This window comes from Schistocerca nitens, chromosome 4 (genome assembly GCF_023898315.1).
Source record: "Schistocerca nitens isolate TAMUIC-IGC-003100 chromosome 4, iqSchNite1.1, whole genome shotgun sequence".
Classification (NCBI taxonomy): domain Eukaryota; kingdom Metazoa; phylum Arthropoda; class Insecta; order Orthoptera; family Acrididae; genus Schistocerca; species Schistocerca nitens.
Genome location: NC_064617.1, coordinates 666766191 through 666838279, shown reverse-complemented (window position 1 = coordinate 666838279; position 72089 = coordinate 666766191).

The following is a 72089-nucleotide window of genomic DNA, read 5'->3' as shown; positions in this document are numbered from 1 at the left end:
CTGGCGGTCGGGAGGGAGATATCGTAAAGGCGAAAATGAGGAGATGGGATGAGAACAATTTATTTACGAAAACTAAAGTGGTGGCGAACGTCCTTAGTGTGCAATTTGTTTGACCATTTTAGCTGCTGATAGGATGAAGCCTAACAAGTTAAGGAAACATGTTCAAAACAAAAATTCTGAAATAAAAGGAAAACAACAAGAATTTTTTGTCAGCAAGCTGAATGTTTTATTGTCAACTCAGAAGAATTTCGTTAAAACGACGGATGTGATTTATAAGGCCCTTTTACCCTCGTACCATATTGACATGGGGTTACTAAATGCAAGAAACCTCACGCGGTCGCAGAAACTCTTGCTTCATAAGAAGCGATTGATATACTATCAACAATGTTTGGTGACACATTTGCTCAACAGTTGAAAAATATTCCTATCGCTAATCACACAGTGCGTAGAAGAATTTTAGACATTTCTGACGATTTAAGTGAGCAGTTAGTCGATAAACTACATTACAACTATTTTGTGCTACAAGTGGACGAAGCGACTGATATTCACAAAGTTGCACATTTGACTGCTTATGTTCGTTACATTGATGAGTCTAACATTTGAGACGAATTGTTTTTCTACGAGCCCTTTCCACACGATCAAAACGGGATATCATGGAATAGGTATTTGGGATATTCACAGATGGAGCTCTCTCGGTGTCTGGAATTCACGGTGGGGTGCAGGTGAAAATCACAGTTCCTGATGCGGCATTGCCTCACTACGTGATACATCGCAAGGTCAAAAACTTTGAACTGAAATGAGGTATTGTGCTTGTTAAACGAGGAAAGTCACTCGCAGGAAGACCGTTGCAGCAACAGAGATTTTATACTGAAAATGTTTAACATTACTTAATTTTGAGACACTAAATATTCTTAACACTTCACCTTAAGGTAATTAGGCAACTGTACTATACTAGAATGAAAAAGAGAATCCCTTCATAAAAAAATTTGAGCTTTGGCAGGGACCGAATAGAAAGTAGCATGCTAGAAATGTTCCCTATCGTGGCGTCACTGCTGGGGGAAACAGGTCATCCTATACTTTCAAAGGAGATAAAAGCCTTTCTTCTTCATCATAGTGCAATGTTAATGATTCACTTTGAAAGTGCTGCGGCTACACTTTTGATGAATTAAATTGGAGTAATTGTCCATCAAAATTGCAACTCAACCGTCATATCTAAATATAAAAGAGCAAGAAAAACTCGCTTGCAATACTTCATTGAAGAGTACATGTAATGGAGTGTCTTTGTTATAGTTTTGCATACAGATTAGAAAGGAATCTCAGACTGAGAAATACATGCTTCAGCGAGAAGGTTTGCCAGCTTTGGCAGCAACGAAGTCGATGTACCTGTCAAAGGTAAATGTTAGTAAAGAACTTCGACTCCCTGTTTCTGCTGTTTCATCGCGTCTTTAGAAACTTCCATCTCAAAAACAGACTCATATATCATATTGAACTTGGTAACTTAAATTTTTCATGTGCTTGATATCCTTATTAGGTGAACTGCAAATACTCTTCATTTGAAAGTGTTTAAAAATATGAAAATGGGGTAAAGAGAACCAATTTATTACGTATCATCGTTGTAATAATTCATTCTGTTTTCGTTTCTGTTGCATGAAATCCCTCTAAACTGAATTTTCTAAGACAGAAAATGAAGCACAGATTATATAACAACACGATTATTTTTATTATTAATTGGCTTGGGTTGGGGTCTGATACGACTTTTCCTGGTGAAGAGGGTTGCAGAGGTAAAAAGTTGGGGAAATACTACTTAACTTCCATTTATTGTGAATCTCTCACCCAGCACAAAGTTCCAGCGACCGAAAAAATCGCAGGCGACTCTTGTACACAAGAAGGATAAACGAACGGACCCGCAAATATTACAGACCTAATACCCTGACGTCGTTTTGTTGAAGGATTCTTGAACATATTCTCAGTCGAAATACGAAAAATTTTCCTGAGAGGGGAAAGTGTCCGCAAAACAATCCTTCGTGCGAGGCTCTGTTTGCCCTTTTCTCACGAGATATCTTGCAGACCACGTATGAAAGGCAATAGGCAAATTCTATCGTCACGGATTTCGGAAAGTATTTCACACGGTGCCGCACTGCACACTGTTAACGATGTAATTTCCTAAAATGTGTGTGGCTCGAGGGTTCCTTAAGCAATACAACCAAGCACGTTGTCCTCCACTGCGGGTGTGTTCATCAGGAACAGACGTATCGGTAGTAGGAAACGAGCAGGAACGGCTATTAATCTCTCTCGCTCTTTTGTTCTCCTGTGCCCACCTCTTTATTCGAGAGTAGCAGTTACTTCCAGCATGTATTCCAGTGTTTGTCTTCCTCTAAAATTTTTACACTCCAAGCCAGACGTTAAGTTTCCCGCCATTTTCATTTCTGCTGCTCCTCATTACTTTCGTCTTTCGTCGTTTTACGATCAGTTCATTTTCTGTACTGTTGAGACTGCTCATTCCATTCAACAGGTCCCATAATTCTTCTTCACTTTCACTGAGGTTAGCAATGTCATGAGCGAATCTTATCATCTATATGCCTTTACACTGAATTTCTGTTCCACTCCTGAACCTTTCTTTTATTACAGTAATTCCTTCTTTGATGTACAGATCGAACAATAGAGGCGAAAGACTAGGTCTTTGTCTAACTCTCTCTTCTATGCTACCACTTCGTTCTTCTTCTCCCATTCTTATTCTTCCCACTTGGATCTTGTACATACTGTATATTACCCGCCTTTACTTATAGCTTACCCCTATTTTTCTCAGAATTTCGAACATCTTGCACAACTTTACATTGTGTAACTCTTTTCCCAGGTCGACAAATTCTACGAACGTGTCCTGATTTTCCTTGAGTCTTGCATCCAACCTCAACGTCAGAATGGCCTCTCTTGTGCCATCAACTTTCCTAAACCCATAATGATCGTCTTCTAACAGGTCCTCAGTTTTCTTTTCCATTGTTATGTATACTGCTCTTCTCAACAACTTGAATGGATGAGCTGTTAAACTGATTGTGTGATAATTATCGCACTTGTCGGCACTTGCAATCATTGGAATTGTGCGGATAATATTTTTCCGAAAATTCAGATGGTATGTTGCCAAACTCACACATTCTACACACGAACGTGAATAGTCGGCTTGTTATCACTTCCACCGATCGTCTTAGAAATTCTGATGGAGTGTTGTCTGCCATTTCTGCCTTATTCGCTCTTAAGACTTCCAAAGCTCTTTTAAATTCTGAATATAGTACTGTATCCCTATCTCTTCTATATAGACTTGTTTCTTTCCCCATCATCTTATCAGGCCAGTCTTCCCCTTCATAGAGGCTTTCAGTGTAGTCATTCCACGTATCTGTTCTCCCCTCTCTTTTTAACAGTGGAATTTCCGTTGCACTCTTAATATTTTCACTCTTCCATTTAATTTCTAACGGATGATTTGAGACGATTTTCAAAAATTTTACAGTTGATGTGATGAATGACAGCTAGCTTTAAACGTAGAAAATTCAATCCCATAAGGTTCGAATAGAGTGTTAGTAATGTGATGCAGTGATTCAGTATCTAGGAGTAACATTACAAAGCCATTTGAAATGGGACGAGCACATAAGAACGGTAGTGGGGAGGGTGAATTGTCGACTTAGGTGTACTGGGACAATTGTAGGGAAGTATGGTTCGTCTGTAAAGGAGACCGCATATAGGACGCTAGTGCTACCTAATCTTCAGTACTGATGGAGGGTTTCGGATACCCACCAGACCTAATTAAAGGAAGACATTGAAGCGATTCAGAAGCGGTCAGCTAGATTTCATACTGGTAGCTTCGATCAACACACAGGTTTTATAGGATATGTTTTGAGAAAACTAATGGGACGTACTTTATGAGGAACAGTGATCCAGAAAGCTTTTAAAGCTGACCCGTAGGCCGGGTCTACTGCCGCTTCATAAATTTCATATAATGACAACAAGGATGTTGTCTTTGTGATCTTCAGAGACTGGTTTGACGCTGCTCTCCATATTACTCTACCCAGTGCCAGCTTCTCCATCTCCAAGTAACTACTGCACCCCACATCTGAATCTGCTTAGTTTTTTCATCTCTTGGTCTCCCTCGACTATTTTTACGCTCCATCCTTCCCTCCACATTAAACTGGAGATCCCTTTGCGCCTTAGAACGTGTCCTACCAACTGATCATTTCTTCTACTGAAGTTGTGCCACAAATTTCTGTTCTCCCTCATTTTATTCAGTACCTCCTCATTAGTTACGTCATCTACCCATCTAATCTTCAGCATTAATCTCTAGCACCACATTTCTAAAGCTTCTGTTCTCTTATTGTCTGAACTATTTATCATCCACGTTTCACTTCCATACATGGCTACACTATATACAAAGGCTTTCAGAAACGACTTCATGACACTTAAATCTATACTCGATGTTAACAAATTACTCTTCTTTAGAAACGCTTTCCTTACCTTTGGCAGTCTACATTTTATATCCTCTCTACTTCGACAATCATCGTTATTTTGCTCCCAAAATAGCTGAAATCACCCAATCTTTAAATGTCTCATTTCCTAATCTAATTCCCTCAGCATCACCTGATTTATTTAAACTACACTCCATTATCCTCGTTTTGCTTTTCTTGATGTTCATCTTATATCCTCCTTTCAAGACACTGTCCATTCCGTTCAACTGCTCTGCAGGTCCTTTGCTGTCTCTGACAGAATTACAGTGTCATTGGAAAACCACAAAGTTTTTCTTTCTTCTCCATGGTTTTAAATTCCTACTCCAAATTTTTCCTTTGTTTCCTTTACTGATTCCTTGAATAACATCGGGGATGGCCTACAACCCTGTCTCACTCCCTTCCCAAACGCTGCTTCCCTTTCTTGCCCCTCGACTCTTATAACTGTCATCTGGTTTCTGTACAAATTGTAAATAGCCTTTCTTTCCCTGTATTTGTCACCTGCCACCTTCAGAATTTGAAAGAGAGTATTCCAATCAACATTGTCAAAAGCTTTCTCTAAGTCAACAAATGGTATAAACGTAGGTTAGCCTTTCCTTAACCTATCTTCTAAGGTAAGTCGTAGGGTCAGTATTGCCTCTCGTGTTCCAACATTTCTACGAAATCAGAACTGATCTTCCCCAAGGTAGGCTCCTAACTGTTTTTTATTGGTCTGCAAAGAGTTCGAGTTGGTATTTTGCAGCTGTGACTTATTAAACTTATAGTTCGGTAATTTCCACACCTGTCAACATTAGTTTTCCTTAGGATTGGAATTATTATATTCTTCTTGAAGTCTGATTGTGTTTCGCCTGTTTCATACATCTTACTCACCAGATGGCAGCGTCTTACAAAGAAGAAGACAGCAGCCAGCCACTATTAATATTGCTATATATTTAAGTATATAACGCTGTAACCGGTTTCGAACTGAGAAGTTCATCATCAGACGGCTGTTCATTAGATTTACAAGATGCACTTTACATAATCCTCAGTTTTTGATTTTTGTTCTTCCACTGTGGCGAAATATTCTTGGTGTGTTGGTGCCCTTGGGTAGAAACAGTGTTAGAAGTGCCCTATGTGAACATAACTAACCTCCAAACGATGAAATACAAAGTAAACAAATATATGAGGTTATAGTACTTACATGGAAAATTCCGCGCAGTTTTGTTGCGAAGTAGCAGGATTGTATTTTCCAATATGTGCAGCACTTATATGATTTGCACATCACCATATTTTGCTAAGCATCACATACACACACACACCAAAAGGTATTTGCCACATGTGAAGTTGACACATAGATTGCTGTTTTACAGATACAACAGTGCCAGAGATGTTCTGTCTCAGAGATATTACAATATACAGATTGCTTTGACTTCACAGTATGACTGTTTTTAAAGTATAGACATAACATAATGAAAACTAAAACACAAAGACATACCTTACATTATGAGCATATAATATTACAGATGAAGTTGACAGATGTAGTAACCAGCTTGTGGGAATGCTGCTTACATGGTATAATGTAAATACTGTGCAATATACAGGGAGCAACATAGAGGTAAGGTAAAATAAATAATATGACAGTAACAATGATATTAACATCATATGGCGCACTGAAATTTTGAACCCAGTATAGTTGCAATACAGTGTGACTAAGCAGGTAGCTTAGTGCCAAATAAGTTCTTGTATTACAATATATACATTGCTTTAATTTGGCAGTGAATTTTTATTCCAAAGAATCAAGGTACGTTACATGTATTAATATTAAAAAGAATAAATGTTGCATTGTGAGCATACCGTATTCAGTGCGTATTAAGTACAAATAAATTGGGAAAATGTGGTGGCCAGTTTGTATGAATGTTACTTTTATGGTATTGTGTGAATATGATGCCATCAACATGCATCAATAGATACATGAGATACAGGAATAATCTGACAGTAGAAATTATATTAAAGTAGTAACGTACTCTACTTTTTTTTAAATCAATTATACAGTTTGAGTAAGGTGTGACTCAGCAAGTAGCCATATTATGATGTAATACTTTGTTTGGATTATTGATTGCATGTTGTTGTTATAAAGAGTAGTGTTTATCTACGTTTTAAAGTGTATAATGGGTGAGTGAAATTTTGTAGAAAGATTGCATTGGCTAGCTCTTTCTGTTCATTACGAATATCATGTAGTAATTTACTTTTATGTGTATATATTTCTATCTCTTCAAGCAGAATCATGAGGCTACCTTTCTCAGCATGATGCAATATTTGGATGTGGTCTTCAATGTGTTTTACTCCATGTTTACTGAGAGTTGCGTGCATTGCAAATGCTGATTTTGAAGGGTTGTTCAAACATATGGCATCCAAGTGTTCTTTGAATCGAATCTCAAAGTTTCTCCCAGTCTGTCCAATATATAAGTAGGGCAATTTTGGCATCTGAGTTTATGTATACCTCATCGTTTGTATGGAGGGCTGTTATTCTTTATGTTATGAATGGTTAGCTGATGAATTTTATGGTTTGTGTGAAAGCTTGTACTTATGTTTGTGTTTTTGAAATGATTACTTATTTTATGGGATATGCTTTCTAGAAAAGGAAGTGAGACATATTTTCTGCTGCTTCCTACAGATTTTTGTGTTCACCGCTTAGGTGTCTGGTGTGGGGATTTGTTGTCTGCTGTTTTTTGGATGTTTTAGTGATAATTTATCAATCATGTGAGGTTGTATCCATTGCTTAGAGCTATGGCTTTGATCATATTGGTTTCTTTATGTTGTTCAACTGATTCCAGTGGAATTTTATGCAGGTGATTAAGCATGGTCCTAAAGTATGCCAATGTATGTTGCTTAGGATGGCAAGATGAATTGTTGATGCACAAATCTGTGGCTGCTTGGTTTCTGTAAATTTCAAAGTGATGTTTCTGGTTTTTGCAGGAAATTCTCAAATCTAAGAAATTGATGCTGTTATGGGATTCATGTTCAACAGTTAATTTGATGTTATTGTGCATGCTGCTCAGCTTGGTTGCTAATGTGTCAATTTCTTCATTAGTGCCATCAAAAAGAATAATTGTATGATCAACATACTGTTTTATAGTAAACGATTTTGCTGTTGATGTGACTGCTAGTTTTGAAAAATGTGTGATCAGAGTGGGTAATGTAAATGTCTGCTAACATCCCAGCTAGGCTGCTACCCATTGGCAACCTTTCATTCTGTTTGTAAATTTTGTTATTAAAACGGAAATAACTGTATGACAGCACCAATGTGAGTAACTGAATGAGCTCATAGTTTTCTGCCATACTCAGTTTCTTATGTTTAAGCAGATTGATCTTGATTATATCTATGGCGTCATCTATAGGGATGTTAGTATAGAGATTTGCAACGTCAAGCGATGCAAATCTGGCCTTCGGTGGAATGTGCAAATCCTTAATTTTGTCAATGATCTCATATGTGTTCCTAATGGAGTGGTTTGTTTCAAAAGTATAATGGGTATTCAGAAGAGTTAGCAGTTTGTAAATTAACAAATATGAAGGGCTGTTCCGAGAGTTAACGATAGGCCTGATTGAACAATGCTGTTTATATATCTTAGGCTGTGACCAAAGGCGAGGGGGAGTGGGTTTCATAGCAATGGAGTCACGCACTTCCCACTTAGTTAGGAGGAAATTACAGTTCTTAAGAGTGGAATACGAAGGGAATTGGCCAGTCATGCTCTGGTGGCTTCCAGAGTATGTACGAGCACTATTCGGAAAGTGAGCTCCAGTCGGGTGCGAAATCGAAATCACGGTGAAAATCCGTTGAAGATTTGCGCAGATGTGTGTCTGCAGTATGCCCATCGATTGCGTCGAGTTGCTGTATTCAGTACTGAGCGCACATAAAGCACATAAAAATATCTAGAAAAGACTGCCTCCCGCCAGGTACTACGGCCGGGGGAGAGATTTCGCGTTATAAGCAGCCCACTAAAGGTAACTGCCATGCCTTTCCGTCTTAATCGCAACTGTGGGGCGCATTCGGCAGTGGCAGTGAAGATGCTCCTGTAGCGTTTTCAGACTCTGATCACCCACAACAGTTGCCGAATTGGCACCCCTGAGTTTCGTCTCCGCTTCCATGAACCGCTGGATATGAAGATAACAACATTCTGGTACAGAGAACGAGCAGGTGACCAGCCTACACAATTGATGGCAGGCACAGGCGGCTGCCTTTCTATGACCACGGTACTGGGAAGTCGGTACCCTCCTTCGACAGAGGTCTAAGTCGGAGCAGCGACTGTGTAGAAAAGTGGGTGGAAGTTGTAGCTAACCGCTGCAAATAAAACATTTTCTTAATGTCACAGTGGTTTCCACTTCACGGTGGATCGGACCTTACTTTCCGAGTAGCCCTCAATGTCACATTTTTGCAATGTCGCGATGGCTCTCTCTCTCTTTTTCTTTTTTTTCCCATGGGACGTCGAATCTGATCTTCCTTCCTTTTGCCAAAAGGGCATTTCGCACCGCTGTGGAATGAAAGATTTTCGTAGAAAAGTGAACATTGTGACTCAGGGCACAAGCTTTATGGAATGCGAGGAAAGGTAGGTATAAACATGAAAGTTGTTAACGTATGTAAACGTAAGTAACGACTCCGATTGAGGAAGAAACTATGCGGAAGTGAAATAAAATGAAGGCTTTGCATACTTAAAGAAAATCCGGCAGTAAATCGTTAACAATAATGTACAGAGTTTTAGGAGAGAGACAAAATTTGGGGAAAAATATCTATCACAAAGTAACGATGAGGTCGTGTTCTGGAGAGTTAGGGACTGGAAAGAAATAGTTTTATCAGATCCAGGCTGTGAGAAAACACGATGCGCAGGAAAAATCGGATAGAGAATAGCAATGCCATGAAATCTTGCTCTCTTATTTGTCAGTCAGACTTCTATGCTTCACAATACGGCATGGAAGAGAACTGTTCTATGACCGATCACACTGGAGTTGGGAACACAGCAAGGGATCTCGGCTACGGTATAAATCTCGTGCAATATCGTATTCTTTACAGCCGTGGACAGCGAATACAGGCGAAATGCTAGACGACGCGTCCCATCCGCCTTCGTATCGGGATTGATGATTTCAGTCCCGTCGAGACGGAAAAGCGTCCCCTTTAGAGACCGGACGCGAACGCAGCCTCTGAAATATGCAACACGCCAGGCGGTCCCAGCGGGGTAGGAGCAATCGCTGCCGAATCCCCTCGGAGGATCGTATACGGACATCTTGTGAGGCATTGCGCGGGCAGCGAGAACGCACGCACGACGTTGACAGTCTGTGTCCTTGTCAGGCTGACGCGTCCTAAATCAGCTGCACTGCTGAGAGAGTGGGGGACACGGTGCACGGTGTTCGTGTGAGAGACCACCGGGTATATATATATATATATGTGCGTGTGTGGTTGAGGGGCAGGGGAGGGGGAGGAGGGGTAGTAAGGGGAAAGTGTCGAGGTGGCCAATCCGTGCCGCCGGCCACCGCGACATTGCTGGATTTATAACGCCGCCGCCGCAACGGGTGGCGGAAAACTCCGGAAAATACGCGAGGACGCGGCGGATGATGAAGTGCCGCTGAAATATTAAGGCAGAGGCGTGATTCCCGCGCGGAAGCGGAAAGAATGGCGCAGCCCCTCCTCTTTCTCTTCCCCTCCGGCCCTCTCCGCACCACCTTCGGAGAGACAGTCTTGTCTCCGAGGAGATTAGGACTGCGCCACCTGCGAGGCGCTACAGCGCGTTTCCGGCAGCGGCGAGCGGTGCGTTTAATTTTGCGAAGGAAGATCTCCGACGACAGGGAAGGGGCTAACCGAGTCCTTTGTGAATCGCTTAATGAGCGCCGCGGAGAATCACGGCCGCTGCAAGGCGGCGTGGAACGCTATCCTCTCCAAAGACAAAAAAGTTTTTCCCTGTTCTGAGGAGGTTTAATTCCCGGGCGGAATTTTCTAACATTTTTAATGCGGATTTTAATGTAATGTATGTGTAATTTTCGGAGGTGGTGCCTGAAACGACCCTTTACCAGCTGTTTCGAAAAAGTAAGTTCAGTTGTTAACTCTTATTCACTTCCTAAGAGTCTGTGCATTAACGGATGCTGTGCAGAGCCCCACTTCCAAATAGAAAATAAAATACAAAATTTATCTTGATCCGTTTGTGGCAGTAGTCGCCTTCAAAGTCATTCTCGACGTACTCGGGTTGCTTTTGACAGCAGTAACAAAACTAGCAATTGATCTTTTTAAAAATTTATTAAGATAAACAGATGAATAAATATTCACTACAGCATCTCTTACTTCCGCCATTACACATCACCTTTTTACGAAAGCACCCCAATACACTTTCCAATAATAACATAATTGCATGAGGAAGTGTATATATGCCCGCCGGTGTGGCCGTGCGGTTCTAGGCGCTTCAGTCTGGAACCGCGTGACCGCTACGGTCGCAGGTTCGAATCCTGCCTCGGGCATGGATGAGTGTAATGTCCTTAGGTTAGTTAGGTTTAAGTAGTTCTAAGTTCTAGGGGACTGATGACCACAGATGTTAAGCTCCATAGTGCTCAGAGTCATTTGATTTGAAGTGCGTATAACCACAATACAATATACCGCACGTTTTTAGTCTGATAACATGGAACACGACTGAGCTCTATTTCGTGTCAAGCGCTATTATTTATAATAAAGTGCAATGCTCTAGAATATTCTGGAATAACACTATAGCACTAATTTACATATTTAACACCCGGTACTTTTAAACTGCAAAGAGAAGTCAACAAAGTGCATTACTGGGTCTTAAAAAGTCTGTAAATCTTATTTGTGACGGTAAAAATTTAAATAACGTTTGATTAAACATGTACGTGTCCAAAATATTTGACTCTGAAAACTGTTTACCTTTACAAAAGTGTAATTTTTACGCCCGTGACAAAATTTTGACTGAAATTCTGAACATATTTGCAATCAGGTGATCAAATGTTAACAAGCGAGTGATAAAATACTGCTGAATACGTTACCTAAAAGATTTACAAATTCATAAGTACACGCTTCCTTTCAAATTAATCGTTATCAAATTGAAATTAAATTAAATGTTTTTCGCATACTAATGTTCTTCAAATTGTTCTCGGATTCATTTAGATCATAACTGATAGGATGGTTCTTACATTGGAGTTTTGTATTGAGTTGCCTGACTTCATGAATAAACTAGAAACTTATGCAGTTTCGCAATTCAGCTTACTGAATGGAGTACGTCATTTGAAATATGGTGTAAAAACTGGTATCATACGCTTCATTAAATCTGTTTCCCCGGTTGTTATCTGTTACAATGTACTGTTTAATATTAAGAGCGACCAAAACACAAGAACAATAAAAGTAGTCTCGGAATGGGACGCGAAAAAGTCAGGTAGTAGCTACAAAAACGATGTGAAAATGTAAGATTCAGTTTCAAGATTATAAGTATGATAGGAGAGCCTTCCGTCGCATCGAACGCAAGAATTGCTGTTTGGAAAGAGGAAAGTAACGTAAAATCAGATGCAGTGTAGCAGCCTATGAATTATATTTACTGAAGGATTGAGGAATAATAGAACTCTACAGCAGAAGACTGAATAACCGCCAACAAACAGAAAATAACCAATGCAAGTAAGTAAATTGAGTGGATGAACATAGAAAGCTGTATTCATAAGGCTTTAGGAAGAATAAGTTAAATAAGGCATAAAAGAGTCTTGAGAATCTGGAATTAAGAAACAGCTAAAACTAGGGCCGTGGAAGACACAAAAAACTAACTGAATCCATTTACAAACGTATGAAATATAAAGTACTGTTAAAAGCGCAACGAGGAAAGCCTCATAAAAGATTTTACGATGATTTCCTGACTAGCATCGTAGACGGTATTAGTGACCGGCACCTCTATGAAACTTCTTAGAAAGGGAAGGACAAAACTAATATTAACAGCATATCGTTAAGGAAATGGATAATACGTAACAAAAATTTGTAACATGACGACTGTGTACGGAAGCTCCATGAGACCGGAGAAGAAGAACAAGAAGCTGGTACAGTACCCTCAGTGAACGTTATTCGAAGCAAAAGGCCGAAAAGCTAGAGGAGGAACAGAAGTTTCAGAAACATGACACCATATTTTTTAAGCTCCGCTTTACGCAGACCCCATATGACCGTAGGAATGACATTTTTTATAACCATCTACAAAACAGGAAATCGAAATGAATGCAGAAATTACCTTGGTGTGTTTGGTGGACGTAAGCCAAATGTACACAAGAATGAACTATAAGAGTGTGCAAAAGATAAATGAAACTATTCTTTCTGATATGTGTAATAGTCTCAGGTACAGCAGATTTTGCCGTGACAAAGTGTTCATTATAAAACAACTGTGGGACAAAAGAAAATAACATATTAACGAAACTCACTGAGCATATATTGATCTGTGAAGGCATTTTTCAGAATTTATGATCGACTTTTCTAGAGTATAACATTATCGTGGTGAAGAACTTCCATAAAAATAGAATAAAGATCTCAAGTGGCTGCGAAACGTATGATCAAAACTCGTATATTAGACAGGTTTGTTACCAATGCTTTTTATTATATACTGGTGTGCAAAACTTAAGGATGACTGTAAAATTCGCATGATATGACACTGCCAAGCAACTTGGATCGATGAAACTGAGACCATATTGAGGATGAATTTCTCAAGTGCAGTAGAGGAAGTAAGGAAAGAAATTTGCAATGAGACCAACATCAATCACGCTTTATGCAAAGACAATAAGTATACTTACGTCACCGCGGTTTACTAAAACTCATAACTAGTGGGTTTTGAGTTTGAGGATGACGGGATGTGTGAAGGGAACTTTTTTTTTAATTTTTCTTGAGTACCCAGTAAACAACGGACCAAGCATCACTGTTTCGCAGCACAAAGAGTAAACTACATTCAGTGTCATACAGAAATGTTACCATTCACATTTTCTCATGGACTAACAGTTTCCGTGTTGCACAGGATGGAAAAATAACAGCTTATTATAAATAGTATTTTAACTGCACTGCAGTGAACAGATATTTGAATGTCGTGCGGGAGCAGTTGAATTTAGTGAAACTAAGCTTCTAATTGTTGTTGTTTATAGGTCCCCAACTCTGACTTCAGAGCATTTCTTCTCTAGCTAGAGAGGGTTCTTCATTCACTTGGTAGCAAGTACCACAAATTAGTTATATGTGGTGACTTCAATATAAATTTTGTATATATTGGAGTAAGAAAAAGGATGCTGGTGGATCTCCGAAATCCATATGATTTGATGCAGACTGTGTTTCTCCCAACTAGGATTCAGGGGAATAGCAGCACAGCCATAGACAATATTTTTATTAATTATTCATTAATAGATGGACATGTTGTTAGTAGAAGGTTAAATGGCCTTTCAGACCATGATGCACAAATTTTGACGCTAAAAGGCTTTTGTACTCAAACAAATGCAAATGTCACATGTAATTACAAACTATGTAGGAAAGTTAATCAAACAGCAGTAGAGAGTTTTTTAAACTTTGTCAAGGAACAAGACTGGCATGATGTTTATAGTGCCGATAACATAGATTATATATATATATAATTCTTTCCTTGACATATTTCTGATGATCTTTGAGAGTTGCTTTCCGTTAGAACATTCTAAACGTGGTGCTAGCAGTAATAGGCAGCCGAGGTGGCTGACAAGTGGGATGAGGATATCTTGTAGAACAAAGCGGGAATTACATCCTTATGTTTGAAGTAGTCACAATCAAGATACAGTCGCCCATTACAAACAGTATTGTGAGATGCTTAAAAACGTTATTAGGGAGACAAAGAGTATGTGGTGTGCAAGTAGAACAGCTAATTCAAAGGATAAAATTAAAACCATATGGTTAGTTGTGAAGGAAGTGTCTGCTCAGCAGCACAAGGTCGACGATATAAAGTCAGTTCGCAATTAAAATATTTCTTTTACTGATAAATCAGATATACGTACAGTATTTAACAATAATTTTCTGATCATTGCTCGTGAATTAAATAAAACTTTAGTTTCTACAGGGCATCATATTACTTTCTTGGCAAATGTTTTTCCGAGATTGATGCCTGAAATACTACTCTGTGGTACTGGCATGGGGGAGATTGAGTCATGAGTTAAATAACTGAAGACTAAGGACTCTCATGGTTATGATGCCTATCAGAATACTGAAGTACTGTGCTGCACATGTTAGCCCTCTATTTAGCCACATTTGTAATTTTTCCTTTAGGAATGGTCAGTTTAAAGACGCGTAGTAAAACAGGAGAAAGGAATAATGTAGACAATTTTAGACCTTTTTCTCTGACATCAGTGTTTGTTAAAGTTATTGAGAAGGTTGTGCATGTAAGGTTAATTGTTCATTTTATGTCACACGATTTGCAATCTGATGTAGGGTTCGGCTTTAGAAATCGTTTAAGAACTGAAAATGCTATATTCTCTTTTCTATGTGAGAAACTGGTTGGATTAAAAAAAAGGTTTCGAATGCTGGGCTTTTTTTTTTTATTTAGCTAAGGCATTTGATTCTGTTAATCACAAAATATTGCTCCAGATGTTGGACCATTACGGAATACGGGCAGTATCTCACAATTTGTTCACCTCTTACTTTAGCAACAGATGGCAAAAGTTAATTTTTCACATGGTTCAGAGTGGATGTGATGTAGGGTCTGAGTGGGGTATGGTAAAGTAGAGGTTGCCCCAGGGATCAGTGTTGAGGCTACATCTCTTCCTTGTTTGTGATATGCCCTCTAGTATTACGGGTTACTCTTAAATATTTCTGTTTGCTGATGACACTAGCTTGGTAGTAAAGGATGTTGTGTACAGCATTGGCTCGGTTTCAAATAGTGCAGCTCATGGCTTGTAGAAAATAAACTAACGCTAAATCACAGTAAGACTCAGTTTTTATTGTTTATAATTCACAATTCAACAAAACTTGACGTTTTAATTTCAGAGAGTGGTGGAACTGAACAGCTCAAATTTCTAATTATTCAGATAGACTGTAAAAATGTCGTGGAAAGGCCACTTTCAGGATATTTTTCAAAGACTTAATGCTGTCATTTTTATTATTCGAACGGTATCTGAAATAAGTGATCGTTTGACACGAAAATTATTCTACTTTGCTTCTTTTTATTCGCTTATGTAGTATGGTATTATATTTTGGGGTAACTCTTTCCATTCTTGAAGGATGTTTTTGTTTCAGAAATCGCGGTTCGGGCCACAAGTGGTGTAAGTTCACGAACCTCTTGTCGACCCCTGTTCAAGACTATGGGTATTTTGCAATTGGATTCTCAATATATATATTCCTTACTGTCATTACTTGTTAACAATATTAGCTTATTCCCAAGAGTAAGCAGCATACACTCAGTTAATAGTCGGTAGGTATCAAACCTGCATTTGGATCGGACTTCATTAATTCTTGTGCAGGAAAGTGTGCAGTATACTGCTGCATCCATTTTCAAAAATTTGCCAGTAGAATTCAAAAATCTTAGCAATAATCAACGAGCTTTCAAATCGAAACTGAAGAGTTTACTCATGGGTCACTCCTTCTATTCTGTCGAGGAGTTCCTTGAAAAATTAAGCTGATACTTGTTGAGTTGTTGATTGCGTTTATTCAGACTTACGTATTGACATTTCTGGGGTTCATAAACATTTTTATTTTTAGAATGAGATTTTCACTGTGCAGTGGTGTGTGCGCTGATATGAAACTTCCTGGCAGATTAAAACTGTGTGCCCGATCGAGACTCGAACTCGAGACCCTTGCCTTTCGCGGGCAAGTGCTCTACCAACTGAGCTACCGAAGCACGACTCACGCCCGGTCCTCACAGCTTAGTTCTGCCAGTATCACGTCTCCTACCTTCCAAACTTTACAGAAGCTCTCCTGCGAACCTAGCAGAACCACCACTCCTGAAAGAGTGAAAATCTCATTCTGGAAACATCCCCCAGGCTGTGGCTAAGCCATGTCTCCGCAGTATCCTTTCTTTCAGGAGTGCTAGTTGTGCAAGGTTCGCAGGAGAGCTTCTGTAAAGTTTGGATTGTTGAAGACGAGATACTGGCAGAAGTAAAGCTGTGAGGACCGGCTATGTGTGGTGCTTCGGTAGCTCAGTTGTTAGAGCACTTGCCCGCGAAATGCAAAGGTCCCGACATCGAGTCTCAGTCGCGCACACAGCTTTAATCTGCCAGGGAGGTTCATTTTTATTTTTATCTGTTATTACTTTTGTGTTGTAGTTTCATTTACGGACACGTTCCATGACCTTGGAGATTTGCTCCTCAATTTGGTCAGACGGAACTCGACGTGTAAATAAAAAAAAAGAATAAAACGCTATAAAAGTAATGTTTAGTGGGCACTAACGTGGGTTGAAAACGAATATTAAATATATTTACACATCTAAGTGAATAAAATTATGTTCGGTGGATAACAAATAGGAAAGGTGAGAGTGGGGGTTAAAGCGATGAAGGAAGGTACGACGCTAAAGTGTGGTGATGCACTTATCTCCTTCACAGGCGTGTTAAACGAAGAGCGAGCAGACAATTCCACATTCTCTCTATCCCACTGCGTCACAAAGAGCAACTACAGGGTGTACCACAAAGTTATACCAACCATTCTGCATCGCGCCCTGTGATTCACAGGCTATGCAGTGCGCGGACATGCACGGTGGTGTTCATTTTTCATGGTGTGCGTTAACACTGCATGAAATACAGATGTGAATTAACGCAAGGAACGCATATGGACAGAATCTACGTATTTATACGCACACTTTTCTACAAATGTTAGGGGGACATTAGTTCTTGGTCGTCCTATATCGCAGCTGTAGCGTTCCTCCGGGAACCACGATGAGTACAGCTCGCCTTTCTGTTTACTTAGATACTCCACAGCATTTCCTTTCGTTTTCTTCATGTGAATAGCTAAAATAGCTATAATGAGCTCGTGTTTATATAGTGGAGCTATTTTCATTTTATTAAGTGAGCACTTACTTGCTGTAGTTAGATTACCTGCCGGCCTCTGTGGCCGAGCGGTTCTAGGCGCTTCAGTCCGGATCCGCTCTGCTGCTACGGTCGCATGTTCGAATCCTGCCTCGGGCTTGCATATATGTGATGTGCTTAGATTAGTTACGTTTAAGTAGTTGTAAGTCTAAGGGAACTGATGACCTCAGATGTTAAGTCCCACAGTGCTTAGAGCCATTTGAACAATATTTTAGGTTACCTATCATGTAAAAAAAAAGTTACAGGTGTCAGTTGTCTGTCTGTCTACTGCACTGGAAAGCCTGCCTCAAATGTAATACGCTGTTAATATGTACTCAACAATGTCGATTTGATTGTCTCCACTATCAATTTCTGGAATACTTTTCGCAGCTCAAGCATCAACACAACCTCAGCTCTCCTATCATCTGAAGAGGTTCATTGACTTAAAGTGGCTTCCTCTATAACAGAAGTAAGTCACCTGCATGTTATAGGACTTCAGATATTTCACCACAAGTCAAGCAATAAATTACAGCAGATTAATGTTTTACATTTAAGCATCAGTGTGTAATTCATCAAACATTTTGACACACAAATTACAAGACATACTGTGGATGTGTGGTACGTATTTCCACTCGATGCAGCATACGTTACAAGTGGCGGCAATTCATGAATGGAAGGTATTTTCACAGTCTAGCAGCAAGGCAATGATGAGAGAAGTGCAGGAACGTTCTGGTCATTCATTAATTCACCACCTAGTGACTACAACACGGTTACTTGGAATTTCAATATGTTGCTAACTACAGACAACAGCAGGAAATCACATTTAACAATCCACACCCTTTGTGACCAACACAATACGGGTCTCCGACAAAATCAGACTTACCAGTTAAGTACTTCTCGGCCATTGTTTGTAGCAATGTTGTTTACACTAAAGATCACTTAACAATATTGTACAAGTACTCAATAATGTAAAAGTAACATGTATATATTGACATGCAGTCAGTGATGTAGTTTTGTCTATTTACACAAGAAAACTGGACAGGAAATGCTGTAGAGATATATTCTGTCTGCAAACTGAAAAGCTAGCAGCGGTGGTGGTGGAGGAAGTGGTCTTTTCCAGAAGAACGGTACACCAGCCGTTTCCTCTGTCGCACTGTAACACAAAATGCAGAGATTCATGTACAATCTGCCCATATGATTTTCTCCCCTCCCCCTCCCAAAGGCATGGAAAAAGCTGAGCTGCACGTTGCGCCGCCAGTGACTCACATTGAAGGGTCAGTAGAACTTGGTAATATGTTCTGTATTTTTCTGTGTTTCTATTTTGTGGCGCGACAGCTTTCTTGGAGGGTTCTAAACGGATAACGCCCAAGAAGGAAAACTTAGCTCATTGTTAACTAATGAAACTCAGTTGAAAGTACTCTGCTGTAGGAAGTGTTATATCTCTGAAGAAATATCCTCACGAGCCACGGACGGTCTTTGCTGAGGTGGGGTTGCTTGCGTGACTCGACGATCCGAGGTAGCAACGGGAGGGGTATGTGAACAGACCAGACTAGGATATGATTCCTAAACATAGGCTGCAACGAATTTTACATTTGCAGGAGCAGCAGTCTCAATGATTCACTGACCTAATTATATAACATTGGTCAGGATGACCTTGCTATTTTGGCACTGTCAACATCAGAAAGCAACAGGGACCAGTTATATTTCCCGTGGCCGTCAAGCTCTACTGAACGGGTTAACACTGTGAACATCTGAAAGCAATTGGAACCAGTTATACACACATTTAAAACAGTTTTTTATCACCCCAGTTACCAGAACTCTTCACGACAGATGTTGACTGTGGATGTTGTATCACAGACACAGTCTCTTTGACTTTTCAGGGATGTCACTAAACCCGCCAAAAGATGTAAACAACCATGCATGAGCAGCTCCTATTAGACCAAGGGGTCCGACAGCCGATCATTTCCAGTCATTCCACCAGGAACGAGATACGGGGCTCGTGTTGTCTGTAGTTTAACAAAGCCTTGACAGTCAATACAGCGTTTCGATCGCGTGCGCAATGTTACTTTCTGCCAGGAAGGGTCCTCAACAAGGGAAGTGTCCAAGCGTCTTGTAGTCAGCCAAAGCGATGTAGTTCGGTCTTGGAGGAGATACAGAGAAACACAAACTGTCGATGATATGCCTCGCTCAGGCCACCTAAGGGCTACTACTGCTGTGGATGGCTGCTACCAACGGAGTATGGCTCGGAGGAACCCTGACAGCAACGCCACCATGTTGAATAATGCTATTCGAGCAGCCACAGAACGTCGTGTTACCACTCAAACTGTGCGCAATAGGCTGCAAGATGCGCTACTTCATTCCCGTCGTCCATGGCGAAGTCCATCCTTTCAACCACAACACCATGCAGCGTGGCACTGATCGGCCCAACAACATGCCGTATGGAACGTCCAGGATTAGCATCACGTTCACTTCACGGATGACTGTCGCTTATGCCTTCAACCAGACAATCGTCGGAGATATGTTTGGGGGCAACCCGGTCAGGATGAACGCCTTAGATACACTTTCCAGCGAGTGCAGGAAGGTGGAGGTTCCCTGCTGTTTTGGGGTGGCATCATGTGCGGTCGACGTAGACCGCTGGTGGTCATGGAAGGAGCCCTAAGGGCTGTAGATACGTGAATGCCATCCTCTGTCCGATTGTGCAACCATATCGTCCACATATTGGCGAGGCATTCGTCTTCATGGACGACAGTTCGCGTACGCATCGTGCACATCTTGTGAAGGACTTCTTTCAGTATAACGGCATCGCTCGACTAGCGTGGCTATCATGTTCTCCAGACATGAAACCTATCGAACGTGCTTGAGATGGATTGAAAAGAAGGAGGAGCGGAAAACTCTGGACCAACAGTGCCTTCGTGGATAGTATGCATGTATCAATGCAACAGGACATGCTACTGCGTATTAGAGGTACCGGTGTGTACAGCAATCTGGACCACCAGCTCTGAAGGTCTCGCTGTATGGGGGCACAACATGCAATATGTGGTTTTCATGAGCGATCAAAACCGGAACTCTCGGAATCGAGGACATGCAAAACCATTTTAGATGTGCGTATTTCCCAAGGACATACAGCTCTACCGAACTGTTTAATGATGACAGCATTATCTTTAGTTAAATATTCAGCACGTGATATTCGTATCTTCATTAGTGGACTGCTCAGGAATATTTTATATCAAGGAGAAACAAATCTAGTGCTCTGGAGGACTGAGCTTGAAACGTTAGATCCCATAATCGGATATACAGGAGGAGGAAGTAAGATAAACCGGGAATTACTCTAGTGCTGCAGTACTTAATTACGCGGTTATGAGTGCAAAATCAGAAACAGTAGGTCTGTTAATGAATAAGAAAATAAGATTAAAAGTATGCTACTCTGAACAACAAAGTGAACACATTATTTTAGTTGAGGCAACCAGACAAATACTGTGATAATATTACAGACTTCAGTGCGCACTCGCTCCACACATGAAGAGGTTTGAGTAATTTATGATGCGATACAAATGAACTGAAACAGTTAAAGAACGCAAAAATGTAATAGCGATGAGGACTGGGATTGGTCAGAAAGAGGTGAAGGGAAAATAAATGTCTAAAGATAGAGCAAGAATGGAAGGAGATGGCTCCTGGTACAATTTTGAGCAAGGCACTATTTAATATTTGCAAGCAATTGATATAAGAATCATAAAATTAGATAATATGTGTTGCAGAGTCAAGGATATACAGAAGAGTTTCAAACGTTTACTTCTAAGACGGAGATTTAGAAACCTAGTTTTATTAGGTACAACATTACCAAGAGTAGATGTGAGCTCTGAACGTAACATATATTTTATCAATGGCAGTTCAATGCTGAAGAAACGGAAGAAACGTAATTTATGAAATTGGTACATGGACAAATTAAAACAATGACGAATTATCGTGCGTCTCCAAGGGAGCAGTAGATAAGATTGATTAAAGCAGAAGAAAGGTTTCCAGTAGATAACGAATGGGATGCCCTGGAATACGAACTAGGGAAGGCAGCAGAGAATCAATTAAAGAAAACAGTAGAAACCCTTGGATAATACATTAAATTCTAAATGTAACCGAGGGAAGAAGAAAATATAGAAACATTAAGTGAAGCTGGTAAAAGATGATACAGTCTAAAAACTGTTATCGACAGGAGGGCAATATAGCAAAGCAGCGATGATAATAAATAGAATGCTGCAGAAGCATGTACTACTATGGGAAAAATATATGCTGAAACATAAATGTCACCTTTGTGGAAGAGACAAGTAACTTTGTGAATATTAACAGTTAAGACGCAAGTCAGTACAACATGTTGTAATGTAAGAAGGGAAGGCATATTTAATGTGTATAGAAAGGAAACAAAATCGAAGACAATATTACGAAAGCAATTAAATGAAGAGAGCGAGAAATAAAATATACGTCAATAGTTTCTAGAATGTGAGGCATCAATTGATATGTTTACTATACTCCCAGGACGATATTAGAATGTTCCCCAGTTACCTACGGGAAAGGAAAGCTACTCACTCATATTGAGAGGCACCCACATGCCTTGCTCATACTGTGGCATTAAGCAGTCAGGCCTGCAAGATGAGTGGTCTGCCAAGCGAGTGGATTCATTCTTATTTATCGAGTAACATGAACTCTCGTACTCACAATTAAGTTACAAATTATCCTCCTGTATGAATAATACGCAACGGAAACGCAAATCTGACTATCAGTAATTTACAGAACTCTGACTGTTCACTACGCACTGGCAATACCACATTTTCCTTTTTTTTTTATTTGACGGCTTTTATCAACACGTGGCCATCGCACTGAATATGAGTGGCGCACACATTATAAATTCTGGATATAATGACAACATACAATTCGAAGGAAAAGGCCACCAATATTTTTTCTTTTCACTATCTTATTTATTCCGATGAATTCTTTAACCTAAACACACAAATTCTATAACCTACAACAATAACACATGAGAAATTCCGCCCAGTGCGCACGGCTTTACATTGGTGAATCACTATCTTATGTTCTCGTAATTATTTAACGCTACAGTGCACTTTCTGGATAGGATGGTGGATCTTTTATTATTTCTCACACTTCGACTCTCACAATCATCATCACGAAACTTTCCTCCAGACCGAGCAGTACAAAAGGAACACGAATAACCCACTATCTCTGAAACTGTCTTGCTACTCTCCCATGCAAACCACACATACTTAAATTACAAGACATACACTACACTATAACATGAAATACAACACAGGCAATAGTCACAACATTATCACTTTCAGCTTTCCCACTTCAATTAATATTTATCCCAGTTTCACACGACACTGGCCCACTTCGTAATTCTACTTTCCTACTATGAACTCTGGAGATATATGCACGTCTTCCTGTGCAATGCAAGCCAAGTGGCGTTGCTGGAAAGACGGCTGACTCACCTTTTTTCTCTCTCAGAGTATTATAGTTTGAATCAAGCGTCACACGGAAACATATCTCGCAAAGTAATATTAAGAACATATTCATTACACACACGAGTCCTCAACTGATACCATGGACGAGTACTTCTCTTTATCCTTTGTCTCATACACAGATTGAGACTCACACCGTACTCACCACGTGGAAGTACTCGTCTCTAATTTCAAGTCCTGCACACGCCATTCCCTAGATATTTCAACTTATAGTACACAGGCTAGTAATTCAGCCTAACTTAAGCACACGGAGGTATTTCAAGTTATTGCTACACGTGGTTTCATTGTGACCATTGATCAATTCCGAAGATTACTACGATCCCATTAATATTACCTGCGTGACATATAATTCTCCCCACAAAAGTTCCTGAAATAGAGAAATTATTATTTCAAACTACTCTTAAATATTCCACATGCATACCATGCCTCCACTCTTTTGTCATTACGGAGCACACCTAAGACAGGTCTTAACAGCACAAGATCCAGCAGCAGAGTACTGAAACATGGCCGTTCTTCAGGTTCTCTCGCACCTCTGTCGAAGTGGGAGAGCACCTGGCTACCATATTGGTCAGCCACATTTCAGGCGCTCAAAGCTCAGGTAAATTTCATCTCTTTGGTCTCAGCAAAGGTGGCCAAAGGATCGTCTCAAAGATGATCATATATTCACATTCACTATCTGCGGTTAGCGGACGACCATACATTCATTCATTTCACAGATCTCACCAAACTGGATGTAGGGATTTACTTAGTGGGAGTGCACATGTGATCAATTAAATAGATAAATTGTCATTCTTTCCCACACTGGTATCCGGCTTCGCTGTATTAATTGAAATTGAGTTATTTTTACCAAAAAAATGTGTTGTTCTGACAAGAATTATGAGGTATAAGTGTAAATCTAATTCTTACCATAACATTTGCAACATAAAAAAAGTAATTTTTGTTGTTGTTGTTGAAGCCTGGTGCCAGTATAACTAATCAAAACCGTACCAAGAATGTGTACAGTTATTTTGCTGGATGAATAATTTGTGTATTTATTGTTCTTAGATGAAATGTCGCAATTCTAAGTTGATATTTAGCAGGATGAATAATCGGCAAAGTGGATGCAGAGGTAAGCCGATGGAGAGAAGTGCCAGACTGAAAGGACGAATTCAGAGACGGGAATGCTATCTCCGAAACTGCTTCATGTCTTATGTGGTTGAGTATTTTCAATGTCGGGCGGTACTGTACCCTTTCACCACCGGCTACCCATGCAGAGAATAATGGCACGGTACTATCCTTGCAATGCGAGGGTAGTTCCAAACATTTTTTTTAAGAAAGCTGTATTAGAACAAACGTAGCAAGTCATCAAAATAACCAGGAGGAGACCTTAGCCCCTGGTGACCTCAAATAGACGACCAAATGCTGTTACTTTACCAAATTATTGACACAGTTATTGCATTATTGTACTCTCCACAATGTGGAGTAACGTACACATACAAATTTACAACAATCCACATGACAAATAAAACATTACATCATACAAATAAAAAATAATGTTGAGATAAAAATTTTCTTAGTTACCGTGATCTCCGTTATTTTTAGTAGTAATCCAAACTTCAATAATTCTAAAACAAATAAAAAAATACTATTTGTACTCGTGAAATTTTAAATAGCTCACCGTCCAAACACAGAGCAAGTAATCTGACATTCATAATTTGTGGGGTGGAAACCTTTACACAGCAAAGTCTAAATACAAAACAAAATCAACAAAAGAAGAACATTGCGTACACTTGTTACATGTAGAATGTCAGGCTCCATACCATCTCTCTAAAATATATATCAAACCTACAGAGCAATAATACTGAGAAGAAAAACAATGAAATATACCACAAGTTACATACTGGTTACGTAATATAGTTCATCTAAGACATCATGTCATACCTAATTAACTATCATCAGTTAAGCAATTGCCACAACTACTCGATTGTGAGTTCAACCTTATCCTTGTCGACCAATACAAATACCTGCTGCTCAGCTAGTCAGTCCATCAACTTTTGATCAATACACACAGTAAGTAGTTTAGCAATAAGTGCTTGAATCCACCAGTAGTTCTTGTATCTTACTCTACTGCTCATTTCTCTGTTGTTACACATTTAGACGACAAGAACTTGCATTTCGACTAGCCTTCGTTAGACTTTAATGTGAAATACCACCACTGTGATAATGCCAATAAGTGGCTTCAGTCAACACACCAACAAGTCATTACTGTTCACGACATCAAAATGCATCAGTTAATTCCGATATTTGTTGTGCAATGCAAACTTTTATCCCCTGTGACAACCTTACTGACCAATGCAACAAGAGCCGTTACGTTAGTATTACGCCACTGGCTAATAATTAAAGCATCATTGTACCAAATATTCTAATAAACATGCTACGTGAATTGATAACCCACAAAAAAAACACTAACTATTCTAAACACAAATGTTAATGAAATACAATTACACTTGCTGTCCCTTCAGGAATGAAACATATAAAACAAAATTTACACAATTACAAATACATTATTCCCTATCTTGCGAGTCACACGGAAACATTTCCTTCTGTGATTTTCTTGGGGTCAAAAAGTTGCTGATAGTTTTCCTAGGAACACTGTCTTGGTGTCAAAGCTCTCCCATGGTTATCCGGACGAAAGTCTTTAGGTCACTCAAATCGGCATTTTTAACATACACTGAACAGTAAACTGTATCTCACACAAATGTCATAGTCACTCTCAGAGTACCATCCACACGAATCTGGTCTTCCAGAAATGGCCCTACAACTACTATTACCCACGGTTCTGTCCTTTGAGTTCATGGTGTAATTAAAAGTCGTAAGTTCCAACAACCAGCACTTATTCCCACACCAATTAAAGAAATGTCTCCTACTACAAATGCAAATGTTAATGTCCCACTTTAGTTTCTTGCATTCATACAGTAATTAGTCACCAAACGACAACTGCCCTCTTTAAGTATACCAAGCGTCCCACATGCAATTCACAAAGCACACTTAACAAGTCACTGCCAAAAGTTTATGGATCCCACCGTTCAGTGGTCAAGGCAAAACAAAACAATCGTCCTGTCTGCTAAAGACAAAATCTTTTCCACCATTCACAACGTGGGAACACCAGTCATTCACTTTCCAACTTATGGAGACATACGAGCAGTCATCTTGTTTCACGGCTCCACAGTCCAGTACTAGTTAATAGCTGCTGGTAAAAAATGCCCGCCGGACTCTGCCGGGCGTTGTTCATTCTGCCGTGGCGCCGCCGCGCGAGCCGTTGAGCAGAAGAAACCTCCCACTGTGGCCTCCGTGGGATACTTTCCCCGGTCATAAGGGTGGCAGAACTTATGAATGGCCAGTGGTATGTGTGTGTCGCCCCAGGCCGTTGACCTACTGTACTGGTTGCGTGGAGTGTACCCCGACCCGCAGTGGAGTGGGGAGAGCACCGGCTCTGTTGCCGACGTCTGCTTGGCTTATGTGGTACGGGCGCGTTCTGTGTAGCCCCTCAGTGCTACGACACCCAATCAGTCAGACCCTTCCATGCATCTCGCAACATTACAGACAAAAGGATATTGTTACGGTATTTAAATGCTCATTGATTACATGTATGATCTATTAGATACATTGGTAATAAAAGAATCTTTGTTCCAAAAAACGTAAAATCATACACCCTAGTTTTCTACACATACAACATCAACATTTATCCCTTTTCTATATACGGCCCACACTTGTGCTATTGATTGTACCTGTCGTCCCTCATACAAAACATGAAAGTGTCAAAAAAAAAGGAATAAGAAATAATCTATACAGCTCATAATTACAATATCAAATAGTAGACTACTCTTACATCCTATCACAGTGAAAACATTGGAAACTGTTGATTCTAAAACTACAACATACAGTGAACCTTTGTGCTTGTGACAGACTGAAATTAATACCCCCTGAAAGTGTTCTAACAAAAAAATAACAAATAATCTACACAGCTCACAATTACCTACCACATGTTATTAAATAGTAAACTACTTTAACATACTAACACAATAAACATTTTAGAAACTGATGACTCTAAATCTACAACGTACAATGCACCTTTGTGCTTGTGACAGACTGAAATTCGTATCTCTTTATATATTTTACCTTTATTATATATATCAACATTTGTAGGACATGTATGAACCATCCATATGATGTCAGATCCTGGCCTGCCATCGAGGTTCCTCCAGATCAAACAATAAAGCTCAATAATGTTTTAGTTATGGATCGGTAGCATCCCCTTTACAGGAGTGTGCGCATTGATCACTGTGCTCTACGACTCTCACTCACCAGACATCACATTTTCCTTCTCATTCAATCCATCAATACACTAACAGAATAGGTCTAGAAGTCAGCTAACCTTAACACCACCACACTCACGACAACATACCATACCTTTGCTCCCTTATACTCAACCACATAAGACATGAAGCTGTTTCGGAGATAGCATTCCCGTCTCTGAATTCGTCCTTTCACTCTGGCACTTCTCTCCATCGGCTTACCTCTGTATCCACTTTACCGATTATTCATCCTGCTAAATATCAACTTAGAATTGCGACATTTCATCTAAGAACAATAAATACACAAATTATTCATCAGCAAAATAACTGTACACATTCTTGGTACGGTTTTGATTAGTTATACTGGCACCAGGCTTCAACAACAACAACAAAAATTACTTTTTTATGTTGCAAATGTTATGGTAAGAATTAGATTTACTTTTATATTACATCTTACGTCAGTATTCCACAACATTCACCACCTGGATCTCATACTCCCTTTATATCCCTTCACGTTGTGCAGTTGTCCTCATCTCTCCATTCGTATTTCGGCTCTCCGTCCGTCCATTACTCCATCATTTCCTCGTCTTCCTTCGCCATTCGCATCAATCTCGATTGCAGCATACACAGTCCTCTCTGTAACATACATCTAAGACTTCTCCACATTATTAATTCTACTCACCTTTATTTACCACTGTTTCATCACGTCGAATCTCTCTTTATTAATCACACTGCTTCACGTCGCTTCTCTCCTTAAATATCACCTTTATCAACTACTATTTATTACGTCGCTTCTCTATCTACCACATTTATCCCCTCATTAATCATCACGTCGTTTCTGCTTTATCCTTATTCATAAGACAAAAAATACGTACATACACCACTCTGTCGACTCCTGTTCATGACTGCATTTGACCAGTCTATTCCGTCATACTTCCTGACATCCCACCTGAAAATTCTTATGTTCGATTTGACCCTGCACAACGTTACACGCCACAAATAAATACACTGACTATCTACCATAAATTGCCTACTTTCGATCTATCCTTAACTTTTCCATAATTTGATGTTAGAAATGTGATGAAGCCCACGAGATTGTATTCCCCTGATCGTCTCAATCAGTACAGCATTTTGCTGGGCAATCAGCCTCACTCTGAATGGTCCACTATACACAGTACAGAATTTACTAGTTAGGAATCTGAGCTTACACGAAAATTAAATGTGTGCAGAGAATATACAAGCTGGGAGAAATGGGCAGCCCAAGTAGTTGAAACTTAGGTGCTAGTGGCCTCTTTCCCTAACACCCGATTCCGAACAACCGTACACAGCACTTCATTATAACTGTCACCACGACAATAACATACTATAGATCAGATGGCATCTAATTTAAAAACTTCGATCACAATGTTGACTTTTTACAATACGTGTTAAGTACCTGCAATAGTCAAACCGCACTAATTAAACTGGACTCATTGGCATTATTACATAACATTTTAGCAACTGTTTTTTTTTTTAGGAAACAGTCCTTTTACTTTACTGTTCCAAATAAAAATTTGCAAATTTTGCTCTGAGAGACCAGCCTAACAGATTCCATTACTGGTGTTTTATTCTCTGATCAGAAGTATGGTATTTGCATTCCTACATATCAGTAGAGTATGTCTGTTACATAGACAATTTTCAGTGCCAGCGGCATGTGTTTTGAGGCAAGATGCTGACGGCTGATATGTTGGATTAGTTTCTCCTATCCATCAATCTATTAAGACAAGAAAGAAATGCCAGGATTCCATGCTCTCCTGTCATTCTGATAGTTTCTGCCGTTCCTATCGTCGACACTATCTGACCTATGAGTCGTGTCTCTGTTCACGATGTTGCTCTCTTCACCTAGTTACTGTAGCACGTGCTGAAATGACGCGGAACCGTCTAAGCCTCTGCCTGCTATCACTCTATCTCTGCGCAATCTCACTGGCAACTTCGTTATACAGATCCTAATGAGCTCCCCAGTTTCGTATGGCACATCCAAATACCTATTTTGTCTCAGCATTTCCTGATAACAGGCCACTGGATCTCTTATACCACAATTTGGCATCATCAATATGCTTTGCATAACCTGGTCCTGCTTACTTTTCGACCAGAATTCATTTAAATAGCTACTACAGTCTTTAATAACTTCCTGCATTTTCGCTTTAGCCTCGTTCCTCAAATGGTTACACACAATCTTCATTTTGAGGAGCAGTCACCACGATGAAGGTAATGAAATTGAGACAGCCTTGAACTATACCCAGTTGGGTTTGCCACCTGTTTTATCCGACACAACCGTTCTTCTAACTCCCTGAGTTCGTCTTCCTCTTTCTGCCTATTTTCGTTTTTGGAATTTATCTCACTCTTCCTCTGCTGTCTACCTGGTGGTGTTTCACCTTCGCTTCTGCACACTAATTGCAACTGTGCTAGTTCTTCCCTATGTTTCCTATTTGTTTCTAATTGTGCCTCTTTAAACTGTAATAGTGATTTTATCTCCTCCTGCTCGGCATAAACCTCTCGCTGCGTACTGTCAGAGCCTGTTTCGCCTCTTATACTGATCTTTTCTACATCTGTTCTAATTGTATTCATTCTGACCATTACCACCACAACTTCATCCCTGTGTTTATTTATCACCACTTCCTGCCGGGTGACTTGAGCTTCCACGCTGTCTAATGCCCCTTGTTTATCTGCAAGTAAGTCCTCCACTATCTCTTTGATTCGCTCATCCGGCAATGCGTCCCTACGTTCTGTAATATCACTCTCTATTGCAATTATTTGTACCTCCAAACTATTGGCTTTTTCTTTCACGGCGTCACATACTTGCTTCAATGCACCCAGATACTTCTCCCACTCATCTGATCAGTTATTAACTGTGGGCAGACGCTCATCGATAACTGAGTGTTGCTTTCTCCTTGCCTCTTTATTTCCCTTATCCATTGCCTCCAATCTATCCTTATTTGCTTCCAATCTTTCCTTATTATCTTTATCCATCGCTTCCAATATTTCCTTAATCTCCCTATCTCGCTCCTTATTATCTCTATCCATCGCTTCCACTGTTTCCTTATTATCTCTATCTCTCCTCTGTAAGAACTGCAGTAGCACATTGTCATTTGCTACTTTCCGTGCGCTCACCTCGTTCGCCTGAGAAACCGTAGCTCTGCTAAGGGTAGCTTCACTTTCACTGCATACCTGACCTAGACCCGGCTGCCCGCGTCGTCGGAAAATGCCCCCGGTTGTGGACAAAGCACGCCGCTTAAAGGATCACCTAGCCACGGTCCGCTGAACAATTCAGCCCCATCCGAGTGTTAGCCGTTCTCGCTCATTAACCCAAGGTCGACACCTACTTCCTGCTGCACTGCTACGTTCACCCCAGAATCACTATTCTCCATGGTGACAACACTTTTGGACTGCGACCTAGTAACTACGGACATTACGCAAAAAAAATTATGCAATGATCTTTCAGCCTTGGAAGATATAGCAATTAATAACATAAAAAAAATAAAATATCCTCACTAATCCAGAAAGAAATTGCAAACAAATAAAATTTTACTTCTTAGCACTATCACAATATACTCCATCAAAAAAATCTTAACAACAATAAACCTGGCAGGGTCGAAATTACGATATGAGTGGCGAACACATTATGAATTCTGGATATCATGACGACATACAATTCGAAGGAAAAGGCCACCAATCTTTTTTCTTTTCACTATCTTATTTATTCAGATAAATTCTATAACCTAAACACACAAATTCTATAACCTACAACAATAACACATGAGAAATTCCGCCCAGTGGGCATGGCTTTACATTGGTGAATCACTATCTTATGGTCTCGTAATTATTTAATGCTACAGTGCACTTTCGGGATAGGATGGTGGATCTTTTATAATTTCTTACACTTCGACTCTCACAATCATCATCACGAAACTTTCCTCCACACCGAGCAGTACAAAAGGAACACGAATAACCCACTATCTCTGAAACTGTCTTGCTACTCTCCCATGCAAACCACACATACTTAAATTACATGACATACACTACACTACAACATGAAACACAACACAGGCCATAGTCACAACATTATCACTTTGAGCTTTCCCACTTCAATTAATATTTATCCCAGTTTCACACAACACTGCCCCACTTCCTAATTCTACTTTCCTACTATGAACTCTGGAGATATATGCACGTCTTCCTGTGCAATGCAAGCCAAGTGGCGTTGCTGGAAAGACGGCTGACTCACCTTGTTTCTCTCTCAGAGTATTATAGTTTGAATCAAGTGTCACACGGAAACATATCTCGCAAAGTAATATTAAGAACATATTCATTACACACACGAGTCCTCAACTGATACCATGGACGAGTACATCTCTTTATCCTTTGTCTCATACACAGATTGAGACTCACACCGTACTCACCACGTGGAAGTACTCGTCTCTAATTTCAAGTCCTGCACACGCCATTCCCTAGATATTTCAACTTATAGTACACAGGCTAGTAATTCAGCCTAACTTAAGCACACGGAAGTATTTCGAGTTATTGCTACACGTGGTTTCATTGTGACTGTTGGTCACTTCCGAAGATTACTACGATCCCATTAATATTACCTGCCTGACATTTAATTCCCCCCACAAACGTTCCTGAAATAGAGAAATTATTATTTCAAACTGCTCTTAAATATTCCACATGCATACCATGTCTCCAATCTTTTGTAATTACGGAGCACACCTAAGACAGGTCTCAACAGCACAAAATCCAGCGGCAGAGTGCTGAAACATGGCCGTTCTTCAGGTTCTCTCGCACCTCTGTCGAAGTGGGGGAGCACCTTGCTACCATACTGGTCAGCCACATTTCAGGCGCTCAAAGCTCAGGTAAATTTCATCCCTTTGGTCCCACAAAAGGTGGCCAAAGGATCGTCTCAAAGATGATCATATATTCACATTCACTATCTGCGGTTAGCAGACGACCATACATTCATTCATTTCACTATTCTCACCAAATTGGATGTAGGGATTTATTTTGTGGGAGTGCACATGTGATCAATTAAGTAAATAAATAGTCATTCTTTCCCACACTGGTATCCGGCTTCGCTGTATTAATTGAAATTGAGTTATTTTTACCATAAAATGTGTTGTTCTGACAAGAATAATGAATTATGTTGTACCTATTTTCAATGTCAGGCGGTACTGTACCCTTTCAATATGATCATGCAAATATACGAGAATATGTGTCGCTCAACGCATGTAGTCTTATTGAATGGAAACTACTAGAAATTGCCGGTTTTAAGGTGAAAATCTGAGTGCAACGCTTATAGGAATTTCTGATAATTGATGTGAACCCATTGTACAACCGTTATTCAAGCAATATCGACGATATTCAGCCCAGTTTTTCGGAACAACATTTTCCTATTTTCAGGTGCTAAAAACAAGGAAACCAGATAAAACAATCCTCCTTATACCGACAGACATATAAGTCTTACAGGCGTTCTAAGTTATAACCTACTATAAAATATATTTTCATGCTATTACGCTTCATCAGAATTTAAAAACAAACTGAATTTGTGCATTGTCAACTCAATCCTTACAAAATAAGACATTACAAGCAGGTGCATCCACCGTTCCCGTGGTTCAGCTGCAAACTGAAAGCCTTTGGCAACATGTACCAACGATGATATTAACTTGAAGCCTAACGCTCAGCACGAATGATACTTATGGCTGTATAAAATCTTAGAGAAACGCCTGTTTGATCTAGGCCATTTTAACTTAAAACTACCTCTACTCTGCAACTTCAAAGGAAATACGAGGGCAATTCAGAAAGTAGGGAACGTTTCCGTCTGACACCGCTAGGCGCGCACCGATGGCGTATATTTTGGTATGTACGTGCTCGGCAGCTCAGTCGGCATCTACCCGTGACAGCGGGAACGTCTCCGCGCGTATGGTTTTTTCGATATTCGAATTTGAAATGCGCGCTTCAATCGAAAATACCGCCAGTTGTTAGGTGTGTTCTGTGATACGGATTTTTGTTGGCTAAAGACCTAAAACCTATAGATATTTATGGTGCACTGTGCCAAGTGTACAGAAACAACGTAATAAGTGAATGTTCCACCCGGAAACTGTGCATTAGGTTTAAAACTGGCCGAACCAATGTTCATGATGAAGAGAAGAGTGGACGCATGAGCACTGTGAATGACGATCTTGTCGCTAAAGATGACTAAACGATTCGTGAAAACCGTCGAATCACAATAACGGAGCTTTCGCTTTCTTTTCCACAAGTTTCACGGACGTTGTTGTTTGAAATTGTCACTCAAAAGCTAGGCTACCACAAATTTTGTGCACGATGGATGCTCAAAATGCTTACGGAGCACCTTAAAGAACAGTGAACGGGGGCAATGTTGACATTTCTGGACCCGTACAACAAACATGGTGATTTATTACTGGATCGAATCATAACCTGTGACAAGACTAGGGTTAAACACGTCTATTGCTAGACGAAATTACAGTCGATGGATTGGAGGCACACAAGGTCCTCCCAAAAACTAAGAAAATGGTTCCAAACCTTTTGAGCAAGGAAGTTGATGGCGACAGTCTTTTGGGATAGGCAAGTTGTACTTCTTACTGACTTTCTCGAACGTGGAGCAACCATAAATTCTGCCCAGTACTGTCAAACTTTGCACAGCCTTAAAATAGCAGTTCCGAACAAACGCCGAGGAAAGTTGACGTCCGAAATTTTGTTTTCGCACGACAATGCCCGATCTCACACGACAAACCGCAGTAAAGAACTCCTTAATTCATTCAAATGGGAAATTTTCCCTCGTCCGCCCTACAGCCCCGATCCTGCACAAAGCGACTTCCACTTCTTTCCGGAGATGAACTGGACTGCAACGCAGCACTTTGATGACGACGCGGAACTCCAGGCGGCCGTGACTCGTTGGATGAAGTTTCAGGTGGCAGAATTTTGCGACAAGGGATTTTCAAAGCTTGTCCACCGCTATGGTAAGTGCCTTAATGTCTTTGGTGACTATGTGGAAAAGTAATATGTCAGTGGCTCTTTAAAAAGTATATAATAAAATGTATTTCTTGTTCTTAGTTTTTTTTAATGCGAAAACATTCCCTACTTTCTGAATAGCCTCGTAGCATGCGGTAATCCTATGTCACTATGTAAAATCTGTTGGTGGCTGCTTCTTAAGGAGGATATCGCTGAAGTGTGTTCAGAAGTGCCTTTTACACACTACCGTCATCTCACTTAAAACGCCAACACATTCCGTTTTGAAGGTACAATAAATCTGTACCTCCTCTAAATGTGATAGCGACAACCCATTTCCTTCAACGTGCAACAGCCTCATGCATTCCGTTAAAACCCATTACGATTGCTGTTCATTCTTGAGATGCTTTGCTACAGATGACGAGCCGTTCTCTCTGTTATTATGCTCTTGAGTTCCAACTATAAAATTCCGTCCCCTCTGATCCACACATCGCGCTTCACATTTCTCATATTTTACTTCATACACTACCGATTTTCTCATCCAGTTCTCACCTGTGTCGATCTTATGGCTCAGCCTCTGTTCTAATTTTTTGACCGCCTTGAAAGCAATTCTAACCACTTTTTTGTTAAACAACTTCGCTAATTTATGTAAGTTCATCCCCCAATACGGCATGACTCTATATCTGGATTTTTCTATTTTGCTGGTTCCCATGCCTAATTGGTACAGCCAACCTATCTGTCAAGCCCGCGACAAAGCCGCTATCATTTCCTCATTCGTGTGCAATTAGTCTTGGCCACGGTGTCTTTGAAAAATGCTAATTTATGTTTATGAGGGTGGCATGACAACTTACCAATAACCGCCCCTGTGGAAGTGAGTTTTCTAAACATTCTTATCTTGGGCTTGTAATTCATATTCTCGATCCTCAGGTCCAAATGGTTTAAGCATTCACTTAGCACATGCTGTATTGTTTTTAGCAGTTGAAAATGGAATAACGTTGTCCTGGAACATGTTGTGGCAATAATTACACAATGCACAAGTGGGCTGAATATCCTCAATATTGCTCATAGGGATCTGTTATTAAAGAAGCTCAGGTAACTGCCGAGGGACACTAGTGGTCACTATAGCAATTCAATTTATTATCATAAACGTCAAATCAGGTGACATATCCACTGACTCACACAAATATTTAGTGACACCGACACAGGTCGGTGGACACATGAAAACATGATGTGAAACTACATCGTCGACGTGGCCAGTGACTGCGAAAATTGTTAGTGATTTGTAGAAGTAACCCTGGAAAAGAAAGTACAATCAGCAGTAGGTTCACCAAAGTGTATGATGAATGCAAGTAGCTGGCTGCAAATCTTAGAACTGCGCAGTTAATCCCTAATGTAAGTTAACCCTCTGCTAAAGAGAAATTCTATATAGCGGTGACTGCCACCGATTCCTCTCGCACCTATGTAGTTTAAGGTGACTTAAACTGACACTATTTTGGCTACTTACAATGTGAACGACTTTTGAGGTACAAATAGTTTTAAAATAATTTCATTTATTTAAAGTTTAGATTTTAAACACACAATTTTTATACCATTTTATTCTTGTTTCTGATTTGCGCAGTGTCTAGGGACAATAGCAGAACGATCCGAGCATACAGGTTCGGTGCACTTATAAAATTTAATTTACCTTTTCTGTCTTTCTTTTCTACCGAATTTCCACAACTTCTCCTTTTTGTAGCTACTACTTTCAGTGTCCCTCCTGGATCAGATGGTACTAATGAATTCGTTGACTTCTTTACCCTCTTACATGCTTTCCCATTGTGACAATGTCTTATTTTTCTATTGGTAGCAAGTATCATCCAAATTAGGTATACATTCATTACATTTACATCGATCAAGTTGAAGAAAACCACCAATGGCCAGCGCTTTGTTTATCTCTTCACACTATATCATCGCGTCTTCAGGTCCTGGGTAGCAACGCCGCCCCTTCTGACATTGTATGTCATTATAATTTCATACTCCCTTACTTGTGATGATGACACCGTTTGCCCGGTCATGAAGAGAACTAAGGACGGTAACAACTTTCGTTTCCTTAGAAACATCACATGTGGTTAAAAACCAAATAATGTAGATTACACTTCACGTCCTTCAGGTGTAATAAAATCAGCAAGCAGTTCACCTCTGCTCTTTCGGACGGTACCAAATAGTGTAAGATCTCTTATCAACAAATAATAAGCTAAATCGAGAAATGTAAAAAAATTATCATAGGTGATACTGCGTCCGGACTTTTCAAGTTCAATCACTAGGGTTTTCACAATTTACTCTCCAAGCCACATGGTTCTGGTTTCTTCCTCCATCCCCATTTACGCTTTCGTCTTCCTGCAGTGGCCTGTTGCACTATTACAAACTGTCCAGAAGTTGATACCGTATTTACCAGGTTTTGATAGGAGGTCTTGTCTAAAGGGACAACGACCTCGAAATGTGACCAACTGTTCATCCACAGTCATGCACGATCCTGGTATGTAGGCATCCCTAAAGGTAATTTCCCACACCTCAAAAACTTCTCTAATTGGTTCCAAATTGTCATCTGACCTATGTTCACGTCGGGCTGCTGCATTGTGGAAGTGCAACATCTCATAATAGCATTGAAGCGGTAGCGAGACATAATTTTATTTAACGGTAGTCGGCCATTCTCAATACTACATAGACGACTGACATCTTCATTTCTTGATCTGTGAATTCCGGTCACGATTACAACACCTAGAAACTTGGTGCAAATGGCTCTGAGCACTATGGGACTTAACATCTATGGTCATCAGTCCCCTAGAACTTAGAACTACCTAAACCTAACTAACCTAAGGACAGCACACAACACCCAGCCATCACGAGGCAGAGAAAATCCCTGACCCCGCCGGGAATGGAACCCGGGAACCCGGGCGTGGGAAGCGAGAACGCTACCGCACGATCGCGACCAAGAAACTATTTCATTTCATGCGTATCTAGATCCACACTGTCCTCATAAAGATTCGACCTTCCTTGTTGGACCACATACACACTTCGTCAATGAGGGATACACGAAAAACCAACATAAAACAATATTTATCATTGTCACAGATACTAATTGGGTAACTTGTACGCCCTTCATCTTCTTTCGATACACCCTTTTAGCTCCAGCTGCCAGAAATTCCAGCTTGAGGGGCTGTAGCCCATATTTAGTTTCCTTTATGACGAAACGCTAAGTCACACTCAGCACTACATTGTTTATCTCCATAAAAAAAAATTTCAAATAGCTGTGAGCACTATGGGACGTAACGTCTGGGGTCATCAGTCCCCTAGAACTACTTAAACCTAACTAACCAAAAGACATCACACACATCCATGCCCGAGGCAGGATTCGAACCTGCGACCGTAGTAGTCGCGCGGTTCCAGACTGAAGTGCCTAGAACCGTTCGGCCACACCGGCCGGCTCTCCATCTTCGTAAATGGATTCTCCGTGATTATCATGCAAGGCCCATACTGGAGGTAACATGTACCATCACTTTAGCCCAAGGCCATAGTTTAATTTTGGTCAGTTTTTTTCCAAAATTATGAATAACTTGAAAAATTAGGAAAAGTCATAAAATTTTATTAAATTAAAAGGTACATTTACGAATAGACAATAAATTAAACGTCACGGATGGACGAGGCCCAATGATAGATAAAGTATTAACTAGCTTTCCGTCCCCTTTGACTGATTGTTAACGTCGGCGACTCATGCTCACCGAACTCAGGCAGAATGAGCGTGGAAGATAGTTAGCTAAAGTGAGATCTGGGAAGTCTGAGCCCCACTCGACCTGTGTTCTATGCCCTAAGTCACATGTATCTCTCTCTCTGCAGAACTCTGTAATCGCCCTAGAGCAAGTCTAATCTTCCATGTCTCTCCAGGAAGTGTAACTTAACTCCCTGAAAGATAGTTAGTTCTGACAGCATAGTAAGATTCCTGGTCAACTTCAGCAGACCTCGTGATTCCCGATCAATAATAATTATATAAACAAATTTAAGGAATTCCTGCTCTTGCACATTTTGTCATGGTTAACCAATGCTGAATCTGTAGAGGAAGGAAGGTAGAAGACATCTCAGCTCAGAGTGCTTTCAGAAATTTATTTCACCAGAAAGGTTTCCCAGTAGTGTCTCACACAATGCAGTTTTATGGAACACAGACCGCATTCCTAGGTCTGTTGTGTGGGTATGTGATACTATCGCTTCCTTGTCTTTTACCTGCTCAGGGGCTGCTTTCAGTTCAAAAACAAGTTTATGACACTTTGGGTCTTCTACGTTGATTTCAGTGTCATGAGCCAGTTAAGAAAGGTTTCAAGGCCAAAGGAAATAACAGAGCCCTATCACAGTAGTATTACGAAAGAAGAAAAGTAATTTTATAAATTGTAGCCAGCGTCAATCAGTCATCCTTTTTTTAGATTTTACTACGCAAATCCAGATTTCGGCTAGTGGCTAGCCATTCTCAATGCACTATTTTCTATTTCTTTGAAATGTGACTGATGCGCGAACAACAGGGACTTACATACATCGAGAATAGAAAATAGTGCATTGAGAATGGCTAGTCACTAGCCGAATTCCGGATTTGCGTAATAAAAGTTAAAAAGGACGAGTGATTGCTGCACTCGACAATTTATAAGCCACATAACAGTCGCTGAGTGCACCCACTTTCCGAATGGAAGGTAACCTGAGAAAATAAATTATTACCTGTACAATCATTGCCGCTATTGGATACTGTTTGCAATCTTCATGCAAGGTTTAAGAATCGACTTACTGAAAGAGCGAAAGAAGAACAAGAAATTATTAGCTGTGCAATCGTTACCGCTATAGAATACTGTCTGCAATTTTCATGCAGGGTTCAAGAATCAACTTACTTACTGACTACTGAGATATGCATATTACGTTATAAAGTAGATTTGATATCAATTTTGGTGTTAATTGCCCGTAGCAGTGAAAGACCTAGATCGAAATAAATAACTTGCTGTATATGAAATTCCTTATGAATTACTGAGATACATAAGACAATATACCATGATCGAACTATTTCACATAACTTGTAAAATATGTGAGACTTAAAAAATACCATCACGCTTCGAAATGGATATAGCAACTCAAGTTCTGAAGATGACAACATTGTAGATAATAAGATTATTGAACTATGACAGCCGCGACTTGTATTCAGAAGAATGCAGGAACTAGCAGATACAGTCTTTGGGGAAAAACAGTTCGGACTACAGAGAAGGGTAGGAATATGCAAAGAATTACTCATCTATTTTAATCTTGGAAGATTGAATAAGAAAGAATGGCCAAACTACATTTCTACTTTCGGTGCGTTCGTAGATTTACAGAAAGTTTTTCACAGTATAGACTGAAATATAGTCTTTGGATTTCGAAGTATCAAGGATGAGGCAAATGAAGCGAAAGGTTATCCATATACAGTGCAGAAACCAGATTGTAGCTATGAGAGAAAGCACTGAACTAGGAAGATCACTTGACCTGAGTGTAATCAGTCTTGCAAACGGTTATTGTATGAAGTATAATAAAACAAAACAAAAATAGTAATCAAGTGCAGCGAAATAAAATCATACGACACTGAGGGAATGAGATTAGGAAATGAGACACTAAAAAACAATTGAACAGTCGATTCATGACGTAACAGTATGTAGAGAGGAAACCGGCCATAGCAAGAAAAGCGTTTCTGAAAAAGAGAAATTCCTGAACATGAATTACAAATACGTAAAGAGGTGTTTTCTAGAGACAGAGTTTGATATTTAGCCTTAGCGGCAAATAACACAGACATGATGAGAATATAAACTTCTGAATTGTCGCGCAACTTAAGAATTCCACACATTCTATTCTTAGCAGAGATACCTGATGATTACTTGATCTAAATACTGAAATTTGATGTAGGTAGACGAGGTACCAAATGACGCTGTACTGTATCGGTAAGATAAGAATCTTACAGTACAACTTGAGTAAATGAATGATTTGATAGGTAACATCATGAGGCACTTGGAATCCGTCACTTTGATAACGGGGCCGTGTGTGAGGCGTCAAAACTGTAAGTGGGTGAAGTCTGGTTACAATAAATGGGTAGTAATAGAAGTATTTGCTGGATTTATGCAGAAATGAACAGGCTAGCACAGGTCAGATTGGCCAGAAGAGCTGAATCAAAACAGTCTTCAGACACAAGACGACGACAATAATGACAACATCCTCACCAATGAACAATTACATACAAACGAATGAAATTAAACGTAGAATGTCATTTGATGTATGGGGCGAGTGGTATAGCAGTTAAGAAATTTTGGGTTAATATAATCGTCTGAATATCTCAATGTTATTTTCCTTTTACTTTCCCTGAATCACTTAAGGTGAATGGTTCCATTGACATGGATGAGGTATACCTCCTTCGTAATTTCATCTCAATCCGAATCCGCACTTTCGTTTTAACAGTAGTATGTGCGACATGGCCTGAACAATAGATGTGGCTGTTTCGGCGAGTACAGCAGAGTATTGAGAAACATAATCAGTTCGAAACGAAAGTCATTATACAACTAGAACACAACGTTTCAACCACATAAGAAGTATAACTACTGTTGGATAATGGTTGCAGATCTAATCCAACGATTTTAATGAACCGATATGGCATTTTGTCCTTTCACATAACAAGAATCGCATCAGTTAAGAACACTAAAAGACAGGGATGCTGAGCAGCCATTGTCATTAAATGTGTATAATACTTTTCCATTCACAGGAAAGGAATATATGATACCCCTCTCCCGTCCCCACCACCACAACCTTCCACTGTAGATGCTGAATATGCTCTGCGAATTACACAGTGTAATAATAAAACTGAATTGGAATACTGAAGAGATTTGCTAGTAATAATCCCCTTCATTGCTGGCTAAAGACCAAGGTGGCCCAAGTATAAGTGCATAGTTAGTATTCAGGGTATTAGTATACCAAGATACTGTGCAGCACATAGTTAAAGTTTTCATAGCTAGTGTAACCACAATCTTTGTGCTGCACTGGTGTCAGGAAATTTAAAAACCCAAGATGGCAGATAATGGGAAATTAAGAGAACCAAAATAGTGGATTTAGGGAAATAACAAAACGAAAGGTAACACTGGTGGGAAATTGAAAAATACAAGCTGGTGAGAAATAAAGTTTAAAATGCATTTAAAAACAATTTTAAAATTTTAAACTAATCCAAAATGGTGGAACAAGACCAATTATAGTTTTGTAACCATACCTATCCCCCACATCATCATCTCAAGAGTGATTATTTACGTAGTGTTAAAAAGAAACAGTGAATTCCATTCATTATAGTCAACATTCCAGATATCCTGGAAATGCATCATTCAATATTTACATAATTAAATAATTTAATCAATAATTAAATCGATAAATAATTGTGTACAGACCAAATCTCTCAGTGTTTTCTTATATATAAGCATCACAAAGTGACACACAACACACACAAATACTCACACACACACACACACACTGGTGCGCAAAACCATATTATAGACTCTACAGTATGTACTCAAATGCTATTACAATACGTAGACACAAGTGGCAGAAAAATAGCATGCTAAATAGGCTGGTAAATGTGCTATGGAAAACGAGAATGACACAAAACACACTCTATAAAAATAGTCGAAAACAAATTTGCTAATACATACTCATTATTGGTCAGAAACACGTAAATCCGAAGATTGAGCTCCACTTCAACTAATATTCTGCAAAACTTCAAATGCACAAAAAATTAACTGCCACTTTATGCTGTGTTATTTCTCATTGACAACAAATGGAAACAACTATTCTTTCACTTATAGTGGAAGCCACAAAAGATCATAAAACTAATTATTTTCCCCACCTAATATTCTTCTAAGCTGCTTGTCAAACTTCAAACATCTTTTCAAGTCTAAAGTGTCGTACAAAAATATCTGAGCAATGCTGAAGTGCAGATTTTATGTAAAGAATCACAGTGACATTTGTCACATGTACACAACACATATCCATCATATTGGTGTGCAAATCTTGAAAGTATATTCTAATGTAGATACTGTAATGCTGTATCCATGTTTAGATAGTTTCAAATATCGAGCTAGACAAACAGTTGACATATCAAATTAGGCCTAAAAGATTGCCATAATAAAACAAACCTGATCAAGCTTTATATGAAGCAAGCAAACATACAAATAAAGAGCCAGTCAGAATTAATGCCAGCTGCTGGAAGACTGCAATTAATTCGATCATTTAGATCTATTACAGGTGTAGGGCACAATGCTCCAATATTAAAATATTTCCACTTATAAATTATTTTATCATGATTGTCATGTTTACGATGGTGTTTCCACATCTCAAATAAATAAAGGGTGTCGATATTTCAATCTGATACTGTGTTATTCTCGGTTCATAGAATATGCTGCCACCATCCGATATTTTTACAAGTTTTTCACAAATGTTTCACCTTTCCACAAAGCAAAATAAAAGGAAATAAAATATTGTCTCCCTAGAAAATATGATCACTGTTATTAACATGTCAGCTGCGGCTTTTTATTTACATTTGAACTAGGTGTAATAAAGGCTAAATTCAAGATGAACATCTCAGGAAATATTTGCCAATTGATGGATTGTGCCAAGGCTCTATGTAACTCTATTTTTCATGGTAAATTACCAGCTAACGGCAATATGTAATAAATATAATATTTTCTGTAGAAACATTACATTCACACACACGAAACTATAGCCAAAAGATAAAAAACCATAATTTTAGGAAGGAAGGAAGCTGTACTTTGCCGAGATTTTGTTACAGTTCACTACTCAAACTGCATATTTTCGCAGAACACAATGAGACCTTCTCCTTTGTTTGCATACATCATGACACGACCAACGTCGCTGTTGGAAGAAGACAGAGAGGAAAGGAGAAGGTGCAACAAGCAGTTTCTATATCTTCGAAAATAAAGTGGTTTATCAGAACAATTAAAGGTAGCACACAAGTATTATTACAGATCGGTGACGGTAAATGAAGGTCCAAGCTTCACTGTAAAATAAGATTCCATTATTTCTCAAGTTAGATAAGATTTTGTGTACAAAACAAGTGTGGCACTGTTGCTGTAAATCAGCTGTTCTAACAGATTAAAAAAACTATTATGGCTTGCATATTGCCACTACAGATAAAGCCTTTATGTTAAGAGCACCAGTTAATGACAAAATTTCGATTGCTGTAGCACTCTTTCCAAACACAATCGACCTTAAAACAGAATATTTCCACATTCATATTGTCAGTATTACTTATTGCAATACACTCAGGACGTTATTCCTTCCTAGTGAATTTTATTATAAAATAATCGATGACCACAGGTAGAATATACTATAAAGCATAAAATTCATAGAAGTACATAAAAATTGGTTCCATAATAATATACTCATGAGCTCCCCTGCTAATCGAATGTACACCTTAAAATGCAGTTTTCGATTAAAATTAGCAGAGTAGACAGTGTTAACCCCAATTCAAAAACTCGTCTGATATCAAAGTAAGCCAATCGTCATAGTGACCCTTCGCTAGGGTAGTAACTTCACCTTTATTTCAAAACACTGTCATCTTCTGCTGATTTACAGCAGATTCGTAGCTTGAAACCTGTACTCAATTTTATCTATAATGTATTGTAATGTTTTCACTTCAGTAAGGTAAGTGTTACTGCTTTCATTCCCTGTGTAATATACGCTAATTTTAGTCTCATTCAAGTATGCATTACAAAGAGAGACAGGAAACACAATACTGTGTGTGAATCACTGAGACAAAATACCATAAGGGAATGTGATTTCTGTATAGTCTGGTTAACGACGCCATGTGAACTCGACTGTCTCATTTAAATAAGACACATACTGACTGTAGCTTGAAAGGGAGTGAAGGGCGAGAGGGTAAGAACAACTAATTAGTTCCACCATGTTGGAATTTGCAAACTTTTTAAAAAGTATTTTAAGTTTTTATTTTTAAATTTCTGGCGATTAGGCGTCCTTTAATTTTGCATCAACACCCTCACACATATACGAAAATCCTTCCCTCCTCTAAATTGGGTTTTTAATTTCTCTCAATCTGCTGTCCTCGATTTTAGAATTTCCCACCATCACCACCGACTGCTGAAGTGTGACCGTGGTGCTCACAATTGGCGGAATCTGTAGTAGATACTCTTTCACGTACTACTCAGGGTGTTTTTTACTTGGTAATGGAAACTGACATGGGTAGAGGTGTACAAGTATAGATGTACTGTAACAGAATGTGAGATAACTGCGAATTTGTGGTTACATCATTGCACAGACTTCAGTATGAGATATTGTCCTCATTGGCACAAATGTATTTTAAATGTAAACTTTCCCTACCTAATTAGTTTCACAATGTGATAAAGACTTTGGTCTTAGCATCCATTCTTTTTGCTGAGAGTTGTGCCCAATTCTCAATATCTGATAATAGAAATTAATTTTTTAATTGAGCTATCATCCAGTACAAACTTCTGAAACCTCTTGAATATACTATATATGTAGTTAGTGGTTTCTCAAAACTCAACATGGTAAAGAAATACTTTAGGTCACCACTTTCTTAAGAAAGATTGTGTGCAAATGTTAATGTTAGTCACTGGAACTGGTATCGTGAAGTCAATAGACTACCTTATTTTCCAAGATTTTGTTGCTTAAAAGCTAGGAAAATGTCAAAACAAATAATAATCTTGAAGAAAATAGACTCAAATAATTTTTCAAAGACTTTTTTTCATAAAGCTAGGAAAATGTCAAAATAATAAGCTTTTTCAAAGGAATAATTATTAGTACATATAAAGAATGACAGTAGGAGTTACAACTGATTTTATCAATGAAATATTACCCTTTAGTATGACACTCAGATCTGTATTTTTCTAAACTGGACGCATAAAAATTTTGTCCATGTTTACCAGCTTTCAACTACATTCATCACAAATCTTCCAAAATTTAGCTTACTTTTCTTTATATGCAATACAACTTACATCGTTAAAAATTGCCTCACGTTTTGCATGTCACTATAAAATTAGGATACTTTTTATTTCTGTTGCTCTTTTCCTGATAAAATAATTTACTTGCAAGTTACAGTATGACAAAACATTACAAAAGTATTTTTCTACATTTCAATAAATGCTCTTAAATATCTCGGCAGTAACCTTAAATGTAAAGGTTTCTTTTTTCTACTGTGGAATACGATTCACAGATTTATCTCTGTTAGTCAGGATAGTCTATGCAGCAATTGCTTTATAAGAGAGACCATCTACAAAATCAATAGATTTTGGTTCATTCTGAAAGATGCTAACAACAACCAGAGATAAACAATATAATATCTGTTTGTAGGGTTCGGGTACGCCAAACGATACAACGGTTGTGTGGAGAAATGTTCCTTAACCAGCGAAGCCCATTTGCTTATTTTGAGCAATATTTAAAACAGCCAGTCACTGTACGCAGTCAAGACTATATCCGTCTCATTCTGAGTTAGTAATTACTGACTTCCCATACAAATATGAAATCGTTCCAAACTGCTGCCCACTCTGCAAGGCTTCACTGGATGTAAAAATTATCTACAAAAATTACCTTGCCACTTCATCTTGCAGTTCATCTAGAGGAATTATTACGTTTGGATTGAAAGCACACTGTCGTTCCCACGTAACCCTATCTTTGAACATTTCAAATTATGCTCTCACAATGATGAGTACCTCTGCGCATTGTCGGTGTGTCTTTAAACCCATCAGCGATTCTGTGTTTTTGTTGTGGTCTTCAGTCCTGAGAGTGGTTTGATGCAGCTCTCAATGTATACTCTATCCTGTGCAAGCTTTTTCATCTCCCAGTACCTACTCCAGCCTACATCCTTCTGAATCTGCCTAGTGTATTCATCTCTTGGTCTCCCTTTGTGACCTTTACCCTCTATGTAGCCCTCCATTACTAAATTGCTGATCCTTTGATGCCTCAGAACATGTCCTACCAACCGATCCCTTCTTCTTCTCAAGTTGTGCCACAAACTCCTCTTCTCCCCAATTCTATTCAATACCTCCACATTATTTATGTGATCTACCAATCTAATCTTCTGCATTCTTCTGTAGCACCACATTTCGAAAGCTTCTATTCTCTTCTTGTCTAAACTACTTATCGTCCATGTTTCACTTCCATACATGACCACATTCCGTACAAATACTTTCAGAAACGACTTCCTGACACTTAAATCAATACTCGATATTAACTAATTTCTCTTCAGAAACGCTTTCCTTGCCATTGCCAGTCTTCATTTTATATCCTCTCTACCTCGACCATCATCAGTTATTTTGCTCCCCAAATAGCAAAACTCCTTTCAACTATAAGTGTCTCATTTCCTAATCTAATTCCCTCAGCATCACCCGACTTAATTCGACTACATTCCATCATCCTTGTTTCGCTTCTGTTGATTTTCATCTTATACCCTCCTTTCAAGACCACTGCTTCCCTTTCATGTCCCTCGACTCTTATAACTGCAGCGATGATGCGTCAATATCTGAGTTATTTGCGCGTCCTTAATTATTTCCTGGATGTATTAGTTTTTGCTCTCTACTGCTCGCTGTAGTACCATTGAAGTGATTCCCTGATGTCCTAATAGATGTCCTATCATCCTGTCCCTTCCCCTTATCAGTGTTTTCCATATATACCTCTTCTCTCCGATTCTGCGCAGAACCTCCTCGTTCCTTACCTTCTCAGTCCACCCAATTTTCAATATTCGTCTCGAGCACCGCATCTCAAATTCTTCGATTCTCTTCTGTTACGGTTTCCCCACTGCCCACGTTTCACTACCATAGAATGCTGTACTCCAGACGTACATTCTCAGTAATTTCATCCTCACATTAAGGCCTATGTTTGATACTAGTAGACTTCTCCTGACGAGGAATGCCCTTTTTGGCGTTACAAGTCTGCTTTTGATGTCCTCCTTGCTCCGTCAGTCATTGGTTATTTTACTGCCTAGGTAGCAGGACACCTTAACTTCAACCATCAATCCTGATCTTAAGATTCTCGCTGTCCTTATTTCTATTATTTGACATTACTTTCGTCTTTCATCTATTTTCTATGAATCCATATTCTCTACATATTAGATTGAGCATTCCGTTCAGCAGATCATGTAATTCTTCATCACTTTAATTCAGGGTAACAATGTCATCAGCGGATCGTATCACTGATATCCTTTCACCTTGAATTTTAATTCCACTCTTCAACCATTCTTTAAACCCGCCATTGCTTCTTCGATGTACAGACTAAACAGTAGCAACGAAAGACTACATCCCTGTCATAGAAACAGATTAAAACCGAATGAGAACAATGGCGAGACTCTACAAATGAATTTACTCCGAACATTTGACAGAAATTCCATTCATCCACTGTCACACATTTAAAATGTACCATCACGAATTTCCACTCAATACATTGTACTATTATACAATCTATTAAAACTTCTTTAAATACTATTCATGATTTTTTTTACAGAACTATATGCATTATCTGCACAACCCCAACAGTTATTTTGTCTTACAGTAAGTTATTTCAGAGTTGTTTAGATAATGCATGTCCGACTGTCAAATATCTGTTTCTATGTAATATGAATGATAAGTTGATAATGCTATCTTTAATATTTTTTGCATACAGGCCTAAAGATGACGCAATGAAGTGTTGAAACTGGTAGCGAGAAAATAAAATGAAACTATTAGGACGGCTGTAAGTGTTTTTATTTTTTGTCGCGATACGCAAGTGTGTTCATAACTTATTAAACACTATGATGTCCTCCACCGGTGCCCTGTACTGCTGATGTGTATGAGCGGCATGGGGTGTCGATGTGCTTTGAATCAACGCTAAAGTGACTGACTTTACGAACTGTGTTGATGCGACGATTTCACAGTCTCGAAATTATCAGCAGTTCCCCCCATGGTAGGTTTAGCCACACAGCTCTCATGTCAAGAACGGCTTACTTACGTAGCAGCAGTAGCAGCAAAGTTAAGAACCCGCTAACCGCGAACTTTTGAAAAGGAATACGGCGCTAAGAAGTAATCAATTTACTTCTGAAATTAGACAGCTTAGTTTATCAACATCAACCGTGATTATTTTAGAGAACGTAAATTTCTGTATTGCAACGTAAATTACAAAAAAGGCGCATTGTCACCCACTGTCTGTAAAAAAAGCGGGACAATATTTGAAATATAGCTGGCAAGTTAGCGGAGGTAGCATCGGTGACAAAATTCCCTTACAGAGTGGAGTTCCTTCGTACGGCGAGACGAAGACAGAAAAGCGTTATTACTGAAAAGGTAACTGCGCAAGAAATGCGCAACTCAATTCTCGCACACGGGTGAACGCTTTGACTTTGTAAGCCACTTTGTCGCAGGGAATTAATTCAACTCCGAAACGTTTGTTCAGTACGCAGTTCTATTTCCGCACTCACTGCTGCAAAGGTCTTGGGGAGCACTTCCCTCCACTAAAAGCAGTAAGTTGGGAATGAAGCTTCAGTTACTCTGTAGGAGCAGAGAGCTTGCAACTCCAACAGGCGCTTGTGCACTACTTCTGTTGCTGTTGGTTTGCAGGGGTCGTTTGGAGAGACAATTAAACTTCTGAAGGCGATTGTTACTACACCAACGTCTGAAGCGTAGCGGCAGTTTTCTGCAGTAAAGAAGAAAAATACTGGGTGAACAACGCCTCAAGGGCGTCTAATAGCAGCAGAAATGTTCTTCATTTCGAAAGAGAATAAAGAACATTCTCAAACCTTTACGCATTTGTTACTGATACAATTAAAAGAAAACAGCCCTCGGTCACTAATGTTTAACGAATTAACCGGCTTTCAACACTGCTAGGAGTGTCTTCCTCGGAATTTAAGCTAAAGAATGGTCTATAACATGGTCACAGAATTATGACTGAAAACGTATGATACTAATTATCTTTGGTTTAAATTCCTAAGAAGACACTCCTAGCAGTGTTGAAACCCAGTTAATTCGTTAAAAAGTAGTAACCGAGGGCTGTTTTCTTTCAATTGTAACTATTCACGGTCTCTGAACATGCAGCCATGTACAAAATTTTGTCACTGATACATTATTTGTGCTCGAAGCGAAGAGTGAGAATTTTTAATATAAGCCTTAGGCACAAGATAACTGAATTTCACTATAGCATTCGGCGCCTACTTATAATTGTTCTGTATTAATCAGCATTAAAGATGTAATTGACCCTTTAGTTAAACATCCCAAGCTATCACTGAGAACTATGTAAATAAACCCTTGTGCTTACATAGAAAATATCACATAGAAAACTGAATATCTGTCCACAACCCTTTCATTTTGCTGTCATTTCTGACTATAGACAAATCTCAGATGAATCTTAGTCACGAGGTGCTGCTACAGTAAAATATATAAAATGAATTTTCAAATAAGTTATAATGAAGACTAAATGCTTTCAATCTGACCCTTCACATGATATTCTTCATCGGCACTGAGCAGGAAATCTATGTGACAGCTTATTCTCTGAGCAGACATACTGAAAGAGAACATCGAGGATTACTCAAACAGTATCTTACAAATCTCTCCATCGCTACAGGAATTGGTGAATCACTAAGGTAGCGACCTATATTGAAATATATCACACTAGCTGAGAAGGCCCAAGGGACTTTGACCGGCCGCCGCGTTACCCTTTGCGTCGCAGATGCTGTATGGAGCTGCATGTGGTCAGCACAACGCTCTCCCTGCCGTTTTGCTAATTTCCCGGACCGTGGAGCCGCTCTACTCGGTCGAGTTAGCTCCTCAATTGGCATCACGAGGCTGAGAGCACCCTGTACCTGTCCTCCCACAAAGGAAAGAGTCCATGGCAATACCAGGAATCTACGCTGAGCTCTCAGCAACGGTAGAGGACTCTCTCGCCTAAGAATGAATTAATATGTAAATTATGATTCAGAGGGGACAATTTTCAACTGTTTGTTCTACGAATAGATGTTAGTGCCTGTATTTCTGTTCATGTGGTATGTACTGTATTATCATTGCGATTTAGTGATGAAACTATTGTGTAGCGCATTGTTGAGCCAAGACATTGTGACCACTGTCTGCAGCGAGACTGATGACGCCTGATGGCGTTGCAGCAAATCCTTTGCAGGTTTCAGGAGTTATGCTGCACCGGATACCTGTGCTCAGTTCATGCAATTCCCGTGTACTGGGAGACACTGTTAAGACATCGAAGGTGTTCTTTATGTTCTGGAAACACACGAAATTCGGAAGAAGTCAAGTCGGGACTGCATGGAGAGTAATCGATGACAGTGAAACCAAAGTGTCGGATTGTTGCAGATGTTGCATCGCTCGTGTGCGGTCTGGCGTTGTCATGCTGAAGGAAAGGGTACGTCATTTGGAGGTGTTTTTTATGCGGTTAGAAAGTCGATTCTAGCACGCTGTTTCTCACGCGTCGGCAGGCCGCTGGTCGACTGAGAACAAAATAAAAGAAATTGGATGCATTACTTTTCAGCACGGCCATGTAGAACTTACCTGCTGTGGATCAATAGTTAAACATAAATTCCTTGTTACGTCGGCGTAGTGCCGAATCGACGCCAAGCAGAATCGCTGATGGACTGCCTTTCAAACGTTCAACCAACACGTTTTCAGGCAGACGGCTCTAGCATTTTCGCTCGTCAGCACGATCACGTCTCTCACTGTTCAACACTACTGTGCAAGGTGGCGTACTGGACTGCCATTCGGAAGGACGACGCTTCAAATCGCTTCCGGTGATCCAGATTAAGGTTACCCGTGATTTCCTTAAATCACTCCTGTTAAATGTCAGAATGATTCCCATCCTTGAAACATCGAGGGCTTGTGCCTCGTCTCTAATAAGTTAGTAGTTGTGGTACGTTAAAACTTAATCTTCATAGCATACCTCCCTTTTACCAGTACAGTTAGACACAAACCAATGAAACCGAAATTAAATATGAAACTTAATCACTCTATTAGTATGTCAAAAGGTAGACTACAAAAACTTCAACTACTACGTCGTATTTGAAACAACTACGACCAAGTTTAGAAGTATGAAACTGGAACTGCCCTATAGACGGTGCTACCCGTCAGTGTAGGGCCCAGGTGGGACCGCGTTTGCAGCGTCATCTGCGTCCTGTAACGGAGGCCGTTGTGGCCGATCGGTTCTGGGAGTTTCAGTCTGGAACCGCGTGAGCGCTACGGTCGCTGGTTCGAATCCTGTCTCGGGCTTGGATGTGTGTGATGTCCTTAGGTTAGTTAGGTTTAAGTAGTTTTAAGTTTTAGGGGACTGATGATCTCAGGTCTTAAGTCCCATAGTGCTCCGATCCATTTGGACCATTTTGTTTTGAGCTTCCTGTAATGGCTGTCAAGGAATGTCAACACACAGTAACCCCAATTCCATACCTTGGTATCTGTTTAAAACCCGTTAACATCGCGAGTTTTGTGCCTACGAACTACGATTGACCGATAGCACTGGTTTTCAGTTATCATTTGAAGAAAATTGCTGCAGAATCGCATCGAATACGTGTCGAAGCTTTTGGCGAACGTGCTGTTGGAAAAACAAAATGTTTCGAGTCGTTCAAAAAATTCTAAATTGGTGATTTTGACGTGAGAAAGGCTGAGAGCGGGAAACCACAGAAAAAGTTCGAAGACAATGAATTGCAGGGCTTATTGGATGAAGGTGATACTCAAGCTCAACAGAAACAAGCGGAACAATTGTATGGGACGCAGAAATCCGTTCCTTTTCGGTTGAAAGCCATGGGAAAGGTGCAGAAAGAGGGAAAATGGGTTCCGCACGAACTGAATGAAAGACAGCAAGCACATCGAAAGACCACTTTTGAAATGCTGCTCGCCAGATACAAAAGAAAGGCGTTTCTCCATCGAATAGTGACGTGATAAAAAATGGATATATCTTGAGAATCCTAAGCGTCATAAATCATGGCTGAATCCAGGCACACCATCGATATCCACTGCAAGACCAAATCGCTTTGGAAAGAAGACAATGATCTGTGTTTGGTGGGATCAGAAGGTTGTCATCTATTCTGAGTTGCTATAACGTGCTGGAGTCAGGCCGGCCGGTGTAGCCGTGGGGTTCTAGGCGCTTCAGTCTGGAACCGCGTGACCGCTCCGGTCACAGGTCCGAATCTTGCCTTGGGCATGGATGTGTGTGATATCCTTAGGTTAGTTAGGTTTAAGTAGTTCTAAGTTCTAGGGGACTGATGACCACAGATGTTAAGTCCCATAGTGCTCAGAGCCATTTGAACCATTTTTTCGCTGATGCCATTAACGCTGATCTCTACCAACAGCAAATGATCAATTTAAATCGAGCATTACGTGAAAAACGACAGGAATATGGAAAGAGGCAACACAAAGTCATATTACTCCATGATAGTGAACCATCACACACAGCAAAACTGGTCACGGGAACGATCGAGGCGTTCAGTTGGTGAATACCCGGGCATGCGGCGTATTCTCCCGGGACACGCTTTCGCTGAACAACACTTCAATTCGTATGAAAATGTGCGAAAATGGCTCGCTGACTTGTTAGCTTCAGAAGAAGATCTGTATTTTTGCCGTGACGTTCATAGCCTGCCGGAGAGCTGGGGGAAATCTATAAATAGCAATGGAGATTATTCTGAATAAAATGTTGTTTAGCAGTTTCAAACAACAGGCGTGTAAGTATTGTAACAACATTCCGGGTTCATACGTCTACACCTGGTATACATACAACTCAGATGTTTCCTACAGTTGATCACATGAAATGAGCATTTACAGTCTAAAGCTTCCAGCCATAAGCGTACACTTTATTTTTCTCTCGACGGAATTTATTCATCCTATCCTATCTGGACGGCTTCTATGTCGCGGTATTGCTTTCGTCCCAATACATGTGTCCATACATTCTGAGCTCACATAGGCCCTCCAGTCTTGTGATAATGCCAGTCCTTATGTACTGTTTAATTTCTTAACAGTGTGTTTGTTTTTGAGTCGAGGCGTGTTACCTGACATTATGTATATCCTATGAAAATATCTTTACCGAACCGACATACAATTTCGTATTCCACTACGAAAGGAATCTGCTTTTCACCTAGTTTCATTGACACATTGACTTTACGCTACTCTGCCATATACAATGAGCGACCCACACATACACTTATGGATCGACACTGCAGAGCCCTCTGAAGCTCTTTGGACTGGCAGTAGTCGAATGCATGATATGTCTCACGGGAAGCTCTTTGATGGTGCCGGCCCATCGTACGCTTGTTGCGAGAGTTCTGATTATTGCAGCAGAACATTCGCGTGATGTAATACCAATACTCTCGTTGTTATATTGGTTCAAGTGGGCCACACGATCATCAGTTGCCGATCACTGTGTTGTGCTGTGCTCTCATTGTTTCCACAAATCTCTTCATGTGAGTACTACAGAGGTTGGAAAAATATATGGAACACCGAAACAAGTGCATGCTCGAACGTAAATGCGCATGCTAGCCCAACCTGTAGAATACGCAGATGTATTTGACCACGAATGTGACCTCGGTGTGTTGCAAGTGTTAAGTCACGCAGAGAGGAATGATCTGTGTAGTTTCACGAGTGCATTATGTCGGACCTAAGTAAATCTGAACATCGGCAATCTGTTGACGATCGTATAGTAGTTGCTTCCGTAATTAAGGGAGCGGAAGGGTTCCGTCTTTCAACAGGTGTCGCCTCAAAGACTTGTACTGCATATAGCGAAAGCGAAAATCTTTCATCAGCCGAGGCAGGAAATGTGAGTTAGTGAGTGTGACAGATGGTCATCGAAAAGGATTGTGGCGAGAAATAAGACGACGACGGCTGGAAAAGTCACTGCGAAACTGAATGCCGCGCACGCGAGCCCTTTCAGCACCAAAAATGTGTAAAGGGAGCTCCCTAAGTCGGGAATAGCATGGCGAATTGGGAACAGCAGGGCAAACTGGAATTCTAAATCCACTCATCAGTGATGCAAAAGCCTGTAACAGGGAAACGTGGAGCCGAAGTCATGAAACCAGGACTAAGGAGCAAAGGAAGAAGGTCTTTGGGCCGAAAGTGTCTTGTTCCAACCTGTTTCCAACTTCTGGCCGTCTTCACGTCGCAAGAGAAAACATGGCGGGGGTTCAGTGATGATTTGGGAGGCTGTATCTTGGTACTCTATAGACTCCGTCGTAAATTCCCAGGTTCGCTTTACTGGCAAAGATTATGTGACCATTTCGGCCGATGAGGTTCATACTGTGGCATAATGTTTGTGCCCCAATGGTAATGATCTGTTCCCAGATAATGGAGCCCCTCACATTACTGCCACGGATTGCCTGGCCACACTAACTGATCAGGTTCACCCCACTGTACAGTGTTTATTTCGCAGTGGTGATGTAGTGTGAAAGGTGGCTACACTGAGTCACAGCGCCAGACATTGCGCCAAAGAGTATTATTCCGGCCGCCTCCACTGGGGCAGTAGTAGTTCAGAGGTTGCCGTGGGAAGTGCTTGTTGAGAGGATGTCGAGAGCAGTACTATTTGAGAGCATGTCGTGTGCAGTTATTGTTCTGTTGGGCGAGAGAGTCGATGCTGTTCGGTTGGTGTAATGTATATATGGAAGATGTTGCAAAGATCATAGTGTATTTTTCGTCAATATATATGGAGGTAACAAAAATTTTTTTATTTCAAATCTCCTTAATAATAATGCATCTTGGTCACAGGTTCAGTCAACAAAGCGTCTGGCTCGTGTTCATGTATTAGACTTGTAATTCTGGTTTCCATATGCAATAATAGTAATTCTGGTTTTTCAATTAGTTCATTGTAAATGGTGTTTAAAATTTCTTGTCGTCATGAGGAAGAATCGTGCCAGATACATGTACGTTGAGTCACACTACCACACACAGAACACTTACACTTGTGCTTTATTGTTTCGTAGCTTTTATAGTTGCAGGGGACTTAATTAATCAATTGTGTTAACGGAAATTTCCTTTCATTCTTTATTGTTATTTTCTGCAGTCTGATTGCGTACTAATACCAGTCAGGGCCAACCGGTACCGAGACTTCGTAACCGAACACCCAGCTATCAAAGCTACTTTTATTGTATTTATATAATTAAGCCCCCATGCATGTGGCGACCGCTGCTTCGGATCGTCCCTTGGAATTCTTTTGACAGTAAAAATAGCAGACAGTAGTATTGGTGTAGTAATTTGTAGTTTAGTAATTGTAGTCTATATTGCGTGTGTAGATTTGGTAATTGAACATTTGTAGTGGGTTTGTCATTCTTTTAATGGTATTTTTGCAGAATTTAATTTGTGATGTCTGGCAATTTTGTGCAATTATGAAGATTTCAATTGCTCGTTAATCGTGTTTGTCCGGAAGCATTTCGTGTGAATGTCATTGTTGGTGATAAAGTGTTATATTGTGTGTAATTTTCGTATAGTGACGAGTTTTGTATGTTTTGTAAATGATTTTGCGATCGATGAAAAAGGCAAAAATGATAGATAGTCAGAATGACGAAATTGTTAACAAGGCGAACTCACCATCACAGGAGAACAGTATGATGAATAATGATGTAGAAAACTAATTAATAAGCAGGGAAAATAGTCCGGAACCAGTTCAAAACTTTTTACAATCGGAAAATTTTCAGAATATGAGATTAACGATAGAAGATTCTGAAATAGTATCGAACAAAGATAGCTTTAGAGCTATGACGATGGAAGTTAGTTTTACGGGAAATGTTAGGGGCGAAAAAGAATTTCGAACCAGTTAATATGGAGCAGTTGATGGGTGCTATATTAAATTTGGGATCACAGATGGGAACATTGGCAACACGGTTACACTCACAAATAAGAACAGTTGAAACTGATATGGAAACAATGGAAACATGGTTAGACTCACGAATAGGGACATGTTTCAAAAATATGAAAGATGAATTAAAGAAAGAAATTTGAGAACACGTACAACCGATTTTGAATTCTCACAATAATAGATTAATTTAAATAGAAATTAGACAAATGGAACAGGATAGAGAACAGGAAGAAAGAGATCGCGTGATAGTACAAAACTTTTCAGAGTTAAATTTACAACGTGCACACGATAAGGAAGAAATATTTGAAAGAATTGAGGAATCCGTACCAAATGAAAGAATAAATAACCTAACACAACAATATGAACAGTTAACTACTAAATGTGTCAATACTGAAACCCGAAAAAATGGTTCAAATGGCTCTGAGCACTATGGGACTCAACTGCTGAGGTTATTAGTCCCCTAGAACTTAGAACTAGTTAAACCTAACTAACCTAAGGACATCACAAACATCCATGCCCGAGGCAGGATTCGAACCTGCGACCGTAGCGGTCTTGCGGTTCCAGACTGCAGCGTCTTTAACCGCACGGCCACTTCGGCCGGCTACTGAAACCCGAGTCGCGACACTTACGGAAGACGTAAATAAACAGAAAGAACAAATAGGTGACTTATCGGAAAGAGTTGAGGAGATTTCAGATAAATTGACAAATCTTAGTTTAAATGGGGACAGAGATTCAGACGATACAGCTCCACTGCTATTTGCAGAAACCGAAGAGTACCATAACATAAATAAACATGTTGCCAATCAGGGAAAATTTAATGAACGCGTAAAAAGGGAATTTGAGGCGTTACGAAAGCAAGTCAAACAAATTGAAAACGAAATCGTAGGAAAGGACAGTAGAAGAAATTTAGAATCACAGATAGCAGCGGGTTCTGAAGAAAATAAATTATTTCATTTACGAGATGGAACAAGAGAGCAACAGGCGCACGAATTTGACAATAATCGACATTCGGACTGGGACAGACGAGGTCGGTCTTTGTCGCCACGAGGCGAAAACTTTGACGATAAACACTTTGTAACCGTTCGGAAATTTAAGATCTTTCGTATTTCTAAGAATGACATACATCCATGTTCATGGTTAGATCGATTTATGTACGCACTTCCACCAAATTGACCACTAAGTCAAAAACTGGAATTTATGTGTGGATATATAGAAAACGAACCGGCAACGCGCATGCGCGTACTAATTAGAGATTGTAATAATTTAAATGATTTTTATCATGCATTTCTATCGGCATATTGGTCCGAAAACACGCAAGACAGAGTCAAACTTAGTCCTACTATGCAGCGTAATTTTAAACAGTCTGAGTTCCGCGCGCCAGCAGAATACTTTGAAGACATGATTCGAAAGAATCAGTTTCTTTCTGACCCTTATAGCCCGACTGAACTAATTAGCATTTGTTTAACTAAGCTGCCACAATCGATAAGGCACATTGCTTTAGCCGGAGGATGTAAAGACGACATTGAAACTTTTAAGACTTTGCTACAAGAACGTGAGTATGACAACGACGACGGGACTTCTTGTAATTTTTCAGTAACGGTAATCGCATTAGATTTTCAGAGAAAAGGGATAGTGATCGGAACGGACGTTATAGCGGTAATTTTGAGAATAACAGATGAAACAGACAGGACAATAGATACACGCCTAATGGTAATAACAGACGGTCTAACAGAAATTACACAGATACTTATAATAACGGAAATTCCTACCGGAATGATCAATCATACGGAAATAATTATCGGTACCATCAAGATAGAAATTGTTCATACAATAATAGAAATTCTTACTACAGAAATTACCAGGGTAGTAGATATAACAATAATTTCAGAAGTGACAGTCGAAATTACACAAGAAGTAGTCATGCAGATAGACAGGAAAATAGAAATTTTAATAACAGACATAACTAAGAATTTACGTGTAACAGACAGGAGGGACCTAATTGGCATCCTCCACGTGACAGAAATTCAGAGGGACAAGTGCAAATCGTAGAAATTGATCCGCGAAATGACGCGAATAATCAAAGACGTGACGCCAACAATCAACAATGACTTGCAGCTTCGGCTTCTGGCAGCAATATAGATAGTTCAGAAAGTAATGACACTACGACATTACACTACGTACGCCTGGAAGACATGAGAGACATTTTGCTAGACGAAAAGGAAAATAATGTACACGCATTTTTACATCCTGTTATTGAAATATGTGTGAGTAAGAATAAGTTCACTGCGGTTTTCGATTCTGGTAGCCCATTGAATGTTATTAGTGAATCAGTTTTTCGTATATGTGTAAGAACTACTGCTTGTCCTGTGTTACCTGTTTTTAAAACTACAATTGGAGGAGCTATTTCAGGAAAAAGTGTGGAAGTCAAACAAGAGACCAACTTAAATTTCATTTGTCAAGGATATGAATTTTCTGCTAATTTTATTATTGTTCCATTACTCAGTACACAAATTATATTAGGTATGGAGTTTCTTAACACACATAAGGCAATTTTAAACTTAAAGGAAGGAAGTGTGAACTTGAATGTTGCCGGAATGCCGAGATGTTTGAAATTTTTCGAGTGTTTAACGACATCTGAATCAGACACAAAATGTTTAAGGTTTCTTACTTCTGATGTTTTCGCTGAGTACTATGACGACAATATGTTCATTCATGAAAACGACAATAGATACAGAGACGGGATGGATGATATAATTAATATCGAAGAATTAATTAATGAAAAGGTTAACAAAGCTGAAGTGCCACATGACGTTGCAAGAGAAGAACTGCACCAAATTTTAACTTCCCATGCTACAGTATTTAGTCATCACACAGGAACTATACAAGGCTTACAGTATTTAATTAGAGTAAAAGGAGACACACCACTTCGAGGAAAAACCTACGGTATTCCTTTGGCTTATAGAGGCAAGGTTAAGAGTGAACTTCAATGCATGTTAGATCAAGACATATTGAGCCAGCAGTCAGTCCTTATACCAGCCCATTACACGTCGTTCTTAAAAAGTATGGGTCAATTCGTTTCGTTCTGGATTCCAGACAGATAAATAATATCATCATTCCTGAAACTCACCGTCCACAAAATTTAGATGAAATTCTTCAACATTTCCCCGGAATTAAAGTTTTATCCACGATTGATACGCGCGCAAGTTTTTGACAAATAGAACTCCACTCTGATTGTAGAAAATACACTGTCTTCTTAGCCTTTGGTAACTGTTATCAATTTCGGAAATTACCGTTTGGACTTACTATATCTTCTGCAGCATTCATTCGTAGTTTAAACGAAATTTTACCTGTTTATATTCATGACAATATTACTTCATATGTTGACGATATTCTTATTGCTAAACTTTCTTGGAGTGAACATAACAAAATTTTGAATTCATTATTACGTATTTTTGCAAGAGTTGGCATTACAGTGAACTTGGAAAAATCTGAATTCGCTCGTTCTCAGGTGAAATTTCTTGGTCATATTATTTCTACAGAAGGTATTCTTCCTGGTCCAGAGAAACTATACGCTATTCGTAATTATGCTGTTTCTACTACAAAACGTGATGTTCGTAGTTTCCTTGGTGTCTGTAATTTTCTTAGACGCTTTGTAATATTGGACAATTCGGCCACACCTCGTTTATGTGAACTATCTGGAAAGAATTCTAATTGGTGTTGGGATGAGGAAGCTCAATCGGAATTTGAACAACTTCGTGATGCTTTAGTTGCTGCTTCACTTCTTTCACACCCGGATTTATCCAAAGTTTTTTGTTTGGCGACGGACTCATCATAGGTGCACACTTATTTCAAGAGATAGAAGAAAACGGCGTTGTAGTACAGAAAACTATTGCATGTGGAAGTCGTGTTATCTCTAAATCAGAAAAGATTTATTCGATTACGGGACTTGAAGCTTTGGCTTTCACAAAATTTCGAATATTTTTGTATGGCAAACCTACTACGGTTTACACCGATCATCGAGCTCTGGAACTTCTTATGTCAACAAAATTAACACATGGAAGATTGTCACGATGGGCGCTGTAGCTACAGGAATTTGATTTTAGTATCGTTTACAACAGGGTTCTTCAAATATTATTGCTGATGCTTTTATCACGTGCACCTATGGGTTTGAAACAAAGTGCTGAGGAGGACTGCAAAGAAAACAATTATTGTTTGATGTATATTCAAGGTGTTGCGTTTGAAAATGTTATTTCGTCTTCGCTCCAGGACATCGCTAAGGAGCAAAACAAGGATCCAATCTGGAAGGACATTAAGGAGAAGTGGAGGAGAAAGGAAAGCGTAGCGATCAGACAGTATTATTTAGTTCGCAATGACATTCTTTTCAAACGAAAATCGGTCGACAACTCTGTTTGATTAGTTTGTATTCCTGATGAGTGGGTCAGTAAATTGATTTGGTACACACATTTCAGTTATGCGCACTTTGGTCCCAGAAAATGCTTTCATAAATTACGAGAAAATTGCTACTTCAGTAATATGGAAAAACGTATTCGATCTGTTCTTTCCAAATGCAAATTATGTCAAAAGGCTAAGCCGCCAACTATTCCTCACAGAGCACCGTTGTTTCCTATCATTGCAGCAAAATTAAAGGAGATAGCTGCAGTCGATTTGTACGGTCCAGTGGTTCGTTCTACTAACGGTTTTGCGTATATTTTGGTAGCAGAGGAATTAACATCATAATATGTGTGTTTTACACCTTTACGCAAAGCAACAGATCGTTCAGTATCTAATGCTTTCATCAAAATGGCCCTGAGCACTACGGGACTCAACTTCTGAGGTCATTAGTCCCCTAGAACTTAGAACTAGTTAAACCTAACTAACATAAGGACATCACACACGTCCATGCCCGAGGCAGGATTCGAACCTGTGACCGTAGCGGTCTCGCGGTTCCAGACTGCAGCGCCTAGAACGGCACCGCCACTTCGGCCGGCATGCTTTCATTAAACACTTTCTTACAGAAGTGGGTCATGTTGATAAGGTTATATCAGATAATGAATCACAGTTTCAAACTAAAATTTGGCTTCGTACTCTACGGCGTCGTAAGATTCAACCAATTTTTATTTCACTTTTTCACCCTCAATCTAACGCTTCAGAGAGATGGATGAAGGAAATCAATAAATTGAGTCGTCTTTATTGTCATCAGAATCACAGAACGTGGGATCAGTATCTTAAAATTTTTCAAAACATTCTGAATGAACTCCCTAATGATTCAACTTCTTTACCGCCTATATTGATATTAAAAAATAAAGCACCGACAAATCGCATTTCTGAAGTCGTTCCTTTTCCGTCTACGCGGAAACTGCGGTATTCTGAAGTTGTCAACCTGGCTCTACAAAATATTGCATCTGCGGCTGCTAGAAGAGAGAAATCAGCTAAACGTCCTGGTCGTTTAAAACCTTTGTCAGTTGGTCAAAAGGTGTTAATTAAGTCTCATCGTATGTCTCACAAAGGAAAAGGCTTGTGTCACACATTTTTTCTGCTTTGTAACGGTCCATATACAGTTCGCAAAATTATTCATGATAACACTGTCGAAGCAGAAACTCTTAAATCTCGGCGTTCTAAGGGAACACATCATATATCGAACGTTAAAATTTTTGTGGAATGACATACTTTTGAGACATTAACAATTACACGTAAACACGCAGAGAATACAAGGATACGGCACCGTATTCTGGCGGCGGCACATACTCAAAGCAACAGTCAAGTCTGCGCGCCGCACAAGGCAGTCGTTGACCGCAAACAATTACTTCCTACGTCTCGCGTACCTTCAGCTGATCGAGCGCTCAATGCGAATGCACTGATAGCCGTAACCAAATAGACAGTCTAATTTCTCCGATTAAATTCAGTATTAAGCTATAGTGACTTGATACATTATGTTATTAACGTTCAGTTTTTTTCAGGATACAGTTGTATAAAATACGAGGGCTATTCCGAAAGTAAGGTCCGATAGGTCGCGAAATGGAAACCACGGTAAAAATCAAAAATGTTTTATTTGCAACAGTTATATACACCTTGCAGCTACTTATCTCCATAGTCGCCGACCCGACTTAGACGTGTATCGTAGCGTTGTACCAACTTTCCCATACCCTCGCTATAGAAGGCAGCCGCCAGTGCTCTCCGCCAATTCTCTACGCTGGCCTACGGCTCGTTGTCTTGTGCCGAAATGTTGTCTTCATAACCAGCGGTTCATGTGACCTGAGATGAAACTCAGAGGGAGACAATTACGGGCTGTAGTGTGGGTAATCTCACATTTCCATTTGAAAACGATGCAGGAGCATCTTCATTGCCCCTGCAGAATGCGGCTGAGAATTGTCTTGAAGACGAAACAGCACGACAGTTATGTAATGTTAGCTGCATAGCTTCAGGGGAAATTTCTCACCAGGCCCCCATACTTGGCGGCAGACACTATTTTCTAGACATCTTTACGCACTCACTGCGAGCTCAGAAATGAGAAGAGCGACGTGATGCTAACTGGGGTTATACTAGAGACACTACCCAACACATCTGTGCAAAGCTTTATCGGATTTTCATAGTCGTTTCCATTTCGTGACCGATCGGACCTTACTTTCGGAATAGCCCTCGTATTTAAGAACTTCAGGTAAATTCTGTGTGTGTCCGATGTTAAGAGGACTTGCTATCGAGAAAATTTAAGAGAATATAATTTCGAAGAAGAAAGTAATAAACTAAAAAGGTAACTATTAATTGAGTTTATTTTTCAGGTAACATATTTCCACTTATGTACGTACTTTATACGTAATTTGCTGCTCGCGATTACGTGATTTATACTTTGTGTTAACTGATTTTGACAACGATTGATTAATGAACAGGGTTGTTACTTATGTATATTATGCATCGATTGGCTGCTCTACTTTTTCACTGATGTCATATTTTTTATTATGTGCCTGCTGTGCTTATTTATTTAAATTATAATTGTCACCTGATTAGTGGTGCTGATATGGTTTTGTATGTAAGTCATAGTGTGTGATTTATCTGATTGCGCCTTCATGTTTACTTATTAAGATTACATATGAACATTATTTGCTTATGCTGATATGGTGCTAATGACCTGTTTATTGCGTAAGATGTATATTTGCTGCTTTGCATATGGATTGCATGTTTATACATTTTGGTTTTGTAGTCATAACTACTCTTTAATTTGGTATATAGAAATGCTGATATACGGTGTACGAACATGGAGTTCAGGTCACGCTATGGTATTAATTATAGATTGTTCGCTTGGCAAAGCCTCGTTGTAGGGATTGTGCTACATCCATTTGTTAACATTCTGTTCTCAACTGGTATATTTACTCGTTATAGCATGTTTTGCTTACGCTCAGTGCTTTATATTTTAAGATAAGAAAATGAACTGCTATAATTCTACGAACTACATTCGTACAAGAAACTTCATTGAAGTCGCATGAGCTGGAGGTTTTATGGAAGCTGTATAAATTTATGCTAATAGAACGGTAGCTAACGACATGAAATACCAACACTAGGTTTAGACCATTGACAGTTATTACACTGCATTCTTCGTGAGCAATTGAAATAGCAAGTGACACTTGACACAAGGAATACTCCACATGTTTGCTTCTGTTTTGCCATGATTCTTGAAGTGGTGTACACAGTGTGAAATATTATGATCATTCACACTCCGTACTCGTACTTACTTACTGAAAGTTATTCAAACTAAAGGCTGTTAGAGGTCATGTATGCATTTCTTTTATTTGATGATGGACAAGGTAACCAAAATGTATTTTATAATTCATAATGAGTAGAAGATTTGGGTCAGATGGATTACACAGAGGTTGTGTGTGGACATAGTGTCTTCGGATTGTATGGGATGATGAATTGGAGTTTGCACTAGGATTTTATCTGTACTTGTTCGAGGAGACTGGCAAGAGGAAAGAGTTGTTATGGAAGTGAAATTATATTAGTGATAGGGTTTATAAGTATCGACATATTGAAGAGGTATTATTGAGGTATTGAGATTGTGTGAAGTTGATGATTATTGGAGTTTTGGTGGACAAGAGGTAAGGTAATTGATATTGATGATAAGGTCAATTTGTGTCGATGTAAGAGGTATTATTGAACTATTAAGATTATATGATGTTGATGATTATTGGAGTTTTGCTGGATAAGAGGTAAAGTGACTGAGGAGCATTTTTCTTTTTTGTTGGTTTATATGGAACAAGGACGATGAAGATGGCAGACTAGAACACTCAAGTGGAAGGAAGATTGTCTACACACACACACACACTTTGTTAAATCAATAAGCAGTATATACTTTTTTTTGGAGAGAGGAAGTAATTGCATATCTTGACACACTGACAGTTGTTCAGCAACTATACATTTTGATTTGGCTTGGCAAACATTGGTCTTGACATGATGCCTATGACCTTGACTAACTATTATTGACTGTTATACACTGTGGCCACTACTAGTTGATACATATGTTGAACATCAAATTTTGACAGAATTGAATTTACACAGTTAACACTATTCAATTACACAGTAGTACTTAATATGTGGAAGAAAGATGAGTGAGTGTGTTTTGTGTGTTTTCCTTTCCTAATCCCAAATAATTGGTTCCGACCTATCTCCTAAATATTATTTTATTTGTTTGTTGTGGCTTGCACTGAAACCTACAAATATTATAGGTTTACTGATATTTGTGTATTTGTAATAGTAAATATGACAATTATCTGATATCATTCGTTTGTTTATTATAATATGTATGTTTAGTGTAAGAGCATTGATAATAATTTTGTAAAATCAATTGTGTGTGCATTCAAACTGTTGTTCGTGCTTGCACCTGTTCGACATTGATGGGTGCCACTTGGAAACGTTTAATTTCTGATGAACTCTGATGAACTGTTTAATTAGTGACAGTGAATATTATGGACTGTTACCTGCACTTGTAACATGCCCTTTTTATTTATTTTATTCTTCCCGCTCGTTCGGGATCTGAATAGCAGCCCAAAATGAGAAAATGGATTAATGTGACTGTGTACCTAATGGGCTGGCAATCGGATTGGACTGCTCAGGGGATGTTACATTCCGTATTGTCCTTCGCAAATACTGTAATAAGTACTGTTTGGTGGTAAGAAGGACACAACACAGTTTCACAAACAAGATCTATATTCTTAGCAAAAGCACAAAATAAGGAGACAGCCACTGCCTTCGTCAATACACTGTTAATGACGGATAATCTCAGCACAGGTTTCTTTAGTTATTCTTAATCGTCACACGCAACATCCAATCACTGTAATCCAAGTAATGCCGGCGCGGTAGACGCGGAAGTTCAATAGCGGCACTTAATATCACTGAAATCACTCTGTAATTAAACTTTCTCACTTTCCCGTATAATACTAACACAAAGGGGTTACACCGCGGCGATGGCCACTCCCTTTGTCGATAATTTGCATTAATTCAACTGCTGGCTTCTGCACAGCTCTGCCCGCCTCGCGGGAACCTACCACACCCCATCTCAACTCTAACTGCTCTCCGCCCAGTTCTTCCCGCCTCGCGGGAATCTACCCAAGCAGCACTCGGCACTCCGGTGAACCCCCTCTAGCTCTCGCGACCTGACACACTACTCGATAGTTGCCCTGTCGACCTGTGTGAGCGCAAACTTAGTAGTAAGGGCCTGCGGACCCCTTACATCCCCGCCCTCAAAAACTTCTTTTGAACCGCAGGTGAAAAAGAATCGGCAAGGGATTAAACTTGGCTACATTTAAACAGTACATACAATACAAATAATTAATGAATTTACAATTTGTCAAAATAGTCCTGGACTCCGGTAGTGGTCTGCCTCCACAACAATTTCTACAAAAGATTATTACATCACATAAATGGCCTTGTCCAATATTACAATTTTTCCTCTCAACCAGCAATAGTCCTCTCTGGTCCAATATCTAATGAAAACACACAATATATACATTCAAAAATCATTACCTAAACACAGAACATATGAATTATTACTACAACATAGTTATTATAGGTTTTATATTCATTCTTAGATAGTCTTTGACATGAAATATGCAACTCTAATTGTAATACATCACAAAACGCAATGTAAATAAACCCTTCCCTCTTTCAAATGTCCATTTTACAGCTAATTGTTCTAATCATGTCCTACACACTACTTCAAGGAGCTTAGACACTCTCAGTTCATACATTTGCCCTAATCGAGTTCCTCTTCCTCATCTGGGTTAATTCGGTTCTCGTGTGAGTAGTACCTTTTTATGTTTTCCACATGCTCTTTACCATGCACTCTCTTTGTCCGTGCATATTCCAACTCCACAGTGTTAGGATGACCAATTTTTATAATTCTGTATGGTCCTTTATAAACGTGGTTAAACATGTATTTCAGAGTTTATTTTCTTTGATCTAGCATGAACCTTTACTAATACCAGATCTCCCACTCGGTAAGTTATTGGTTTCACTAGTTTGTCGTGTCTTTCCTGTCTTTTCCTAGCCTTCTCCTTCATACTTAATTCCACCAGCTCCAATTTCCTTTCCCAGGTCAATGAACTTGCTGGTGGGTAGACTACCAACTCACGAAAAATACTCTCGGGTTCCTGATTGAGCAATACTTCACATGGTGCAAACCCTGTAGACTCATGTGGAAGGTGATTCCTAACCCGCTCAAATTCTTCCAGATATTCTTTCCATGAACCATGCTTCCTATGACAGTAGGTTCGGCATAAACGGTTCAATTCCTTCATTGTTCGTTCCGCTGGGTTAGAAGCTGGCCTATACCTAGAAATGGCAATTTGCTCTATTCCGTGCTCCCTTAGCATCTCTGTCCATTCCTTTGACCTGAATTGTGACCCATTATCACTCAATATTCGCTTAGGAATACACACCTTTTGAAAATAGTCTTTCTCAAATTGGTTAATGATGGCCCTACTAGTAGCTTTCTTCAACGGGTAAAATTTTACGTACTTGGAAACCAGTTCTTCCGCTACTAAGATTTGTGTGTAATTCCCTCGTGAGGCAGGAAGTGGCCCAAATAGATCCACTGCAACTATGTCCTTAATTGCTGTTGGTACAATCGGATGCATGTATCCTTTGTGCTGTACTGTAGTCGTCTTGGATTTCTGACAGGTGTCACATGTACTCAGTATTTTACGTATACGCCTTCCCATGTTGTTGAAAGCACAGTCCAACTTCAACTTTTCCAGACACTTCTTCGGTCCATAATGCGCATTACTATAGTGCGTATACCAAATTAATTTTTCTACCACATGCTCAGGCACACAGAGTTTCCAGTTCTCCTCATTCTCCTTGTTTCTTTTATAAAGTGTCCCGTTGTGAATATAACAAAATGTGCGAATTCTTTCCTCTCCTGCACACCTGTATTTGTTTTTAATCGTCTTTAATTTCTCGTCCTCGTTCTGTTCCCTACGCACATTCCTTAGGAACTTCCTTATGAATTCTTCATACTGTACTCCCCTCATCAGGTTAATTCTAACCCCTTCTCCTTCCGGCCTGTCCACCAACATTCCTCTTGAGTCAGCTGGTAATCTTGGCAAAGCATCAGGTATTATATGTGTTGCTCCTGGTTCATAAATTATCTCGAAGTCATAGTCTTGTAATGCTAGGGCCCATCGCGTTAGTCTGCTATGCCTCAATTTACTTGTAGTCAGAAATGTAAGGGCCTTATGGTCAGTCACGACTTTCACATGCCTCCCGGCCAAATAATACCGGAAACGCTTAAACCCCCACACAATTGCCAATGCTTCCCTTTCAGTAATAGAATATTTTCTCTCCCAAGCATTTAAACTTCTGCTACCGAATGCTATTGTTCTTACATTCTCACCTTTTCCGCTCCTCTCTACTTGGTATAAATGTATTCCTAGTCCATAGTCCGAGCTGTCTGCTCCTAAATAAAAATCCTTGGAAAAATCTGGGTGGTACAAGATATCTGCATTATATAGTGCTTCCTTGATATTCTCAAACTCGGTTTGGCACTCTGCACTCCAATTCCACGGCATCCTTGCCTTGGTCAATTCCCTCATACTCGGGGCATTAAGCACAGATCCTTTGACAAATTTTCTATAAAACTCGCAAACCCCAAAGAATGCTCGCAACTGTTTCTTACTATGGGGAGCCGGAAAATTTTTAATAGCCTCCATTTTACTAGGATCAGGATAGATACCCTCCTCGGATATTATATGGCCCAGAAATTTTATCTTTGATTTGCCAAATTCCGACTTGTCCAGGTTTACAGTTACCCCTGCGGTTTCAAAAGCTGCCAAGATTGCATCCAGTCTATCCAAATGCTCTTCCCATGATTCGCTTGCTATCAAGAGGTCATCCACGTAGACAGTGACCTTCTTAAGTAACTCTTCACCTAGTATCTTATCCATCGCTCTTATAAATTCAGACACTGACACATTTAGTCCAAATGGCAACACTCTAAATTGATAGCACCTTCCTCCATAAGTAAATGCTGTATACTGGCGAGACTCTGTGGCCAATGGTATCTGCCAGTACCCAGCAGTCAAATCGATACAACTAAGCACCTTTGCTCCTCGGAATTTTTGAATCAGTTCCTCTATAGTTTCTGGTTTGTCCCTCTCCGGTTCGATGATTTTGTTCACCGTTCGTGCATCCAAAACTATCCTCACCTTTCCATCCTTCTTATCAACAACAAATAGGGGGTTGTTGTACTGACTATTGGCCCGTTCTATAACCCCAAGGTCCATCATCCTCTGTATTTCTTCATCTACTGCTCTTCGTTTCGCCTGGGGAATGGGATACTGTTTTATATTGAACGGTTTATGGTTCTTTATCTTTAATTTACACTCCACTCCTTGCATGATACCTGGCCGTTGAGAAAATACTTTACAACGCCTGTATAATATTGTAGCTAATTTCTTCTTAGTCCTCTCATCTAGGTGCGTCATCTCCTCTAATTTTCTTCTGATCTTGTCCTCTTTATGTCTATCCTCTCGTGCTAATCCCTCAAGGTATATCAACACTTCTGCTCCTGGTTCCTCTTCCCCGTATCCCGTGGTGGGTTCCTCTTCGTGACACAAATTTATTCTTCTGAATTCTTCCTCTTCTTCGATCGCATTCCCCTCTGCAAATTTCAACCTCTTCTCTTCTCCCTCTCTTCCTTTGACTTTGATAGTACCTTCATCAAAACTCACTACTGCATCAACTTCATTCAACCAATCTATCCCTAAAATAATCGATGTGTTCAATCCGGCCACTACCAAAAATGTTGCTTCGTATTCTTCTTCCTCTATCTCGAATGTAATTAACACTTGTTCTTTAATAGGTTTGCTCTTTGCACCCAACGCGTTAACAATTCTCACTCCACTCACTGGGAAACTAGGCAAGCTAACATTTGCTTTTAGTATCTGTTCATATAACCTTTTGGATATAGCACATGCTTCACTTCCTGTATCGACTAATGCCTCCATATTCAGTCCACATAATTTGATCCCTATCATGGGTAACCTGGGTTCTTTGGGAATCCCACTTCTTTCCTCCAGTAGATCTTCTCTTAGGTCTCCACCATTATCGTGTCTTAGTAGGTTTATTCTGGTCCTCGTAGTTCTCACTCCCGATCGGACCTCATCTGGAGTGTCATTCAGTTTTCCGGTCTCTCCTCCTCTTCTATATGCATCGTGTCATTCATTCACCTATCCCATCTTCTCTCATGATCTCTTGGTTCTTCACTCCTTCTCCAATCATTTGTCCATTGACGTTCACCACCATGGTTCCTGTATCCATGACCACCACCTCTTCCTCTATAATTAGACGAATTACCAAAATGATTCCTTGGGTCATTACCTCCCCCTCGGTTTTGATCATTAGGTTCATTATGTCCCTGTGATCGAACAGATTCCAACTGTTCCAGTATCTCCATCAAGGCCTCCCTATTTTTAATTAGGCTCCCAGATACAGTTTCTTGCATTCTCTGATTCAATCTTCTTTTTATCGCAGATATCATTACGTTATCACTCAGGGGTTGTTCCAAGGTCTCGTTCAATTCCCACAAGTGTTCGGCAAACTCTCTCAACGTCCCCCTCCATGTACTAAGTGATTTGCGATGGAGTAGGTCCTCAATTGCTGCACATTGATGACTTGTGGACCAGTATTTCTTCAGGAATTCCTCTTCAAACTGGTCATAACTAGTAGTCCCTTCCTTCTTCCTGACTCCCCAAGTGAAGGCCTCACCTTCCATTCTATCTATTGCAAACTGAATCTTGTCTGAGTCCTTAAGATGTGCTGGGAAAACTCCTTTTAGCCATTTCATAAATATCATTGGGTGTAATCCTCCTTTCGGTCTAAATTTCTGCCCTGTATTACTTTGGATACACCTATTATCACTGCTCATCAATGTAACGACCTTACCTCCCCCAACGGCTAAGGTGGCATCGCTAATTCGTCTATCAATTTCTTCTGTCTTGCTTTCCAATTGCTGAACTCCCTGTTGTAACTGCTTGACCTCCATTTCAACCCTCTTGTTATCCTCTTCTCGTTGTACGGCGATAGCATTTCTCAGATTGACAGCTAGTTGGTTTTGCCTATCTCCTATGCCCTTAACCGCCTCATTGCATTGTTTCTGCATCTGCGTCACCTCGGTGATCCTTTCTCCCAATTCGGTTCTAGTTTCTTCAACATCGTCTTCTTTGTTAACTTCCCTTCCATCTTCTCCACGTCTCCCTGGACTTGGTCTATGCTCTTCTGTAGCTTCCTCTCTTTCTCGTTGATGTCCATCTTCAGTCGTTCTTCCAATTCCTGTATTCCCTTCTTCAGATTACATTCTATCTTCCTTTCCGATATTTGAAGCTCTTCCGTTAGAGTTTCCTTAAACGATCTTTCCAAGCTTTCTCTGAGCCTTTTCTCTAATGATGCGTTATATTCTTGTATACTTTTCTCTACTGATTTGTGTAACCTTTCTTCCCTCTCTCTACTTTCTTTTAGCAAGGCCGCCAACATCGACCGCATATCTGCATCCTCTGAAACTGGCCTACCTCTCATCGCTTGTCCTGGTGTCTCAGGGTAACTAGTTGAATGTGCTGATGGGCTTCCTAATGACAATCCACAATCACTAATTCCTGAATCATACCTGTCTTCCTGTCCTATCCCTTTTCTTTCAACTACTGCCTCACAGACCTGCTTATCTTCAGAAGACATGTTTGGTTTATATTTAATGCCCAGGCAAGTAATACAAAATAACCTCCAATAACCCAAAACTCTCCTAATTACCATGAAACTAATCAAACAGTACCTGCAATCCTTTCAGTTAATTCCCAAAATGATACAACATGCCTGAGTACTGAACATAACAGCTCCCAAAAACCATAATTTCCAATAACAATTTCCACATACACAGTTTATGTAAAAATGTTTTAAACAAGATAATCATAACACTCACAAAATCTATAAATGCAAATACATCAAAACAATTATCATTTATCAAGTGCAGTGTGCATAAATAAGCATGCTAGACTTCCGAGTATGTTTCGCAACTTTTTTGAAATTACTGCAATTGAGCACTTTTCCTAATGTAAATACCAGTTAAAAACTGTTTATTTATTGCGAATACTGCACACTGCAATTTACTGTTATGTTAACCCGTTGTCTTCACTCACCAACCGACGTTACCGCGAGTCGCGATGTTTTGACGTTTGAGATGGGAGTGGCTGTGCCGCCGCTGGAGCTCGCGTGAAGTTGAAGATCAGCTGCAAGGCGACGTAGTTCCCCGTCGGCCGCTCCGTGGCGCTGCAGGCGGGCGTAGTTCGTAGTTCGGCCGCTAGATGCCGGAACTGCGCTCGGTATCTCGAAGTCGCGTTGCTCGCCGTGGTGTCGTGTGAAATCACCTCGCGGATCGA